This window comes from Apium graveolens, chromosome 11 (assembly GCF_009905375.1).
Source record: "Apium graveolens cultivar Ventura chromosome 11, ASM990537v1, whole genome shotgun sequence".
NCBI classification, from domain to species: Eukaryota; Viridiplantae; Streptophyta; class Magnoliopsida; order Apiales; family Apiaceae; genus Apium; species Apium graveolens.
In genome coordinates this window covers 20327326-20399414 of record NC_133657.1, presented here as the reverse complement: position 1 = coordinate 20399414, position 72089 = coordinate 20327326, and the positions used below count along the sequence as shown (strand labels likewise).

Here is a 72089-nt window from a genome sequence, read left to right as displayed (position 1 = left end):
ATTTAGAGGTGTTTGTGGGAGTCTACAAGGGACTTGATATCATGATGTTGACTTTGCACCAAAGCTGTTAGTTGGGAGACTTGAGTTGTCAAAGAATTATATGAAGATTGTAGAGATGAGATTTGAGCTTGCAGGTTTTGGATTTGGAGGTTTGTTGATGTAGACAAAGGTTGTTGTGAGCTTGATGCTGCCAAAGTACCAACTGAATTCTGCACTGCATTCTTGACCTCCTCTACGACCAAGGCCGAAGGTTCAAACCTATCCTTGTAAAGTTGATCCAGTTTAACCTTTGAGTCATTATTTTGAGTGATTTGCTTCTGGATCACTTCATGCAGAGCTTTGAAAGACTCTCTCAGCTTGGAGACATTTTCTTCTACAGGAGTGAGAGAGAGGGCTTGGAGTCTGTCAAAAAATCTGTTGAACTTGGTCTTGATATCTTAAAAGGTTGGCATCAGCTCATCAATCCTATTATTTACCAACTTCTTCACTTCAGCATAATGCTTGACCAGAGTGCTTTCTATAGCTCTTCCAATGTGATGAAAGGCCTTCAATTGTGCTTTGTAAACCTCTGTCACAACATCATATACTTCTTAAGGAGTGAGGACATTAATATTGCTTCCCAAGATGGTCACATATTCTTCCCTAAACTTTGCTTAGGCCTCCTCCATAGTGGTAGTAAAATACTTTGAGAGCCATGCATCCACATTACATATGCTTCATCTGTAATTTTATCTTGCCGCTCTTCAACATCCTCCTTATAGGAAAGTAATATATCTTGGTAGTCTTGGTTTGACATATTTGTAGTGAGGAGTTGTTGAGTGATATTGGCTAGGCCTGCAACTTGCTCAACCAAAAGATCATTTATAGTTGTTGGTTGGGCTTGGGCATCTTGCACCCATTGAGATATAAGGTGTGAAGGTTGTGGAGTAGTGTTTTAGGTAGAAGGTATGTCTATTTGGTTTGAGGTGGAGGGGTTGAAAGTGGTAGGTAACCATGTGACAGGAGTCACAGTTGGACTCACAATTGTAGTTGTGGTTGTGCTGGTTTGTTGTTCACCACTGGTGGGAACCTCCATTTGAATTGGAGGGGAGTTGACTAGTTTACTATCATGTACCATAGCCCCAAACCCTTGTTCTTCTTGTAAAGAACTGGCACTTAAATGTGATATACTTGCCTCCCCAATAGCTGGATCATTGGCAATTTTACTCCCAGTTTCAATTGATAAAGCAATTTCAGCTAGGGTTTTGACGGGTGTTGTCCCTACTTGAAGAACCTCCAATTGAATTGGATAGGATTTAAATAGCTTCCCCTCGGGAGTACTACCCTCAAACATGTCAATTTGTGAATATTGTTGGGCACATGAAGGTGCTAAACTAACATCCACAAGGTCTTCAGTTAAAACTGATAAAACCCATGTGGTTTTGATGGTGTGATCAAGGTATAACCCAGCTTGTAGCCTCTTACCATCTAAATGTGGTTCCTGGGTGGTGATCACAGTTTCTTGAAACGTGTCACTTGATTTGGGCAATGCTTGAGAAGAGGATTCAAGTGTTTCATTATATGAAGAAGAAATTTGAGATATGAAATTTGTGATGTTAGCATTGAGTATTGGCAGCTCCCCCTAAATGGATGAGGGAGCTTTAAATGATGTGCTCTCAATGTTAGTCCCAACCATATTTCTTCTTTCACCAACTTGAGAGTGCTCAAGTTGGGATGTATAATCTGTACAGATTGCACTATGGAGAGTGCTTTGTTCAATAGAGACACCTTATTAAGAAGGAAACCCTAAAGTCTGTTTGTGTACCTCTTTTACAACTGTATCCTTTTGGGAGGATACAGAGGTAGCCCCATGAGTGGTCATCTCAATTTTTCTTGTCTTCTTTGGCTTCTTGACCCGGTGAGACCCTTGTGTTTGATCCTCACCACTCTCTTTTATGACATTTAAAGGTGCCTGTTTTCTCTTCTTTTTACTCACTCCAGTCTTTTAATAGGATGGAGCGGTTGGTTTCCTAGCTTCTAGTGGTAATGAAGAAAGGGTCTCAGTTGTGGAAGGCCCTTGTTGGTTTTCCTGTGTTTGTACTTCCAAAAGTATAGGAGCCATAATTGCATTAAAAACTGCATTTGACCTCATGTCAGACATAGGGTAGGGGTAGGTCTTGAATCTTTCTAACATGAAGTTAGTGAGATATATCGCTATATTCGCCTTATTCTTTGTAGTAAGTGACCCGATTAAAATTTTGGACACTTGCTTACAATTGCGTATTTTGTTTCTATTAATACCTTCAAGCATATGTATGTCTGTAACTTTAAGACTTAAAGTAGATATAATAAATCTAACAAAGAAAATTTCCTTACCTCTAGTCTCCAAGGGCATTGTGAGCTTAGTACTGAGTTCTTCTAGGTTTAATAGCCCCACATTTATGTGCCTATTATGAGCCATGGAAAACATCAGTTTCTGGACCACACTGGATATATTGTCATACCCAGTCTTCCTGCAGATGAAAGCTCTCATAATTGCATCAAAGAGAAAAGACCATTCCCTTCTGAGATTCTTCTTGTTCAGGCTGGACAGATTGATCTTCTCACTGTAGTTTATGAGATCCATAAACTCAGCTAACTCCTATTGAGTTGGTACTTCCACCATGCTAGCTGTAGGAATGCCCAGTGCATTGTTAACATCCATAGCATCAAATTCCACTTGCCTGCCTTGAATTGAGAAGTTCACCACCAGGGACACAGCTTGGTCATCATGCACTACAGTATTGACCACATCTGAGTTCCAGAAATCATTGAGTACATCCAGATTCAGGATTGGATTGGCAGTAAGAGCACCTGCAAGATATGACTCAGAAAGAAACTTCACAAAATATTTGAAGCTATCAGGAGCCTGGTTGGCATATGTGAAAGCTAGGTAGTTGGTTCCCTCCTTTGGGATGAAATCTCTAACATTGTTTGCAGCCATTGTGAGTGTATGAATTTGAGTGGGTAAGAAATTTGAGAGAGAACGAACTCAAAAAGAGAGAGAGGGCAGTTAAGATTTGAAAAAACTAGGCCAATTAAGATCTCGAAAGCGTAAAAAGGGGTTATGTCGAGATGGCTGGGTATTTGTAGAAAAAGGTAAGTGACTTGTCGAGAAGTAGGAATAAACGGTTGGGATTTGCTTATCGAGAAGTCATGTGAATGAATAGATACATATCGAGATTTCACTTTCATGAATGGACTGAATTTTTCCAATTTTTATTTGAATAAAGTAAAATAAAATTAGAATGATTTTGTATCAAAAGTATTTTACCAAAATAATTCATTAATTAAATTATTTCAGTTCTAAGTTATCAAAAAGTCTAAAATGTATACTTGTAGAGAACTCTATGAATAAACATATGCCGATATCTCTACAAGACTTATCGAGAAGTCATAATGAGGCTTGTCGAGAAGTCCTTCGAGAAGTCAGGAAAAAGACTTATCGAGAACTCTATCGAGAAGTCTCAAGATGACTTGTCGAGAAGTCATTTAGACTTATAGAGAACTCAGTTCTCTATATACTTTTGTTTTTTCAGTTTTGTCTTCTATTAATTTCACATAATGAAAATATAAATTAACAGTTAGACAGTTTTTTTTAGAATTTGAAAAATTCCAAGTTGAATTTTAAATTTAGAAAAATAAATATACAGAGAATTCTGAAATATTTATAAATCATATTTGAGTTAATTTCCAATTAAATCAAATTAATTTTGATCTATCAGAAAATAATCTGCTACAACATATTAGATGAGTTCTTTCCTTTAGGATGAAGAATTTAACATTCCAATTTCACTAACAAGTCCAGTGAAAGTTGCCTCATCCAAAGGTTTAGTGAAAATGTCAGCTAATTATTTTTCTTTTGGAACAAAAATAAGCTCAACAGTACCATTTGCAGCATGTTCTCTAATAAAATGGTACCTTACATCAATGTGCTTAGTTCTAGAATGATTAACTGGATTAGCAACAATAGATGTGGCACTAGTATTGTCACACATGATTGGAATTTTGTGTAACACTAGGCCATAATCCATTAGTTGATTTCTAATCCAAATCACTTGAGCAAATCACTTGAGCAACACAACTTCCTGCAGATATATATTCACCCTCAGCTATGGAAGTTGACACATATTGATGTTTTTTACCTTACCAAGATACAAGTCTTTGACTAAGAAATTGACAGTTTCCACTAGTACTCTTCCTGTCAACCCTGCATCCGGCAAAATCTGCATCCGTGTATCCAACAGCTTCAAAACCAGTTCCCTTAGAATACCATAGTCCCAAGTTTGGTGTTCCCTTTAAATATCTGAAAATCCTCTTCACAGCCATCAAATGTGATTTCTTAGGATTTGCTTGAAATCTAGCACACATACATGTTGCAAACATGATGTCTGGTCTACTAATAGTTAAGTACAACAAAGATCCAATCATTCCTCTATAACCTGACATGTCTACACTTTTTCCTTTCTTATCTTCATCCAACTTTGTAGTTGTAGATATATATTTGATGCAGGTGAACAATCAACCATTCCAAAAAAATTCAATAAATCTTTAATATACTTGGTTTGGCTGATGAAGATTCCATCACTTCTTTGGCTGACTTGAACTCCAAGAAAGTAACTTAATTCTCCCATCATGCTCATCTCATATTCACTCTGCATGAGTCTTGAAAATCTTTGACATAATTTTTCTTTTGTAGAACCAAAAATGATATCATCCACATAGATTTGAACTAGGATCATATCACCACCATGCAGCTTGTAGAATAAAGTCTTGTCAATTGTTCCTCTAGTGAATCCATGTTTGAGCAGAAATTCTGATAATATATCATACCAAGCTCTAGGTGCTTACTTCAATCCATAGAGAGCCTTTAGCAATTTAGAAATAAAATCTGGAAATTATGGATCTTCAAAGCCAGGTGGCTGTTGCACATAAACCTCTTCTTCCAACTCACCATTTAGGAATGAACTATTTACGTCCATTTGATACACTTTGAAATTTGAGTGTGCAGCAAATGCAGGAAAGATCCTTATTGCTTCAAGTCTTGCAACCGGAGCAAAAGTTCCATTATAATCAATTCCTTCTTCTTGTGAGTAGCCTTTTGTAACCAACATTGCTTTGTTCTTCGTTACAATTCCATTTTCATCCATTTTGTTCCTGTATACCCACTATTTTCCAATTATGTTTCCATTCTTTGGGGCAGGAACCAACTTCCAAACTTTATTTCTCTCAAATGCATAAACTCTACCAATGTATACCTTGAGTAGTCATCCACTATCACAAGTGCATATTTCATTCTAGAAATAGATAAGACATTAACTGGTCCAAATAGTTCCATGTGAATAAGTTGTAATGGTGCACTTATGGAATTCACGGTTTTGCTTTTGTGACTGAACCTTTTCATTTGCCTTTTTGACAAGCCTCACAAACTTCATCTTGAGCAAATTCCAGATTTGGCATGTCTCTCACTAATTCCTTTTTCACCAATGTATTAATTACTTTGTAATTCAGGTGAGAGAGTTTCTTGTGCCACTGTTTGCTTTTCTCAATAGATGCCTTGGTATGGAAGCAACATATACCATCCTTATTTGCTGAGTATTGATTTGCAACAAACAAGCTTCCTTTCCTTGCTCCTTTAAAGCAACTTCACCAGTCATTTTGTTGATAATTGAGTAGTCTCATTTGTCAAATGAAATATTGAATCCTTTATTAGTGAATTGACTGACACTTAGGAGATTCACCTCAAGACCATCTATCAGTGCTACATCTTCAATGACAACATTCCCAGAAATTAACTTGCCATATCATATTGTGAATTCTTTGTTGTTGTCTCCACAAGTCATCAATGGGCCAGCCATCTCCTCAAATTGTGATAGCAAGGTTTTATCACATGTCATATGTATGGAACATCTACTGTCAATGATCCATATGACTCTCTTCACCTTGCCCTCCAATTTTGATGAGGATGATTCTCCTTGCTCAAGAGCCATGAGTGTATAATTCCCAAATTCTTCATTATCATCATCTTCATCAGTGTCATCCCAACTCTTTCCTTCAGCTATGTAAGCATTTCCCTATTTTTTCTTCAAGAGAGCTTCATACTTTGCTTCCAGTTCCAGATAGGATTTATCCTTCTTCACTTTCTTTGGCTTCCTATACTCAGTTGCAAAGTGGCCCGACTCATCACAGTTAAAGCACCTTATTTTATATCTATCAACAGATCCAGTTTTGTAGCCACCTTTGCTAGCTGAGTTGAAATGAGTTTTGGGTTTCCAGTTGTTGTTGTTTGAGGACTGTCCCTTATTCTTGAAAAAATTTGGCTTTTTAACCCTGATGTTAAAGAATTTTCTAGCTAGGTAAGCCATTGATTGATCCATCTCATTTAGCTCATCAATGATGTAGTATTCATCTTCCTCTAGATCCAAAATAACTTATTTTTGAGGTCCTTTGTTCTTTTGCTCAACAGCATGAATGACTGAAATTTGAGCATCTTGTTTATCTGTACTTGCTGAACTGTCATTGACCATTAAGGCACTGGATCCATCAATCACATGTCATTGGTTTGCCTTCAATGACTTCCTCTGTAATATCTCAATCTCATATGTTCTCAAAATCCCATACAAGTATTCCAGTATCTTTCTGCTCAAGTCTCTTCTTTCTCTAATAGCTGATATTTTCTGTTCAAGGTGGTCAGGAAGTGTGAGCAAGAACTTCAGGTTTATCTCCTCATCTTCATAATACTTATCATGAAGTTATAAGTTATTTATCAACTTATTAAATCTCTCAAAAACTTCAGTAATCCCTTCCTTAGGTCTAGCCATGAAACCCTCATACTGAGACACCAGTATTCTCCTTTGATTAGATCTTACTTCCTCTGTACCCTCATACAAAATTTCAATTTTCTCCTAAATCTATTTTGTTGTGTCATAGTTGACAATATTGTTGTACATACCATTGTAAAGTGACTCTATCAGTATTAGTTGCAGGCCACTGTCCAGACAAACTTTTTCCTTTTTAGGATCTGTGTATTTTGAGGGGTCTTTAGGGGCAAAGTGAACTGGTATGACCATGTCTCCTTCAGTAGACTCATCAACCCTTTTCATGGGAATGAAAGGTCCATTCTTGAGAATTTGAATGTACATTGGGTTGGCCATCCTTATGAAAAACTTCATCTTTTTCTTACATAGTGTATAGTTGATTTTATCAAAGGGTGGTATCTTGATACTGCTTATCTTTTGTGCACTCATTCTTCCAAGATCTTTATTTGTTTACTTTCAGATTTTGCTCTGATACCACTTGTTAGATATTGAATGCAACACGTAGGGGGGTGAATGTGTTTCTTGGATTTTTAGTCATTTTAAAATTGTTTGGATTTTAGGTGAACAAAGCAGTTAAGATATTGTAGTGATATTGTGTTTACAGAATTAATCAACAAGCACAATATTTTCAAAACTCACTTAATTTGTATTCTTAAGAAAAATAAGAACTCAACTTATATTTTGAGATAATACAAGAAAATCTAGATATGTTTATTACTAGTGAACTAAGGACCAATGCATGCTTGATAGACTAGCAGCACGGGTTTACAAGTCTTGCACTAAAATGTACTAAACTACTTTCTAAATCAACATTTTTCTATTTTCATTTCCATCTTAGTAAATCTGTGCAGAATCTTGCAGGTCTGTGACTACCCTTTGTCCAGTTAATCTGGGCCCTTGATCTTGTATTCTTCCAGCTACTTTGTAGACTTTTTAATCTAGTGAATAGATCGTTTGTTGAATGATAATCTTGAATTTTGAACTTGTCTGCATTCTGTATTTGAGAAGTATGTCGAGATCTCCAGTTTGTTCTACAGAGAAGTGATATCTCGATAAGTATAATGACTTATCGAGATCTCTGAGTTCTCTATATGTATACTTGACTTATCGAGGTCACTAGATCCTTGCATGAGGAATGACTTGCCGATATGTCTGAGATCTCTACATGTATAAATGAGTTGTCGATATCTCATAGATCTCTATATACACAATTTGACTTATCGATATATCTGTTATCTCTATATGAGAAATTGACTTGTCGATATCTCCAATTCTTCACATCTTCATTTGACTTGTTGATATCTCCAGTTCTCTACATCTTCATTTGACTTGTCAATATCTCTGAAACTTTTCTATAAGCTATTTTGAACTTCTCGATAAGTCATTCTGGACTTCTCGAATGACTTCTCGATAAAACTTGATTTGTGACTTGTCGATATCTTGGCTTAGAACATTTTTCATAGAACAGCTTTATTCAACTCCAAACTTCTACACTTTTCTCTGAGGCATGATCATGGCTTGATCTTAATCCAGAGTTTATTCCTTAGCTTGAATCTGTTCACAGAAAAATCCCCCAGACTAATCTTCTAACCAGTTTACAGACTCAAGAAATACAATACAGAATACAAATTTAGATTATCATACAACTTAATCTTAGGGTTGTCAATGTGACTTAGTCTTGTTGTTGTACAGGCATGTCTTGCACAACAGGGTTTACCCAAGTAAGAAGAGGTTTTGACGATAGATCAACGTCCAAGAATTTCGATTGTTCTGGAATGCTATCCCGAGGATCGGATAATGATGTAAGAGACTAGCGGGGTTAGTCTAGTCACACAAGAGGCTAGGGGCTAGTTCAGATGTGAGCTGTGTAAGAGGCTAGCGGGGCTAGTCCATCATTATATGCCAATGCGTGCCCGGGTACCCTATATTAGTGAACTATATTTCGGCTGATCAGCGGATGTAGTACAAATTTTAGCGTTCAATTCAATTTATCGTTGATCGCCATTCATGACATTCAAGTTATAAAAGTATCCATGTAAAGTGAAAAGAGGGTGTTTAAATTTATAATCTATGAGTCTGCTCTTGATTCAGTCAGTATAATTTAACATTTATTACTTCAAGTTAAATACAGATCATCATATTTGTTGAGCTTTTTATTGGCTCACTCTTGTGTTGTTATTTTAAATATTTCAGTTAAGACCAAAACAAGCAAAAATCCCGGGAAAACGCCGAGGATGAAACCTATCCATACCACGCAATTCTGCGGGGCAAGAGAGGAAAAATTCAGAGAAATAGACCCCAAAAGTGAAATCAAGTTGGTAGTTTCACGAGGGAGTATGTGATAGTTAGTAAGATTGTAAAATTAAATAAGTTTGTAAAAATTTATTAGACTCTTGTTTCTTAGGTAACTTCAAGATTTATATGTTTGGAAACGTTGTCTATATCATAATCATTGTAATACAATAAAAAAATTTAATGACAATTTGCACTGAATCATTGAAACTTTTAAAATCGTGAAATCTTTTAAATTTTATTATTTACCTTAATGGACCATTTTCGGTGAGCCTCAGATATATATAGGGCTGTCAAACGGATAATTCAGATACCGATCTGCCTATATCCGGATCCGAATCTTAAAATCCGTATCCGTATCCAAATCCGGAAATATTTTAAAAAAAATATCTGAATTCGGATGTGACGGATACTATTCGGATATGGATCCGATTTTCAATCAGATTTTTATTTTTATGTTAAAATTTGAAAAACATTAGTAAAAAATAAAAAAATCATTTTAAAAATTAAAAATAAGAGTTAAAATGATTTAATCATATTTCAGTTTTTCAAAAAATTAATTTGATTTCTCTTCTCAATATAATTGTTCTCTTTAAATTGTAGAACTCAAATGATTTTCTTACAAATGTTTGTAAAATTTGTATGAATATAATATTATTTATATATATACATAAATATATATATATATATATATATCCACATACACACATTATAAATATAATATAATAATTTTTAAATTATATAAATAAATAAATATATATATAATATTTATTCGGATTCGGTTATTATCGAATACGATTATACCTAAATCCGTATTTGTATCTGCAATTATCGGACTCGAATACGGATAATATCCGTTTTATTTCGAAAACAGATAATATCCGTTTTATTTCAAAAACGGATATATCCGCTTTATATCAGATATAAATATAAATTTTTCGGAAGAATATAAGGTTTTTTCAAATTTTTTTAACATGCCATATCTTACTTCTCATGTTTTAATTCTTTCCATTTAGTTTCGGTTTGACCGATGATTTATTGTCGCTGGTCATTTAATCTTGTTGATGGAATGAATTAAGGAAAAAAAAATAGGATTTGAAGATTGTGGAAATTTTGTTGATGACTCGTTAATTAGAAAAACATATTTCTTTATCTATCCGACTCGACTTTGGGGACCGCCTTATTTTATTCCGCACTTGAATTTATAAAAACATTAAAAAGTGCTGGCATATATACACACATGTATGTGTGTATGTTAAATATCTGGGTACTTATTCAACTCTTTGGTTTGAAAAAGGAGCGAGCGAGCGAGGGAGAGACGTGAGGGAGAGAAGTTTTGATTTTGATTTTGATTAAAATTGAATTGAATGGTGAAGGAGACAGATTTTTACGATGTTCTTGGGGTTAATCCTACCGCCACTGAATCTGAGATTAAGAAAGCTTATTACATCAAGGTGTTTCCTTTATTTTTGTTTAACTGTTGATTTTATATCCCACTGCTGTAATTGTTCCTAATCATTTACTAACATTTTTTAGTGTTTTTGTGTGTGTGTGTGTGTGTTTGTATCAACATCGTTTGAGTTAACAAGTTGGATGATTAATTACAGCAGATTTTTAGACTCTTTTTTTTGTTGTGATTTTTATTTCTTGACTTTAGTTAAGTTTGATTAAATTTTGATGTATGTGCTAATTATATTGGACTATTCAAGATATTTGGTTGTTAGGGATTTTCATAGCAAGATTTGATCAAAATTATTCCCAATTTATGACCTGAGGGAACATGGGAGTTACTTAACTGCAAGAAAATTCTATGTTTTTTCATAAGAGTCAAGTGTAATATGACAAAATTGATGGGTTGGTAAGGCAACTCATTCAAGTTGATCGATATACACTATGCAAGTTAAAAAGTTGTGCTAAGCAGTGTCTGTTGCAGACGCGTCACTTCTGAACTCATGCTGTGTGCCTCCGGTCATACCTTGCCTGCTCACATTGTGTATTGCTTTAAAAGAAAAACTTTTTTAGCTCTTTCTTTCACAAGTGCGTGGACATGTTTATAATTTGAACTTTTTTACTGTCTAACACACTGAGGCTTCCAGGCACGTCAGGTCCATCCAGATAAGAACCCAAATGATCCTCTTGCAGCACAAAATTTCCAGGCAAGCTTAGCAGTTATTATAATTGAATTATTTGAATCTCTCTCTCTCCCTCTCTCTCTCACACACACACAGGGTTTTGATTTCTTTGATTATATATTAATTTTGACGAGTTAATTTTTCTGTTTCTCATTTTAGGTTTTAGGAGAGGCTTACCAAGTGCTGAGTGATCCTGGACAACGACAGGCTTATGATGCATATGGGAAATCAGGAATTTCAACGTCAGTTTATGTCCATTTACGTTTCAAGTTTTTTTTTTAATAATTCTCTTGAGAAGAAGGGTTCCTGAATAAGTTTATACTGTCTTGCAGAACCTTAACATTTTATGAACATCAAAATTTATATATGGCGATATGTCATTCTCTTTGTTGCAGGGATGCAATCATTGATCCTGCTGCTATTTTTGCAATGCTTTTTGGGAGTGAGCTATTTGAGGATTACATTGGACAATTGGCTATGGCATCAATGGCTTCATTGGATATCTTCACAGAAAATGAGCAATTTGATGCTAAAAAAGTGCAAGAAAAAATGAGGGTACATGTCTCATCGAACCTTTCTGATTATGCAATTATATATATTCTATGATGCAATGTACAGCATTCAAGCTAAACTTTTGATGGGTTGTTACTTGTCATTGTTTGAACTTAAGACATTTATATAATTCTTAACTCTAACAATTTCTTTTTTGTAATATGCGGATAGCTATTCCTAAACAATAGTACTTGGTGCAACTTTAAAATAATTGTCTTGCGGAATCTTTTGACTCAGGTTGTACAAAAGGAAAGAGAAGAGAAGCTCGTCCAAATTCTTAAGGATCGTCTCAACCTTTACATCCAAGGAAATAAAGTAGATTTTGTTAAAAATGCTGAAGATGAAGTATCAAGACTTTCGAATGCTGGTGAGAATGAGATGTTATATAATTTGCTGTGAATATATAGATAACCCTCTTATAGTCTAATGTAACATTATGTGTAGGTTTTGGCAATAAATTTTTTTAGTGTAAAGAAACTCACCCTTATTAGAAGTATTCTGCGGTCATTGCCCAACCGCTGACTCATATAAACACTACTAAGTGTCATAATAGCTAATATAGAAATTCTAGAGAATGTTTGCTATCCTGATTTTTTTTATCTTTTCTGACTGATGAGGGAAAAAATAGGTGTTAGGGGAGGCACGGGATAATTAGGGTTTGGGGGTTTTCACAGAGAACTCTCGCAAGAGAACAACTCAATATTAAAATCCAATCATAATAATCTGATGAATTACAATAAAAAAGTCCTATATATAATAAACTACTTTCCTAAACAAAACTCAAATCCTAATTAACTAATATCCTAAATTAAAAGATAATAAATACTATGTAACTAATTGGGCCTCCAAAGCCTATTATACTGTTGACAAATACCCTCTTTGGGCTTATTGACCCATTGTCCTGCATCAATAGGGTCAAAAGAATATGCCATTTTGGAGTTTTATTAGAGGTTTTTACATGATGATATAGTAGGAAGTGATGCTGGATCTTCGAAAAGATAGTTACAGGACACAGGTGTTTACATGTTAAATCCTGATATAAATACCAACAATTCTAGTCGTGGTATGTTCTTTATCTGTTTTTTTATAGGCTGGGGCTAGGCACTCAACATCTTGAACTGAAGAACCGTTTCCACCTTGGCAAGGTTTTAGAAGAATATTTGAAGCTTCCTTCTGTTGGAGTTAGTTTCTGTTTCTTGGAGTACAACTATTTTTTTTTTGGTTTTGGGCATCTTTCGTATTATCTTATAGGGAAAAAAAACTGACTATAAACAATTTTTTTTGAGTTTCTTAAAAAATTGAAAGAGACATCTAGGTGGATTTCTAATCAGTAATTTTGATTTTTTGGACTTCTTTTTATGTTTTATTTCACTAAATATATAACTGCAATATTAAATTTTGTGTTGTAATTTATCTCATATATGCTTCTACAGCATATGGAATTGATATGTTGAACACAATTGGTTATATATACGTAAGGCAGTCGGCTAAAGAGCTTGGAAAGAAGGCGATATATTTGGGCGTACCATTTGTTGCCGAGTGGTTCAGAAATAAAGGACATTTCATCAAATCCCAAGTTACGGCAGCAACAGGTTAGTTAAATTGCTGAATTCAATTAGAATTTATGCAGGACACTTTCAGTTGCAATATAATTTTAAACCTTAGCATTTACCTTTCGCCAAGTATGCATGTATATATATATATATATATATGGGCTAGGTTCAGTAGGTAATCTTTTTTGTTGGGTAACTAAGTAACACTTAAAGTCGTTAAATATAAAATCACTACACACGTCTGTTTCACTTAACTGCCCATTAGTATCACTTGTTATTTTATTATTTTTATGTAATTGTACACTGCCTTTTTATATATCTTTTTTTTTATCCTGTACTCCAGAATTATAGTTAATTCTTTATCTTCTGTACTCTCACCTGTTCCAAGTGTTCTCTATTTTTTTAATTTGTGTTCTGTAATCTTTTTGAGTTCATAGTTATTTTATGTTGTGTACTGTATATATAGTTGTGTTATGTATTTCTATTAATGTTCTATGTGTTCCTATAATTATTTTTATTTTCTTTAATTATTTTTGTGTTCTTTAATTCTTGTTGTAGCTGTTCTGTAATTACTTTTGCGGAACACACAATGAACATTAAATGTTTTATTAGTATTCTATATATAGATATTTAGTAATATAGTGTTTTGTAATGATTTAAATGACTTCTTCAATTTTTCTAATATGTATATTTGTTGTAAGTGTTTTGTTAATATTCAATTATGTTCACCAACTTTTATCTAGTTTAATGATAATTTTTTTGTTCTTTATTTTTTTTTTATTTTTTAGTGTTCTTTAATTAATATTCTATGCATTCTCTGATATTTATTACGGAACACACAATGAGCATTAAAATTTTCATTAGTGTTATATGTATATAAATGTTGTATAAAGAAAATAATTAAATATTTTATTATTATTTTGTATAAAAATATTCTGTAAAAGAGTGTTCTGCACTTATTTTAATGAATTATTTAATTTTTAATAATGTGTAATTCTTATTAGTAAATTCTGAACTATGTTCAACTGATTTTTATCTAAGAATAATATTTTTTTTTGTTGTTATAAAAGAAAAAGTTTGATGTAGTTTTAGAAAGTTCATTTAAGAATTTAATTAGATATCATGTTTAGTAAATTTAAACTTGTAGCTAAAGATCATGTATTTGGCTTTAAAGAAAAACAACAGGTGCCCGCTTAGTTAGGGTTGGTGTATGATGTGGTTTTAATGTCTTGCATTAACGTTGTCTAACATACTTGTTAAAAATGATATGTATCCTTGATATACTATCAATCCAATGGCTACAGTTGAGTTACCTAGTTACCCACACAAAAGAGTTACCATTTGATCCTCTCTCTCTCTCTCTCTCTCTCTCTCTCTATATATATATATATATATATATATATATATAGCATTAGTAATCCTTTTGGCTTGCAGTCAGGATCAAATTGATACACAATAATGAAGTGATAGTCGCTCATGGATGTTTATATTAGTGAACAAGTTGCAAAGTATGCTTTAGGGTTTGTGGAAGTGCTCTTCTATAGATCATAATCCTTTACTTGGCCTTGTAGGTGCAATTGCGTTGATACAACTACAAGAGGACATGAAAAGGCAGCTCAGCGCAGAAGGAAACTACACTGAGGAAGAGCTTGAAGAATACATGCAGTCTCACAAGAAGTTGATGATTGATTCACTTTGGAAGCTTAATGTAGCTGATATTGAAGCCACTCTTTCTCGTGTTTGTCAGATGGTTGTCTCAAACTCATAACTTTTTTCTTTCGTTCTGATGCAATTTTGTGCTCCACTGGCACTTAATCTACTATTACGTGTCTGCTTGCTTTGTCTTTTTTTCAGGTTCTCCAAAATAATAACGTGAAGAAGGAGGAACTCCGTGCAAGAGCGAAGGGATTAAAAACTCTTGGTAAAATATTCCAGGTACCTTTTCCTATCCCATTATTGTTATTGTTTGATCATTTGATAGCTTTCTCAAACACAGTTCCTGATGCACTTGCATATTGGTGCAGAGGGCCAAATTGGCTAATGAAAGTGAAAGTGCAACAAACAGTAATACCCAGAAACTGAATGGAAGTGAATCAAGGCATGATCCTGGTTCCCCAAGCAAGTCACCGCAATCATCGGCCAGGAGGGAGACAACTGATACTGCGTATTCTTCACAGGTACCAATAGTTGCTTTCTTCCTAAGAGGATTATATTCTTGTTGCTTATGTTTCTTCCCAGAAACTCATTTTGTTTAGAAAGATGCATGTTTCGCATTAGGGTTTGATGTTTCTAAGTACATATTTATATTGTTGGACATCAGTGACAAACATTTGATTTGATAGTATTTTTAAATGATACACATTTGATTTGATAGTATTTTTAAATGAGACGTGTCTATGACTATTTATTTATGGGATCAAGAAACATTCATTATCATTCTGCTGCTTATGGTGTCATGGACAAGACCAAGTCATTAAGCCTGCCTCTGTTTCTATAACAAAATTTATCTTGGAATATCATGATACTGTTTCACAACTGTCTTGGTTTGGACATACAAAATTTTACGAATTCATCACCGATGGCTGCTGAGCCTGCACCAACAAGATGGGAGTTGGCAAACACTAGTAAAGTATAATAAGTATGAAGAACTATCTATATATGTTATACAAGATGCAAATGAGAATGAAGAGCACATCTGAATATTAATATTTAAAGATACGATGTCCTTAATAAAGGACATCCTATAGATCCTCATGGTTTTTTGAGGTTGTTTAACCTAGAAAGAAGCTAAAAAATGGTTATACCCACATCTATCGTGGTATCTGTTAATTACTTTAAACAAATGGTTATATCCAGATCTATCCCGGTATCTGTTAAATTTTTATAAAATTGTTGGGGATTAATTGAAGATGACTTTAGATCTTGTGTTGGCTTTATACATGTGCTTCTGAAGGGATGATAGTAAACTTTTTAAGAAAGAGAGTAAAGTGTAGAATGGTAAATTGTTTAAGTTTGTTATCTGACATATTTGTATTCTGAGGCAAGAGGCAACAAGAATTGGGCTTCCGTGATTGTCAACTAGTTAGTAGGGGCTTTTGGTGATTTTTAACTTTTAACAGATAAGCTATTGAAACCTCTCATTCTTTACGGGGGGCCGTTTGTTGGATATTTTACTTGGAACCAGGAAAATTCTTGTTGAACGTCCTTCTGTAGCACAATTTTTATATATATTATTTTTTTTCTGGCCCACTCCTTGTCGCCGTTCATTAACTTGTATGTTATTGGATGAAAGAGCCCCTATGTGGAGGCTCCCCAGTTTGCAGGCACACATAATAACTTTAACTTCCCAATGCCAACTGCACCTCCTGGTGCGCATAGACATTCATGAACTAGAAGCATTTGGTACAGCTTAAAGAATTCAAGTGTATTGGCTATTGTAATTTATTATTTTATGGCCGAAGCTGGAAGGAATTTAAATGTGTGTTCCCCTTGCGGGAAGGTTCATACGGTTTGACCGGGGGCAGGTCCGCCGAGATGGTGTAATATATACTTGTGATAGAACACTTGCACAATACAAGGAGAATATAAGTGAAGATAGTAGGGTTAGAGCTGGCCGAGTTGGCTGCTTGTACTTGAATATATTCCATTCGCTGGGTCTATTTATTACAGAATTTTTCTTGCATCTTATGTTTGATGTTCTTTACCTATTTTGATTCCAATATTTTTCAATATCAACGTTAAGTTGAAATGGAAGTTTGATCTTACGTGCTGTACTAATTAATGCTAAGCTGGGGATATGAATCTTAGGTATGGTCTGTTGGAGACGTTTAATAATTATTAGGTATAAGAGTAATTTAGGGGCCATTTGGATTATGGGTATTAAACCCGGTTAAACAAAATCGGACTATTCTGATTTCTCCTTAATGGGTTGCTCATATGATTTTTTTTTTACCAGATCCAAATTCCATGATCTAAATGTGCCCTAAATCGTAAACTATACTCCGTTTACGTTGGGGGACGGGGTTTGACACGTATTTAAAAGCTCTTGTAAAGCATGGTTTACTAAATAATTTTAAATATTTTTTTTCTTTTAAATAAAAGTATAATGTTTAAATTTTACACAAGCTCTTGTAAAGCATGGTTTACTAAATAATTTTAAATATTTTTTTTCTTTTACATAAAAATATATTATTTAAATTTTTACACAGAAAGAAAATTTTTTAAAAAATTTATAAAACTATATATTATAATAGGCTTAAAATACGAGTTAAAGAATCCAGTGGAAACATATGAAGTATGCTCCAAGAGCAAGTACAAGGCAATGTTATAAATTTATAAATTGTGTCATTTTTATAATTTGAAACCAAAATTTAAAAATTTCAACTTTTATGCATATCTGTATCTTTGGTTTTAAATTTGAAACCAATGATACATTTATGCATCTAACCACATCATCAAAGATGAATATTGTTGTGTTTTATATGAAATTTAGGTGAAGGTGACAACATTTAGGTAAATTAGGAAATATGTGATTTTAAAATGCATGTAGCATTGGAATTACTTTAGGGGAAAGTGACAAATTTAGTTAAATTAAGAAATATTTGATTTTAAAATGTATGTAGCATTGGAGTTTACTTGGGGGAAATTGACAAAATTTAGGTAAATTAGAAAATATTTGGTTTCAAAATGCATGTATTATTGAAGTTTACTTAGTGGAAAGTGACAAAATTTAGATAAACTAGGAAATATTTGGTTTCAAAATGCATGCAGTATTGGAGTTTACTTAGAATATCTCCAATAGGGGTTGCCAAGGTTATGTGACATATCATCCTTGATTGTCTATCTATTGGAGTTGAGAGGTTGCCAAAAGGTTGCCTACCAAGGTTGCCTACCAAGGTTGCCAAAACTGGGCAACCCCTTGACAACTTCCTAAATTAGCATATTATTCAACCCACTTTTATATTGAACTAAATATGAAATTAATATAGAGAGACCACATGGGCAACCTTTAAAGTTGTTTAATTATTGGAGCAAAATTTTAATAAATGTTGCCAAGAGTGCATGGATGTGAGAGAAAATTAAAAAATAATATATTTAATGATTTGTCATGGTTTGACAATTTTGTTAGCAATATCTATCGAAGATGTTCTTAGAGGAAAGTTACAAAATTAAGGTAAATTAGGAAATATTTGGTTTCAAAATGTATCTAGCATCAAAAGGCACTTTTTGCTGCCAAATTATAGCAACGAATTTTCTGCTGTGTCCCCGTAGGCACGCAATAAGAACATATGTGTCAAAATTTGATTAGTTTTTTAATCATAAAAATTACTTCAAATTTATAAAATTTAGTATTTAATGTGTGTCTATGAACACACACTAGACAAACTCTTATAACAATTCCTATAATTATTTTATATATTATATTGGACTTGCTCTATAATAATAATAAAACCTTTTCAGTTTGGGTTCTAAATGACAATATTGTATCCCATTTTCTTTTAGCACATGAGCTGTATATAGTGGTACTTTAATAAGATTGTCGCCATTATCCTATATCAACTAATTCTTATTTTTAAAACACTCCTTTTGTAAAAAAAAAAAAAAAAAGGAAGAAAAATCTCTCAAGGTACACAGGCCACAGCCACACATCCATTCCAAACTTTCTGCCTATCTTGAATGTTCAACTCCTTATTATCACAGTGTAACTAATGCTATGCATTGACTGTTTAGAATTTAGATTGTGTTTTTTTTTTTGGGATGACATCTTCCATCCATAATTACTCTTCGGATGCAAATGTTAGAATTTACCTTAAAAAAAAATTAAAGAGAGGGCCCAACCGGGTTCGAACCGGTGACCTATTGATCTGCAGTCAATTGCTCTACCACTGAGCTATGGACCCCTTAATGTTTTTGTAATTATATATATATATTTTACTTTAACAATGCGACCTCCATTTTTTAGGCAGTGGTGAAAACCAGTTGAAGCAAGCAACCCACAATCTTCCCCATTCCCTGAAGAAGGGACCTTCCGTCAAAGTCAGCTTTATAGCTCTGTATATTTATTTTCAGTGTTACTCATTTTTATATTTAAGTCCAAAACGTTTGCTTCACCTATCTTACTTACTGGGTAATAAATAAAACAGGAGGTTGTTCTCTATTTATTATGCTACTTGGTTTGAGTAACCTTGTATTTCATCTAGTTAAAGAAACACAGAAGAATGACTGACAAGTCATAACGCTTGCTACATAAGAAGAGATAGAGAGGTGGCGGTGTGTATATCTTTTGGGCAAGATAGGTGGAACAGTAGATGACAACTAATTTGTCTTGTTGAAAACAACAAAATATTGGAACCGTGTTCATCAGACAATCCTGTTAGCTGAACTGTTATATGGTTGAGTATAGATCAACTTAGAAATCAAATACTATTTCGGTTGTGATAAACCCAACGATAGGGATGTGGTTATCTGATAAACTGAAATAAGATACTGGGTGAGCATGCTGTCAGGTCAGCAGAGTGAAAGTTTATTATACACTTGGGAATTGGGATAGATATATACTTTTTCACACAACACAGAATTTGATGATATAACCACTTTTGGTGTAGATTACAAAACTGAGTATGATTCCAGTTGTCTGCGTGATGGAATGGATTCTTCATAGTAAAAACTAGGGTAGAGCATGGGCCGGTTCGGTCCGGTTTTAGGGTAAAACCGGAACCGGAACCATAGATCCCCGGTTTCTAAAATCGAAAACCGCAACCACCGGTTCGGCTTCGGTTTCGGTTTCGGTTTCAAAACCCCGGTTCGGTTTGTAACGGTTCGGTTTCGGTTTTAAAACCGGATGAAAATAAAAAACAAACCTCATCACGGGAAGGGAAGCGGAAAGAACCTTCCAATAACATGAATAAAGCTGGTAAATATGATGTAGTGCTCTTAGTCACTGGAATATGCAGTTTTGTCTATTAATAATTCTCATTATCATTCTCGCTTTACTGGGACATTGCATTGATTTGATAAATAGTTTAACTTAAACGTCAATATAAATCATGGTCATATGTGGTTTATTTTAATTTTATCTCTTATGCGTGTATAGTCTTTCTGCCTCTTCTCTTGTAAATTATAATTTTCGTATATAGTATTATAATATTATGTTACAGTATAATCACTTTTTAAATACCTTTAGGTACCGACACTGCATCACTCACTAGCTTGCAACTTACAATAATAATAATAATAATAATAATAATAATAATAATAATAATAAAAACAACAAGTATTAATTTTAAGAATACATATAAATTATATAAATTATATATTTATTTATTTATTTTAATAATCGGTTCGGTTCGGTTTTAGTCGGTTCGGTTTTAACCTATAACCGGAACCGGAACCGAAAGTCTCGTTTTTAAAAATTAAAAACCGCAACCGCCGGTTTGGTTTCGGTTGCGGTTTTTTCGGTTCGGTTTTGGCCGGTTTCGGTTCGGTTTCGGTTTCAATTCGGTTTTTTGCTCACCCCTAGTAAAAACTACACAAGGGAAGTTAAAATGGCCGTTGTGGTGGTTGTAATAGGTGTGGGTGTATGCACGGTGACTGATGTCAAGGTCAACGCCAAAGGCTTTATTTGTGCTTGTGTAGCAGTTTTGTCAACATCATTACAGCAAATTGTGAGTACATGCTGTACTTCTAAAATAATGTTTGTACTTGGGGTTACTCTCCATTGATGCATGTTTTATTTCCTAGAGTTGCATCCAGATACCCACCCACCACACACTTCCACTTCCATTCCCAGATTGATGCCCACTTTTTTGATACATTAAAATGCAAAAAACTTATTTATTTGTTCTTTGGTAACATTTCGTGTATTTCCGTAATTAATAAATTTAGTTGGTACTGTGCTTTTTTAGTCAATCCCATTTGTTTCGACTTCAAGTAATTTTGTAGCACCGGCTTTGTCAAAAGCATCAAATTGCTAGATTTTGGTTAATATTTAATCATTGATTGCTTTTACATTCTTCCTGAAAGTTTGACATTTTTTTCTTTTTTGATGCAGTATATAGGCTCGTTGCCGAAGAAATACTCAATCGGATCTTTCGAATTGTTGAGCAACACAGCTCCAATTCAAGCAGTCTCTCTTTTAATTTTAGGCCCCTTTATTGATTACTCTCTTAGTGGCAACAATATACTCCAATACAGCCTCTCGTATGGTTTTTTTGTAAGCACTTTTCTCCCAAAAGATAAAAGAAGAATATACCTATAGCTGCTGCCTTAATGATTTTGGTGAACGAAATTTGCAGGTATTTCTATTCCTTTCGTGCTCGTTGGCAGTGTTTTGCAACATAAGTCAGTATCTGTGCATCGGCCGCTTCTCAGCAGTTTCATTTCAGGTTCTTGGTCACATGAAAACAGTGTGTGTTCTTGTATTGGGATGGGTGTTATTCGATTCGGTGCTGACATTTAAGAACATAATGGGCATGGTTATTGCTGTTGTGGGAATGGTAATATACAGTTGGGCAGTTGAGCTGGAAAAGCAGTCCAAGATTGCAACCCACCATGTAAAAAGTAATTTGACAGATGAAGATGTTAGATTATTGAAAGAGGGAGTGGAACACACTGGTCTAGAGGTTACTGAAATTGAGCAGTCTAAGGTGTAAGTTTATATATCCATATCTGATGTAGCCAAAAGATATGTTCATCTTTCATGTGTCATATATGTAGTCTTGCAATAGTTGTCTGGATGCACCTTGTTTTGTTTTAAAATAGGGTTGCCATCTTCAATGCCATTTTTTTCTAGTAACTTATCATCTCCCTCCCTCCTCTCTCCTATCTCCCTCAAAATTTGGGAAAAATATATCAGAGAGATGAGGATGCATTTTATGCTTAGCTATTCATACAAATAGATGTATACTTGAAAGAAGTAATGTTACTTTCAAAATATGATATAAACCTAGCTAATGTCTATGAGTACCTCTATCTTGTGCACCTGAAAATAGGACATGAGCTTCCGGAAGGCCAAGATCAAAGCATATGTCAATTTCTCGAGACTTGTGTACCGGGTCTCTGCGTCGGCTAGCCTCTTGCTTACGTAGTACACAGGGAGATGGGTACCATCTTCCTCTCGGACCAACACGGCACTAATTGCAAAATTAGAGACGGCCAAGTATAAGACTAGGGTCTTTCCCGCCTCTGGGTTGGATAACATCGGGGGCTTGCTGAGATGTTCCTTTATGCTTTGAAAGGCTTCCTCACACTTTTGTGTCCACTCGAAATTTCTCCCCACACCTTTAATTGCCTTGAAGAACTCTTGACATTTGTCGGAGGACTTGGAGATGAATCGGTTAAGGGCAACCACTCGTCCGGTCAAGCTCTGGACATCTTTTACCCGTCGGGGGGATCTCATCTCGAGTAACACTCGTATCTTAGCGGGGTTGGCCTCAATGCCCCTGTGGTTGACAATGAACCCCAAAAATTTTCCTGACTCGACCCCGAATTCACATTTTTGGGGGTTGAGCTTCATCTTATACTTCCTTAGGATTTGGAACATATCTGATAGGTGACGGACATGATCATTTGCTTCTTTTGATTTCACAAGCATGTCATCTACGTAGGCCTCCATGGTCTTCCCCAACTGATATTTGAACATCTTGTTCACCAGCCTTTGATAGGTTGCCCCAGCATTAAGGAGCCCGAAGGGCATCCCGATATAATAATAGAGGCCCCGATCAGTAATGAAGGAGGTGTGCTCCTGATCTGGCCCATACATCGGGATTTGGTTATATCCCGAATAAGCATCCATAAAGCTAAGTAGTGCGTGCCCCCTGTAGAATCAACTAGTTGGTCGATTCGAGGTAGAGGAAAGCTATCCTTCGGGAAAGCTTTGTTCAAGTCGGTGAAGTCCACACATGTTCTCCATTTGCCATTTGGCTTCTTGACAAGCACGAGATTTGCCAGCCACATGGGGTAAAAGGCCTCCCTCACGAGCCCCGCCTCCATTAATCTATCCACTTCTTCTTTGAGGGCTTCTGCCCTCTATTCACTAATCGGCCGCCTCTTCTGTCTGACCCCTTTCTTTGTTGGGTCCAAGTTGAGCCGGTGGCACATGACATTTGGGTCAATCCCTATCATATCAGAGTGTGACCATGCAAAGACATCCAAACTTCTCCTTAAGAATTGGGCAAGATCCTCCCTCAAGTCAGGGCTTAAATTAGAGCCTATTTTGAGTACCTTGGAAGGATCATTCGGGTCTACCAAGATCGGAATTGTATCTTTTGCAGATCCGGCCCTCTCCACCATTTGGGGCATTTTCGGGTCTAAGTCTGCTCGGGCCTCACTAGATTCTCCCACTTCTGTGACCGCCAAACCTTCTGTGTTCTCGAGCTCGGGCTGATGAGCTCGGGCCGGAATTACCAAGTGTTCCGAGGTCGTGGTAACTGAGCGGGTGATTCCGTTAGGCAAACTCATGGTTGTTGTTGTTTCTTCACGTGCCCACTTTCCTTTCCTTAGTCTTGCAGCAATTTATTCTGGGCTCTCCTCTTCATCACTTGCCTCTTCCACGATCCCCTCTTGTACCAACATGATGGGATAAGAGGCTTCCATCAACAAGGCCCCGGGGCGTGGTTCCACCTGAATCCCCATGTGTTCGAAATAATCCTCGGGCAATTCCTCGATTGAAATCATGTTGCAAGTCTCGTGTCCTTCAGGATGTGCTCTCTTTCTGCCCTCAGCTTCTTCCATCTGAACATCACCTTCACCCGGCTCGACCGTCTCTTCTGATGCATCTTCCAATTCGGTTGTCCTGGGTGCTTGGTTGTAGCATACCCTCGATTCGTATTGACAGCTCTTCAGGAAGCCTACCCCCGTGGGGGTTGGAAACTTCACTGTCATGTGATGAATTGAGGTCACCATCCTCATTGCCCTCATAAGGGGTCGGCCTACTATAACATTGTAGACACAAGGCTGGTCTACAACCGTGAACATAGCGATCTGAGTGGCCATGTGGGGCTCTTCTCCTAAGGTCACCGGGAGCCGAATAGTCCCTTTTACTCCGATTGAGTTTCCCGTGAACCCGTACAAGTGCCCTCCTATCGAGGTTAGTTCTCTATTCAGTAGTCCTAGTTTCTTGTAGGCATCATAAGTCAAGACGTCGGCCGAGCTCCCGGTATCTACCAGTGCTCGGTGAACATTCACCGTCCCAATCTTCATTTTTATGACTAGGGCATCAGTGTGAGGATAATGCACCCATTTGGAATCGTCCTCCCTAAACACGATGTCATCAGCCTCCTTTTCGAAGAGCTCCGGGGGCCTTTGGCTTAGATGGTTGACGTTGGTGAGAGGCTTGTCTTTTGCTTCCCGGGCGTATCTGTCCATCGCCTTCCGACTGTCTCCACCGATATGAGACCCGCCTAGAATAGTATGAATGTTTCGGCCTGAGGTATCCTTTCTTTGTCCTCTGGGGGTGAGGAGGGACCGTGTGATAATCAGCCCTGTGCTTCTGAACCTCCTTGACAACCCACTCAGTAAGCTTCCCTTATTTTATTAATGTCTCAATTTCATCTTTCAATTGCCTGCAATCAGCCGTATCATGTCCCATGGCCTCGTGGTATGCAAAATACTTTGAGGTGTCCCTTTTTTTGTAGTCTGTAAGAGGGGTCGCTTTTCTAAACACCCCATTCCCCACATAGATAGCATATATGTGGTCGATAGAGGCTACCAGAGGGGTATGTGCCTGCCACTTGCTTGTATAGGGTCTCCCCGAATCTTTGGTGGTCTCTTTGCCCCGGGAGGACTTTTTCAGGCTCGAACTACGTCGATATGTTTTCCTCCTCTCGTCAGGGCTCGAGGATCAGTCTCTCTTGTCTCGGCAGTTCTCGCTGATTTTCAGGTCCCTCATCGGCTTCTCCACCCTCTTAAAGGGTTCAGCTTGCTCATAGAATTCGGCCAGAGTTCTCGGCTCGCTCTCCTGGAGGCTTTTCCAAATTTTTGACCCTTCTTTCAACCCTGCAATCAAGAAGTTCTTGATAGTCTCCTCGCTGGCGCCTCTTACCTTTGGAACTTCGGCATTGAACCGACGAAAGTACTCCACCAGGGGCTCCCCCTCCCTCTGCTTGATGTTGGCTAGCGTTGCCACATGAGGTGAATAGTGGAGGGTGGACTGAAATTTCCTGAAGAACAGGTCCTCCAATTGCCACCATGTCCTTATGCTAGCAGGTCCCAACTTGGAGAAACATTGTTGGGCACTACCTCTAAGTGACGCCACGAAGAGTCTGCAGCGGGTTGGCTCCGACACCTGATAGACTTCCATCTCAGTATTAAATTGTATAAGGTATTCTACTGGGTCAGATTCGCCGTTGAATAGGAGATCGGGGTTGTGCCTGAACATTCGAGGCAGGGGAGACTATCGAATAGCAGCCGTGAATGGAGAGGGAGCGGCTGAGGTTGAGTGCCCCCTCTTTTCTCGCTCCATCTCGTCTAGGATCCTCCTCAGGTCTCTTACTCTAACAACTTCTCCTTCTCTTTCTCCTTCTCTGTTACTCGAATGGTGTGAGCCTTGAGGCCGCTCGTGGCGCTTCTCTCCTCCAGCTCGCACTTGCGACCCCTCTTCATGGTCGTCTCTACGTCTACATTATTCCTCCCTCCTGGGCGAGGTACGCTGACGTCTTTCTGGAGGGGTCACCGCACGCTTCCTTTTCGAGCCTCTCTGTTCTACGGGCTCCTTCTCGTCTCTTGCTTTCTTGCAATTCTCCAACTTGAGCCTGAGGTCATGCTCACTTAGCTTTTTTCCCACACGGTCTAGCACACTAGTCGACCTTGCCTCAGATGAAGCTGGCTCCTGCCCCGATCTCTTAGAGATCTGGTTGCCCCGCTCATCATGACCTTGGGGTATATCTTCCTCTTCATGTGATGCCTCTTTTTTCTGCTTGGTCTCAGTTTCCGCGTCATCAAAATCGTGGATCAGCCTCTTTTGAGGGCCTTTGCCCTTCCAGCTACGCTGATAGACCTTGAGCCGACGTGCCTTACGCTTGGTGTTCCGACCCGAGCTCTTCTCTACCCTTAACATCCGGGCGTTAATCTCATTCATCTTATCGGCCAACCCTTTGAGGTACGTCATGACTGCCTGCCCGTCCACGGTTGCGATTGGTGGAGGTGGCGCCTGATTTTCCGGGGGCGTGTGCTCGACCTCGTTCTGGTCCTTCTTCTTGCCCCTGCTTCCTGGTGTCACCACTTGTTTGCCTTCTTTGGTCATCTCTTCTCCCTAAGATGGATTTAAGTCCCCTCCTTCTAGCGCCAATTGTTATAGGGAGAATTTCGTATAACAGTGTTGTGGAGGTTGATGGGTGGAATAAGGATCAAGGACGGTGTTTGAAGGCGGAGGAAAGTTGTTTATGGTGGTGGTTGAGTTGTATGTTGACTCCTTATGAAATAATAGGGTTTTATTATTCTCTATCAAGTGTCGAATCATGTCTCATACAAGTGCCTACGTACCCTATAACGATTCGTATAATTTTTATTATTTAAATGTGCAATTATTTAATAAGTAAATATTTAAAATGTGTGTATGGGTGTTGTCAGTTGGATATTATTTTGTTGTTAATTATGTGTGATCGTTGGTGTTCGAGTATCAATTGTGTAACTCGTTGTGAAGCTGTGTTGTTTCACTTTTATATTTAAAGGTGATTTTATTCAGGATTTATTTCCATAAATACTTGGGTTATCTCTAAAATCATTTTTATGGCTTCATAATTTTATTAATTATTTTTAGGTGTTTTTAAAATCGAGAAATCAATATTTCATCAATTATTTAGCCATATATGATTTTCTGATTGCAATTATTTGTTAAATCCGTATTCAATTCCAAAATTCTTCAAAAATTATGAAACTTGTATTTATTTAAGTTTGGAATATTCCGAGAATTTTAAAACTATTTTGGTAATTTTTGGGATAAATTTTACCTGCGTGTTGTTTCGTTTATTCGTTAAAAGCATGAATAAATTCCATTTCAGTAATTATTTTAAAACTTGCAAAAATTTTATTTGACTAGTTTTATTTAATTCGGGAATTTTGAGATCTAGTTGGGATTTATTTCAATTTACATTACTCGTGTAGTGTATCGTTAAATAAAATACGGGTCGGATAATATTGTCGTCGCGTGGTTATTCAGTCTAACATTAATAGAAAAAAGTGGCTGTTTTAATCGGGTATGACCCGTCTCCTTCCTCTCCAATCTCTCTTTCGACTCTCTCTCTCTCGCGCGTAATCTCTCTCTGTACTTTTCTCTCTCAATCTCTCTCTCACTCTCGTCTCTCTTTCTCCTCTCCCCTCTTTCTCTATTATTCTCTTGGCTTAGGTGAGTTTCCGGGGGGCCGTCGTTTCTTTCTTTTTCGGCCACTGTTTCTATTTTCCTATTCAATGCTCCGGTCACCTCTGTTTTGATTACGATTATTCAGTTACTTGTGGATTATATATATATATATATACGTATATGTGTATATGTGATTCAGGGTAGTTGTTTGTGATGGTGTTGCTGCCGCCTCTCGGATTTTTCCGATAGGAGTGGTGGCGCGTGTATACTCGCATACGTTACTGTGTTGCCTTCATTTTCTTGGTTGCCCTGTTTCCCGGCCGCGCGTATGCGCGTGGGCCGGGGTTGTGATGAAACAGCTGCCTGTAATTGTCTTTTAATAAAATAATATATATATATTTGACTGAAATTATTTGATGATTTAATCGAATAATATTTAAAGTGTTCAGGAATTAAATCGGTGAATATTCGTGTTGGAAACCCAATTTATTCGGGTACCCGCGAATTTTACCACCGTCGGCGATGAAATTCGGCGAGCCGACGGTGGACTATGATGATATAATCTGAGTCCTACGATTTGAAAATACAAAATATGATTTAAATTAAAAATACGGTTAAAACATAAAAATATGGATGATAACGATTAATAAGTATATTTGATTGGTGTATGTGAATTGCAAATTGATGTTGTTGACTAAAATCGGTGGTTGAGATTTGGATTGCGATTGATTGTGGATGTGATTGATTGGACGTCGGGATATTCGACGGATTAGCCGATAATAAAAGGAGATGATGCCCGATTTCCGAAAAAGTAAATTACGGAAACGCGAGGCTGTACCCAATGACTAGTGGAATGTCGATCGATTATATATGAGTACTCTATACGGAACCTGATTATGTGTTGTGATGAAATACTTTTCTAAAACCGATAACCCTAATTTTCTGGAACGAACACCCAACCGATTTTCGAGAACGTGAACCCTAATTGATACGTGTATTATTATATGAAGTATGTTACGAGTCGGGTTTTGTTAATGTTCGGGTAGATTGTTAGCAAGGATATGTCAAACATAATCGAAGGTCTAAATTAGGGTATTTCGACTTTGTAGGTTCTAGTCGGAAGGCCCAAGAGTTGGCGTTGGTATAAAGATAGCCTAGTGGACAGTCGACGAGCTCAGTAAGGTTCCAATCGAAGGACCTGAGTGTTGAAGTCGAAGCCAGGGTAATCTAGTGGTTAGACATTAAAGCCTGAGCATCCGTGTCGGCTCAAGGTCAATCGTTAATATTTGTAAAGCTCTGCAAGGCAAGTACCCCTGAACAAATCTTTTACGGTTCAATATATATATGAATAATTGTTGATTTTAAATTTACATACTGGAACATAACAATTTAAGTTACGTATCCCCCGAATTTCAAATTGTTTTGTTAACTTGTGTTTTAGGGGAAAAGTAACTTCTGAAAATACCTATCTCTAAACTTTGAATAAAATGATAATGTTTTGGAAAGTGTGCTGTGATACAATGGTTTTGAAAAGAGATAGGTAAGTGATTTGGAAAACTGGATAAAAAATGATCAGATAATTGGATGAGTGTGTGCAGGAGGCCCGTAACGGCCTGGAAGATAGCGTAAGAGGCGAAGTGGTTGCGCACCCTATTATAACCACCAGCCCAGCGTGACAGGGACCTAGCTAGTCTCTGAGTTCCGGAACAAGTTTTCATAGGATATCCAAGATAGAGTTATCCTATGGAGATAGCCTGATCAGCTGTGTCACCAGGGATCATCCAATACTTTTATATCTGAGCAAGTGATTTTGAGGTTCCCGGAGAGGAACAAATTTTATAGGTCCTGTGATGGGACAAGTTTTATGGGTCGTGCGATGGGACAGAAGATTTAAAAATGAAAGTAGCATGTTAAAATTGAACTCTGGTATTTATGCACAACACACAACTGTTGATTTGGTTTTACAGAGCATGCTAGTTTTGATATCCAGTTCATACACATTTTACTTATTTTCTAGCAAGTTATAAATTCTGTTCCTATAATTGTTTATCATAAACTGTTTTTGATTATTATTCATATAGTGGTACTGCTGAGCAATTGATTGCTCACCCTTGCAAAATGTTTTATATATGTATTGCAGATACCTAGGAGATTCTTCAGTGGTAGTCGGGGCAGAGTTCCAGTTCCTTCCATGTCAGGCTCCTCTGAGGTAGTTGTGTCAGACCAGAAATGGTCTGTTGAGTTGCTGTATTAAGGTAGTATTGTCAAGGTGGTTGTAATAAATTAGTTTTGTGGTAAGTTATAACCTAAGTCATACTTAAACCTGGAAAAGATCTTGGTAAGAGGGGTCGTGATTATGTTTTATCAGTGAAATGAATCATATTATGTTGGTTGTTGTGTTGTGGATGACGTCAACTCCTGACCCCGGGGTTGAGGCCGTTACAGTTGGTATCAGAGCTACAGGTTTGAGTCCCTAATTTAGGTAAGGAATAGAGTTAAAAGAGTGCAAGAAGGTTAATATATAGATGTGAGTCAGCAACTCAATCAGATGAGCGAGTCTATGAGTTTAGTCAAGGGTTTTGGAGGTGTAACCCTGATGTCTATTGAGGATTGGATGGAAGTTCCCTAGCTTGTAATAAGTTTCCCTTGTATATAGGTATCACAGGCGATACCTGGTAGAGGTTTCTAGTTTCCCTTCTTGAGGAAGCGAGTTTGACCGTGAAAGTTTAAGTGGAATGGTAATAGTCACCGGCTGCAATGACAGCCGAGTCCCATAGTGAATGTGGATCAGTACTGTGGTTTATACCTTGAATCTTATTTTTCTTCCCGCAAAGGTTCTATCGGTTGATTGGGATAAACAATACATATGATTTGACTATTTGTCTGTGTGGCAAAGGGTCTGGTAGGATGCCACCGAAATATGTATTATAAACTGTATGGTACCAAGACTGGCCATCTTACGTACTTGTATGGTTGCTCCCAGTCATATCCGCATCTTCTTGACTTTTCTTTTAGAATGGATTATCTTGATTTTGAAATTTTATTTGGCATTCTACGACAATGAATTTCTTCGGTAACCTTTGTAGTTAGACCGTCCTAGTTATGGAAAGTAAAACGAAGAGTTGATCGTCAGGAGAAGTAAAATTTCTGTATAGGGTTGCTATTTTGGAATAATGACAGCAGAAAGGATTGGAAATCCATTGGAGAATGTTTTTGTTATAGAAAAGTTAATTCAGTGATACTCGAGTCTATGGAAAATGATTAGGGAACCGCCTTTAGAAGAATGGTTTGGTTGATGGTGATGGATTGATATGGTTGTTGGTTGATTATTGGTGTCGGCTTGAGTCCGACTAGTAGTCACTAATACAGAGGAAATACTGCCCAAATTTTTGGAAAATACCCTACTTTAAAAGATACAACGTATACTATGGTGTGTTATTGGCGTTTCTGTTGATATTCCAATTGGTCAAATAAAAGCAAGAATTGGTTAATTTTACCAGCTAATGATTAGTTAGATAGAAGTTGGTTCCAATTAGGTTAAGTTAAATTCCGATGTGATTTTCAGATCTGAAACCAAAGAATGTTCAATGTTTCAAATATGGTCATAAGGGTCATTGTGCGTTGGAATGTAACCCAGAAAATCCAGGAGTCATTCGTTATCATTGTAGGAAGGTTGGGCATATTGCAAGGAGTTGTGGAACGGTTACTCAAGATACTACATCCTAAGGGCCGACATCCAGCACAGCTAGAGGTAGAACTTCCAGAGTGACCAAAAGATTGAACGGTTAAAATTCAGACGTAGTGCAGCTGATCTGACACCCTTAAAGCTAGAGGAGTTTGATATGATTTTAGTAACGAATTGGTTGTCCTGTCATAAGGAAAAGATTAATTCAGGAGAATCGAATAGTAAAGTGTATGGAAGTCAGTAGTAGGGTGAGTTGCTAAAGGAAGGAGCAAGATAAGAAGCTCTTCCAATCGTGTGAAGAAGGGAGTTAATAAGCTAAAGAGATAAAGTAGATCCACCTTGTGTAAAGATATGAAGAAGAAACTACTTAAGCTGAAGGAAGTTGAGTAATATATAAATGCCCTGGAGTTTCTTGGAAGGCCATTGGGACGAAATAATTAGTTCGATAATTGTAAAAGATATTAGTAAGGAAAGTGAGCATACCAGATATAGTCCCTTGGTTTACACTAGAGATGTTGCTGAAAAGAAGGATGAAATTATGAGTGTATGTAATGATTATCAGGGGTTTAACAAAACAACAAATAGGAATAAGTAACCTTATTAAGGATTGATTATTTAGGTAACCTAATTCAAGGAGTGTGTTGTTTCTCGGGGATTGACTTAAGACCCAGCCTGAGGATGTATCGAAGACTGCGGTTAAAACAAAATATGGGCATCACAAGTTTTGGTAATGTTATTTGGATTAACAAGTGTATCAGTTAGTGAGCATGGTGTATAAGGAGTGTGTGAATAAGCATGATTGTATTTATTGATAACATCCTCAACTAGTCAAGAACCAAGGACGTTTATGTGGAACGACCAAGGATTTCTCTACGAAGATTAGAAGGAAAACTACTATATGTTAAGTTTTCAAGTATGAATTTTGGCCGGGATTAGCAAACGATTCTGATTATTCCATTAACGAACATTTAAGAAAAGCCGGTGTAGTAACAGATGCCCTGTATAAAAGGAAAGGGTTGAATGTGATTAAAATCGCTAAGGAGTTAATAAAGGAATAGGGAAAAAGTGGAATGTGAAGTTCAAATATCTGAAGGTGAGAAGAAGTGAAGATATGAGATTACTTTCCAGTCTTAACTGATGGAGAGAAGCAAGAGGTGTTCGAATGTTTGGAAACTAAATTGAAAATGAGCACCGCCTATCATCCGTAGACGAAGGGTCAAAATGAAAAGACGATTCAGACAATATAATATATGTTGATAGTATATAGTTTGGATCTAAAAGGAAACTGTGATAATCACCTACCATTGATTGAGTTTTTCTATGTTAATAATTATCATGTTAGTAGGGAATGCTACCTTACGAAGCCTTGTGTGAGCATAAGTGTGAGTTCCCCTCTATTGAGAGAAAGTGGGAGTAGAAATGTTGTTAGGTCCTGAGTCAACTCAGCGCCCCAAGGACGTAGTGGTGTTGATACGGAAAAAAGTTGAAGCAGTCCGGGATAGATAAAGAAAGAAGATGGATTGCATCGAAAGAGTATGGATATAAAAATAGGATTGTTGGTATTGATAAAATCTTTACCTTGGAAGAGATTGGTTAAGTTTGATTAGAAGGGGCGAGTCGAGTCCTAAATATAGTAAACTGTTTAAGGTATCAGGGAAAATAGATAAAGTTGCTCATGAGTTAGTGTTGCTGCAACAGTTGCAGCAAATTTATGGTTTATTCTACGTGACAATGTTAAAGCGATATGTCCCTGAATCAAACCAAGTCGTTGATTAGGAGCCAATGGGCTCCCATCCAAATTGTTCTGTGAGGAATGATCAATTCAAATCCTAGATCGTTAAGAGCGAGTCCTTAGGATTGAGTTCATGTCTATAGTGGGCATGCTTTGAATAAATCCTCGAGTAGAAGAGTCTACTTGGGAGTTAGAGTCAGATATGCTTGACAAATATCCTCACTTATTTAGTTAAATCAGATTCTGAGGACATAATCTTTTTAAGGGGGAAGGATATAACGACTCGTATATTTTTTATTATTTAAATATGCAATTATTGAATAAGTAAATATTTAAAATGTGTGTATGGGTGCTGTCAGTTGGATATTATTTTGTTATTAATTATGTGTGATCGTTGGTGTTCGAATATCAATTGTGTAATTCGTTGTGAAGCTGTGTTGTTTCACTTTTATATTTAAAGGTGATTTTATTCAGGATTTATTTCCATAAATACTTGGGTTATCTCTAAAATCATTTTTATGGTAATTTTATTAATTATTTTTAGGAGTTTTTAAAATTGAGAAATCAATATTTTATCAATTATTTATCCATAAATGATTTTCTGATTGCAATTATTTGTTAAATCTGTATTTAATTCTAAAATTCTTCAAAATTATGAAACTCGTATTTATTTAAGTTTGGAATATTCCAAGAATTTTAAAACTATTTTGGTAATTTTGGGATAAATTTTACCTGCATGTTGTTTCGTTTATTCGTTAAAATGCGGGAATAAATTCCATTTTAGTAATTATTTTAAAACTTACGAGAATTTTATTTGACTAGTTTTATTTAATTCGAGAATTTTGAGATCTAGTTGGGATTTATTTCAATTTACATTACTCGTGTAGTGTATCGTTAAATAAAATACGGGTCGGATAATATTGTCGTCGCGTGGTTATTCAGTCTAATATTAATAGAAAAAAAGGGGGGCTGTTTTAATCGGGTATGACCCGTCTCCTTCCTCTCCAATCTCTTTTTTGACTCTCTTTCTCTCGCGTAATCTCTCTCTGTACTTTTCTCTCTCAATCTCTCTCTCACTCTTTTCTCTCTTTCTCCTCTCCCCTCTTTCTCTATTATTCTCTTGGCTCAGGTGAGTTTCTGGGGGGCCGTCGTTTCTTTCTTTTCCGATCACTGTTTCTATTTTCCTATTCAATGCTCTGGTCACCTCTGTTTTGATTACGATTATTCAGTTACTTGTCGATTATATATATATATATATATATATATATATATATATATGTGTATGTGTATATGTGATTCAGGGTAGTTGTTTATGATGGTGTTGTTGTCCGAGAGGAGTGGTGGCGCGTGTATACTCGCATACGTTACTGTGTTACCTTCGTTTTCTTGGTTGCCCTATTTCCCGGCCGCGCGTATGCGCGTGGGTCGGGGTTGTGATGAAACCGCTGCCTGTAATTGTCTTTTAATAAAATAATATATATATATATATATTCGACTGAAATTATTTGATGATTTAATCGAATAATATTTTAAGTGTTCAGGAATTAAATCGGTGAATATTCGCGTTGGAAACCCAATTTATTCGGGTACCGCGAATTTTATCGCCGTCGGCGAGGAAATTCGGCGAGCCGACGGTGGACTATGATGATATAATCTGAGTCCTACGATTTAAAAATACAAAACACGATTTAAATTATAAAATATGGTTAAAACATAAAAATACGGATGATAACGATTAATAAGTATATTTGATTGGTGTATGTGAATTGCAAATTGACGTTGTTGACTAAAATCGGTGGTTGGGATTTGGATTGCGATTGATTGTGGATGTGATTGATTGGAAGTCGGGATGTTCGACGGGTTAGCCGATAATCAAAGGAAGTGCTGCTCGATTTCCGAAAAAGTAAATAACGGAAACGCGAGGTTGTACCCAATGACTAGCGGAACGTCGATCGATTATATATGAGTACTCTATACGGAACTTGATTATGTGTTGTGATGAAATACTTTGCTAAAACCGATAACCCTAATTTCGTAAAAGGACAGATATACATATTTTCTGAAATGAACACCCAACCGATTTTCAAGAACGTGAACCCTAATTGATACGTGTATTATTATATGAAGTATGTTACGAGTCGGGTTTTGTTAACGTTCGGGTAGATTGTTAGCAAGGATATGTCAAGCATAATCGAAGGTCTAAATTAGGGTATTTCGACTTTGTAGGTTCTAGTCGGAAGGCCGAAGAGTTGGTGTTGGTCTAAAGATAGCCTAGTGGATAGTCGACGAGCTCAGTAAGGTTCCAATCGAAGGACCTAAGTGTTGAAGTCGAAGCCAGGGTAATCTAGTGGTTAGACATTAAAGCCTGAGCATCCGTGTCGGCTCAAGGTCAATCGTTAATATTTGTAAAGCTCTGCAAGGCAAGTACCCCTGAACAAATATTTTACGGTTCAGTATATATGAATAATTGTTGATTTAAATTTACGTACTGGAACAGAATGATTTAAGTTACGTATCCCCTGGGTTTCAAATTATTTTGTTAACTTGTGTTTTAGGGTAAAAGTAACTTCTGAAAATACCTATCTCTAAACTTTGAATAAAATGATAATGTTTTGGAAAGTGTGTTGTGATACAATGGTTTTGAAAAGAGATAGGTAAGTGATTTGGAAAACTGGATAAAAAAATGATCAGATAATTGGATGAGTGTGCCCAGGAGGCCCGTAATGGCCTGGAAGATAGCGTAAGAGGTGAAGTAGTTGCGCACCCTATTATAACCACCAGCCCAGCATGACAGGGATATAGCTAGTCTCTGAAATCTGGAACAAGTTTTCATAAGATAGCCAAGATAAAGTTATCCTATGGAGATAGCCTGATCAGCTGTCTCACCAGGGATTATTTAATACTTTTATATCTGAGCAAGTGATTTGGAGGTTCCCGGAGAGGAACAAGTTTTATAGGTCCTGTGATGGGACAAGTTTTATGGGTCCTGCAATGGGATGAAAGATTTGAAAATGAAAGTAGCATGCTAAAATTGAACTCTGGTATTTATGCACAGCACACAACTGTTGATTTGGTTTTACAGAGCATGCTAGTTTTGATATCCAGTTCATATATATTTTACTTGTTTTCAAGCAAGTTATGAATTCTGTTCCTATAATTGTTTATCATAAACTGTTTTTGATTATTATTCATATAGTGGTACTGCTGAGCAATTGATTGCTCACCCTTGCAAAATGTTTTATATATGTATTGCAGATACCTAGGAGATTCTTCAGTGGTAGTCCGAGCAGAGTTCCAGTTCCTTCCATGTCAGGCTCCTGTGAGGTAGTTGTGTCAGACCAGAAATGGTCTGTTGAGTTGCTGTATTAAGGTAGTATTGTCAAGGTGGTTGTAATGAATTAGTTTTGTGGTAAGTTATAACCTAAGTCATACTTAAACCTGGAAAAGATCTTGGTAAGAGGGGTCGTGATTATGTTTTATCAGTGAAATGAATTATATTATGTTGGTTGTTGTGTTGTGCATGACGTCAACTCCTGACCCCGGGGTTAAGGCCGTCAAATACGTAGTTCTTGGGGAGCAAGTCACATAGGCTAGGGTTAGGACTACTCAGCCCGTGTAGCCCAAGCCCATGACAGAGTCAGGCCTTCAGCCAATCAGTCACGTAAATCTTGACCGGCTCCACACGCTTCCTATAATCTCACGACATTTCCGTATTTCTTCCCATAATTATAGAAATAACCCGTGCCGGTCTCGAAATTTATGAGCAACTCAGTCATCTATGAGTCACTTTCCATCTTGCACATAAAGTCCTTTAATGCGGGCTGGCCTGGTAACCTCGACCCGCACCGCCTTCCTTTTTAATTAATAAATACAATATTACCTTTGTTCTCATAAGATGTGGGCTCATGGGCCCATCCCGCGTGTAGGCACCTGAGCCCAGCCCGCGTGTAGGCACCTGGGCCCAGCCCAATTTGTAGGCACTTGAGCCCAGCTCGCATATGGGCATCCAAATGACTAGTGTGAGCCCATATTACACTTGTGAGCCCAGTTCACACATCATGAGCCCAACTCGCATGCGCTGGCCCAAGTCACATCAATCCATGATTCTAGCTCATATGTGAGAGCCCAGATTGCAGGTGTGAGCCCAACTCGCACCTCACGAGCCCAGCCCGCACAACACGAGCCCAACCCGCACAGTACGAGCCCAGCTCGCGTGCGCTAGCTCAAATCACATGAATCCTCAGCTCTTCAATATACTTATAGGGACCTGTTTAGGGCCCATGACCGAAAGCGGGCATAATATTAATATATATTGCTTCAACTCCAAGCAGCAGTATGATGTTCTGAATGTGATGCAATCATCAGAATCAGTGCATAACAAAGCGTCATTCAGGTTCATGGTGCTAGCTATCAGCTTCTACATACAACAGTTACAAGTAGCGGCACTGATGAAAATTTAACTTAGAAATAAGATGAGGAAGCTCCATATAATGAGCATTAGGATTCCCAGTGCTGAGAAGTTGAATAAGATATCAAAATAAATGAATGTCACGTGCTATTCTGAGTGCTCCTTCATATGAATAATCCTTACTCTTCTCCTGTCAAACTAACAATTTCTCCAGCAATGGATAATTCAAATCCGAGTAAATTGTATATTGCGTCCTTTTGATTTCAGTCATTGGCATTTTGTTATTACTTATTTTAACAATTGCATTTTGCATCCTATACAAATTTAGGGCGTTCACTTTTTTTTTTTCTTTTTTTTATCGTAGATAACCCGTAGTCGCTATCCTTCGGGTGCGTACTGGGTAAACCCTAAAGGCTCACGCAATAGCCTGCAAATCACATGAATCAAGGTAAACCGCATTTAAGCGACAGACTGTGTCTCACGAGACATAATCATATATTCTTCTCATGTGGGATTCGAACATATGACCAATAGGATAATTATCCCCTTTTTAACCAACTGAGTCAACCCTTGCGGTTAGGGCGCTGTACTTTGCACCCCTTCCGTTAGTTTTTGCGGTTACCGTTAAATATGTCATGGGTAAAGAAGTAATCTAACCGTATCTAATTGTACTTTGATCATTAAAGTTCAACAAGTTTTTCATTTATATCCGGAACAATAATTTTTTACAATTATGATCTTCAACTATAAAAATTGAACATTTTAACCAATTTATTAAAAAATTTAACATTCGATTTTTTATAATTTTTAAAAAATTATATTCAAATTTTTATAATATTCGTATCATAAAAATTATTTTCGAATTTTGAAGTTTTTAATAAGATTTTCCAAAAAATATGGGTTGGAGGGTCAAAAAATTAAATTTAAAGGTTTATTTTTTAAAAATTAAATAAAAAACTTTTCACTTTTCTTAATTTTGAAAACAATTTATTACAAAATTTCGTCCGGTTTGTACCTTTACCCAACCTGGACTGGGGCAAAAAAATTACAAAATTTTCTACAAGTTAACAATGATTCACTACTCCCCCGTTCAGAAAATCTGCATAATGGATTACGGGACATATGATATGATATAAAATCCCTCTTGGACCCGGGCCTGGTCTCCTAGTCCAGAATCGGCCCAGCCTAGGTCAAAGTAACCTTGCGACCCATATCTCGGAAGACCCAAATATAATACGTGAAGCACAAGCCACACCCGAGGATCTCACGTGACAACGACAGTTGTGGATGGATAAGGATCAACATGTTCATGTATCATCCTGATTGTAATGCATCCACCGGCCTAAAAATGAGTGGCCATTATTGGAAGGTATCAACCCCTAAACCCTACCTTTGGGCTATAAATAAATCCAAGAAAAAGAAGTTTAGGGGTTACACTCTCTCTTTCACACTGATACACACAGCCTCCTTATATTTCTATCTTCATCATCCAAAATTGAGTTCTTACTCTCACATCAGAGGTGCCGTAGGGCTCAAACCTCCCCATCCGTTATTGTTTTGTAAACACCCCATGATAGCTAAATCACAAAAAGGTCCAAGTACGACGTCGAAAGGACCAAAACGTGGATTAGAGTTATCACCCAATAAAAATTCCCGTTTCCCGCCTCATCCCTGAAAATTTCCCCGAATTTCGACCCGTTCAGGTTGGAGATCGGATAGGGGTCGGGAAGGGCACATTAAATTATATATATTCCCTCCTTCCCATTGAATTATACACATATGTGGCCACGGAGGTTAAGAAAAATAAAATTTAGTGAGAAAAATTAAGAAAATTGGGTAAAGTGGTAGGACCGATCAATTTTTAATGTATATAATGAGAATAGTGGAATAAAGTAATTGATGTGAGTGATTGTAGTTGGTTTGTATATTAATCCCTCTGTCCCTCGAGGTTAAGAAAAATGATAAAGTAGTGAAAGAAAGTTAAAAAATTGAGTAAAGTAGTGAGACCGATTAATATTATATGTATAAAGTGGGTATAGTGGAGAGAAGTAATGCATGTAGTTACTTTTTATATTATAAAAACTTTACGATTTTTTGAAATTTTTGAAATATAAACAATTGGAATGTACATCTTAAAAAAAAGTGTAAACAAACGGGAAGGACGGACTATAAAGTTTACTATTAACACATAGAATCGAGAGAGGAGGGAGCCCCAAAAATAAAAGTGGCCAAAAATGAATGAGACATAGGAGAGAGATGTCCCAAAAAAAGTATATAAAAATAAATAAGATAGAGGGAACGATATTATAAATAATAGAGATAATAATAATAATAATAGTATAGATTAGGCGGGTAAGAGTCTTAATTTTTAATTTATTAATAGCTAAAGGAAAACTTAACTTGCACCAGTAGCGCATGTTTTTTTATATAATGAAGCTGATTTTACAACTGAAAAAATACGGGAAGCATGTGTTAAAAAAACAATCCTTTATCTATATAATAGCCCAACAGGTACATGTCAAGCCTGCCTCCTGAGCAAATAAATTACCTACCTCCGAACCTGAGCCTAACTCCGAACCTAACTCCTCCTTATATATAAAAAATTTTGTCATTCACAAGAATTGAACACAGGACCTCTTGAATTGAAAAACACCACATAAACCTTTTGAGCTACACAAGCATTCACTTTGTTATTAAAAAACATTAACCACATACATTAAGACTGTTGTATTTATATTCTCTTTAATATCTTTTTTAATCGAGATCAAGTCATTATTTCAGGTAAGTCTCATATATTGTTTAAATGTAGATTACTACCTATAAATTAATAATTCACGTAAATGAATTTTAAAATGAAAAAGAATCTGAATAATCGGGCTCGAACCATGATTCAGATATAACTCATTTCGAATAAAAATGAACGAATTCAAATCTAACTTAATAGTTTAAACGAGTACCAATACAATATTATAGAAACTTTAAGTCATGAATGTGACAAATTAATTAACCACAAAAATTAAAATTTCGCTACACAAGCATTCACTTTGTTATTCAAAAACATTAACCACATACATTAAGACTGTTGTATTTGTATTCTCTTTAATATCTTATTTATTCGAGATCAAGTTATTATTTCAGGTAAGTCTCATATATTGTTTAAATGTAGATTGCTACCTATAAATTAATAATTCACGTAAATGAATTTTAAAATGAAAAAAGAATCTGAATAATCGGGCTCGAACCATGATTCAGATATAACTCATTTCGAATAAAAATGAACGAATTCAAATCTAACTTAATAGTTTAAACGAGTACCAATACAATATTATAGAAACTTTAAGTCATGAATGTGACGAATTAATTAAGCACAAAAATTAAAATTTCAGTAAGCATCTTTGAAAGGAAAAATTGATGGACTTTCAACATGGACTATATCATATTAAATTTTTATTATTATTATAAAAGGTGATTTATAAAGATATTACAATTTTTTGGAGAACACTAAATAAGATAACTGAAAGAATGTTCTTATTTAGATTATTTTTTATTTTAAATTTATGAATTCAGAATTCGACGTGTAACTAAATCTTTTAAAAAAAATTATAGATATAAGAATAGTGACAAAGACATCAAATTTGGTGTCAGAAAATATATCTAAATTATGTAATATTGATAATATATGAATTTGAAATATTATAACATGTGATTTAAAGGTGAATTTAGGGGAATTCTATATTCTTAATCAAAAGTCAACCAAATAATAATAAAAAGTGTTTACTAGACCTACTAAAAGAATTGAGTTATAAATTTTACTTGGTTAAAATAAAATAAAATAAATAAATAAGTTACTTATATTAAAGTTTTAAAACTATCATTTATAATATGCCGTCAATCAATATATAACATACAAATTAAAAAATGAATCAAACTACAATTAAATTGATTAATCATTTACAAATTAAACTAAAAATAAAGAATTAATCCCGAACCGGATAATCTCAGGCGATATGGTTAAAACTAATATTTGGTTAAAGGGAACTAGAATAAGAATAGTTTTTTCATAATTCAGAATATCGAATATCTGATTTGATCTTTAACAATTGAACATGATATGTTACATTACTCACCCCTAAGGAATACGAGTATCAAAAATTATTTAAAAATGTGAGTTTGCTTAAAGCTAAAATAGTAACTACACAACTAATTGAGCTAAATATTTCATATTTTAATGAACTTTATAGGGCCTAACTCATATCTACTCTCTTTTTGCCAGTGTTCTAAAAATCGGTACTCGGTTCGACTCGGCGAAGGTATGGAGTAACGATTACTCGGAGTACTCGGGGAGTACTCGGAAAGAGTACTCGGTTAAAAACTCGGATGATAAAATATTAATTTTTAATTTTAATATTTATTTAACTTAAAGTATTATATTAATAGATGATATATAAGATAATTAATTATGTTTTCGAGTATCTCGAAATAGTACTCGATATAAAACTCGAAATTTTAAATGACTGGTAACTTTTATTTAGTATGAATTGTTTTAATGAGTTTTTGCTATTTGAAATTGTAGAAAATCATTTATTTGAGATTTGGTTTATAACAATTACATGAAAATCATTAAAAGTCTTAATCATCAAGCTCAGAAAACTAATGATAAAAAATTAAATTTTTATAACGAGTCAATTTTATAACATACTGTATCAAAGTAATAATCTTCTAATATTTTAACAATAAAAATGTAAGACATTGAAGTACTATATAGTTGATATGAAAATTAAAAGGGTAAACCACATTAAAGATATCAAAAAAAATTTGGGTACAATTATAAGGTTAGTAGTTCAATTATACTTTTATAATAAAATTAGGTATGAGTTTTTGTATATACAACATATGTTCCAACTTCTATTTATACAAAGTGTGTGCAACATATGCTAAAAAAGACTATGTTTATGATATGCCCCATCATGTATTGCTTAACTATGACGCCAAATATACGCTAAAAAAAAGAAATAAATATAAAATAACACATGTCATACATCTTCATCTAATCACGATTTAGGATATCGTAATTCACATATCAAGAACATGTTTTCATCAAAATCATGTTATATTATATGAAATAATTTAATAATTTTCAACAATAAATTATAGATACTTTTAATGTGGTATAATATATTTAAAATCTAAAAGTTTCAGTATCTCTTTCGAATGTAATTTTGAACATATAGATAATATGATAATGACCTTATATTCTAACGAATTTGAAAATAGAAAAACCAATTCAAATGTATTTTTTATCCATAATTTTTTTAAAATCATAGTACTTATTATTATTATTATTATTATTATTATTATTATTATTATTATTATTAATGCTATTAGGTTGCAAATATTACATTTTCATATTTACATATTTTGTCAAAGAATAAAATATTATATTTATGCTCGAAATAATATAATAACATATAAATATTATTTAAAAATACTGCATAAACGAACAACGCTTTTATGCTAGTAGTAATATAAAATAGCAAGGGGGAGGCACATGATGGGAAAATGAAAAAAGAAAAGGACGGAAAGGAAAGGAAAGGGGATAGGGAAAATTGTTGTTGTAATATTTTATTATTATTATTAGTCAAAAAGAGAAAAAGAAAGGGGTGGGAATAGTACAATCACGCGCGGGCAGCGTTTGAGTCGCCGAGTATACACACTTACTTTAGTAGAACTTCTATTCACTCGATTTCATTTTAATTATTTTTAACTTTTTTCTCACCTAAATTAAGGTTTTAAAAAAATCATAACTACATATATGTGTTATTTTTAATATTTATATCAAATTAAAGTTACAATTTAAATTTAAATTTAAATTTAATATAAAGTTTATATTTGTTTATAAAGAATAAGCATTATCTTTTATCGTCTTAAAAAATCAATTATCAGTAAAATGTGATATAAGGAGTATTAGACCTAGAAATTAACAAAAGAACCGATCAAACCGTAAAATCGACCCAACCCGCCCCTTATTTCGGCCGATGGAGCGCAACTATCCAAAACTCGAAATTTAATTGGTTTAATTTTTTGTCAACCCAAATATAATGGGTTGGTTCAAGGTTCAAAATTTTTTAACCCGTCGGAATTTATAATAATATTATTATTATTTAATATTTTAATTTATGTATTTATTATTATAAATAATATATTTGAAATAAAATTATTATTTTACGGATAACGCACGATAAGTTATTGAATTTAAACTAGGCAAGTACACGGTACGTGTAGTGTTCAATATTATATATCTTCTGTTAAATTATGTGGTACACTTCAATTTTTGAATAAATTTATTTCTAATTTTGATTCCTAAAAATATTTAAATAATTTTATTCGAGATTTAACCCAAACTAACCCGATCTAACCCGACCCAGTGTACAAAAGATAGAGTTAGGTTAAAAATAATTTTTTCAAATAACAAATTTATTTTTTAAAAATTAAATTAATTGAATTGGTTTGATTTATTAATGCTAATCCGATTAACCCTATTCACATTCACCCCTAACTAGACCAGCACATTTATAGCTATAGCAGTAGTAGAAGAAGCAAAGCAAGCAAGCTAGGTGCAGCCGTGCATACATACACATACGGGGAATGAGCATTTTATAATTAACACCTTGTAGTTATTATGACTCCTACCATTTATTATTTATGATGACTATTCCAACTTACAGGTGAACTTGCATTCTTTAAATATAAATACTCCCTCCTCCGTTCCTGAGTTCATTTTCAATAGTTGTGATCCAAAAATTTAAATTTGGATCACTAATTGATCCAAATTTATGATCAACTCCAATAATGTGATCCAAATATTTGATCCAAATTACTTTTTACATATAATAATATATAAATGTCATATTAAGCAATTTTATCTTAAATTTATCGTTATTAACAATTTATATAAAATTTCATAAATTAATTAAATCGGAAAATGTTAATACACATAAAAATATTAAAATTGTGCACTTAATTCACGAAAAACACATTCATTGCAATAATTAACATACAAAATATTATTGATACACACTAATTTTCCGAATTAGTATATTCTTCCCTCAAATGCTCAATTAATGCATCTTTAAGTGCAATATGTACCTCTTAATTTTTTATTTCCAAAAACGGTCCAAGAATTCTTGAAATCGAGTATTTTTATCGATCGAAATAGTCTCAACTTCTGGATCTGACACTTCTGACTCTTCAATGTACTTCTATTTAAATTTTAATAAAATTTTATTTTCTCATTATTTTAAGTTTTAGTTTAAAAATAAATTTTATTAACTATTAATTATATTCTGTTATTAATTATATAATTAAAAAATCAAAAATTAATTTATAATCTCATAAACTATAAATAATAAAATCATTTTTTTATATTAAACCAAATGATCCAAATTTGGATCAATGAACAGTAGTGATCCAAATTTGGATCAGTACTGTTCACTGATCCAAATTTGGATCACCATTTGGATCATTGTTGGAGGAGAATTTGGGGTAATCTGCAAATTGGATCTTTGGATCACACTTGGACTTGACCTAAATACTTTTCCTCTTTGTGTTGGACACGTTTGCCAATACACACTTTTGATTGTTAATATCTTTCATTTCGTATTAGTATTACATATAGAAACTTCATTGTAATTACGAATCCAATAAGATCACTGTTAGGCCCTTAATCAACTGTAGAGGGGGGTGAATACAGGGCAAAGTTTCAACAGAATCAACAGTTTTATATTATCAGATAGGAACTTATTACAAACGTACTCCCTCGAAAGGATGAACAAATATCCTTGAGAGCTACTAGGTTATGCGAAAGATATAACAATGTCGCAATGCATATAGCATGAACCTAATCTGTGCTTTATATAGAGCACAACTACACAATGTATAAGGAATCATATTCTATTAACAACAAGAAAACCTAATACAATGCTTCTGAGATAAAGTCTTTCACCGCCTTGAGTTCATGTTTCCTTTTCCTTATCGAAGATCAACTGATTTGACAAATACTGATTACATCATCCCTTGACATCATCATCCGTTGATATCATTATCCGTCAATATCATCATCCGTTGATATCATCATCATCATCCGTTGATATATAAGTTCTGATGTGAACTTCTGATACTTTCTGTTTGATATCATCAATTGCTCCTAACAATCTCCCCCAACTTGTTCATTATGAATATATGGACAAGTTCCAATTGATGATGTCAGAATTATCTAAATGCAGGAATCAAGTATGCATATTCAATCTTGCTTCAGTGAATATCATACTTTACTCTTCTTTCTGAACTGTTTCTTTAACTTGAGCAACATCAGAGGTTAATTCCAGTTCTTCAGCTCAGAAAGCTCCATAAATATTCCTTCTTTGGTGAGCTTGGTTGATTTATTCTTCTTCACATTTTTCTTCAGTATCATAAGCTTGAGCTACTATATAGATTGGATCTATCAGTGTTTGAGATTTAGATTCCTTAGATACCGAGTTCTTCTTTGCAACAGCTTTGGCTTTAGGCTTTGAAATCTTAGACTCCTCTCATATCTTCTCTTTTCTTTTAAGCTTCTTGTCAACAGTTTCAATAACTTGTGATCTGAGAGATCTTTCATCTTCTGCCTGACTGATTTCCCTTATAATTACACCTCTGGTTGGTCTGTTAGAAGGATCATCTTCATAAAGTACTTGAGAAATAACAGCAATATCAACATTTGTTGTCTTCATGGAATTCTTGAAGTCTGTTGTGCAAGACATGCCTGTACTATAACAAGACTAAGTCAAATTGACAGCCCTAAGTAAGTTATATGGTAATCTATGTTTGCATTATGTATTGTATCACTTAAGTCTGTAAAAATGTAAATAGACTAGACTGGAGTATTTTTCTGTAAACAGTCTCAAGCCTAAGAATAAGCTCTGGAAGAAGATCATGAAGATCATGCCTTAGAGAAAGTATGAAGAAGCTTGGAGTTGAATAAATCTGTTTCGTGAAAAATATTTCAAGTCAAGAAGTCTACAAGTTACAGATTTTATGTTATAGAGAAGTCATTCGAGAACTCCAGAATGACTTATCGAGAAGTCAAAAAAAGCTATTAGAGAACTAAGAGATATCGACAAGTAAAATTGAAGACATAAAGAATGGAGATATCGACAAGTCATTTCTTTACTAGAGAACTCAGAGTTATCGATAAGTCAATTTATCACTAGAGAACTCAGAGTTATCGATAAGCCAAAGTGAAGACATGAAGATGAGAGATCTCGACAAGCCAAATTCTCTTATAGAGAATTCAGGGACTTTGATAAGTCAAAACAACAATATAGTGATGAGAGATCTCGATAAGCCATTATACTTATCGAGATGTCAAGTTCTCTATATATCAAACTGGAGATCTCGAGGTAAAACTCAAAGTACAAAGTGCAGAACAGTTAAATATCCAAGATTATCAATCAACAAACAATCCAATCAGTTGGATTGACAAGTCTAAAAAAAGCAGCTTGAAGAGTACAAGATCAAAGACCCAGATTAACTGGCAAAGTAAAGTCACAGGCGTGTAGAATAGCAAAGATACACTCAGCCAGAAATAGAAAGATTTGGTTATCCAAAAATAGGGTTTAGTACATGCTATTGCATACTGTGCAATAACCGATGTTTAATGTTCTATAAAGTAAACACTGGATGCTTTATTTCAAGTAACAATTTAGATAAGAAAATCTTGTATTCTCTCAATGAAGAAGCTAATCTCTTTATTAACAAAGAGCCTAGAAATTTTTTAGCAATACATTCTTAAATTTAATATAAAATTAAGTGAGTTTTGAAAGATCTGTGTTCACTATTGTTATATGTTTAATTTCAGTATTAACACATTTCACTACAAGATTTTATTTACTTTTTTCACCACCATAAACAAATCAAGAAAAGCATAAAAACACAAAAACTCATTCACCCCCCCTATGTGTGTATTTAATTACCTAACAAGAGTGGTATCAGAGCAAAATCTGAAAGTAAACAGATTCAAGATCTTGGAAGAATGAATACACAGAAAATCAGTAGCATCAAAATCCCTACTTTTGATAAAACTAACTACACTCTATGGAAGAAGAAAATGTTGTTGTTTGTCAGGATGGCCAATCCTCTATACATTCATATTCTCAAGAATGGGCCCTTCACTCCTATGGTGAGAGTTGAGGAATCTACAGATGGAGACATGGTCATTCTAGCTCATTATGCTCATAAAGATCCTTCAGAATACACTGAGCCTGAGAAAGAAAAAGTCTCCCTAAATAGTGGCTTGCAGCTGATCTTAATAGAGTCACTTGATAATTTAATGTACGATAACATTGTTAGTTGTGACACTACTAAGGAGATCTGAGAAAAGATAGAGATATTGTGTGAAGGAACAGAGAAAGTTAGGTCAAATCAAAGAAGGATACTGATTTCACAATATAAAGGTTTCATGGCTAAGCCAAAGGAAATCATTGCTGATGTGTTTGAAAGGTTTAATAAGCTGATTGATAACTTGCAGCTACATGATAAATATTATGAAGCTGAAGAAGTGAACTTGAAGTTTTTGCTCACACTCCCTGACCATTTGGAACAGAAAATTTCAGCAATCAGAGAAGGGAGAGACTTGAGCAGATTGACTCTGGAAGTTCTATATGGAATCTTAAAAACATATGAGCTGGAAATGATTCAAAGGAAATCATTAAGAGCCGGTCAATGGCATGTTGTAGATGGTTGAAGTGCTCTTATTGTTAATAAAATCCAGACCTCTAATGATGTGCCAAGATTCCATACTCCAAGTGTCTCAACTAGTGAGCAAAGAAACAATGATTCACAGGAACAAGTCATACTGGAATTGGAAGAAGATGAGTTCTACACCCTGGATGAACTTAATGAGCTAGATCAATCAATGGCCTTTCTAGCAAGAAAGTTCTCTAACATTAGAGTAAAGAAGCCAAGATTCTTCAAGGGAAAAGAACAATCATTCAACAAAGACAGCAGCTGGAAAGGAAAAGGGAAGTACACACCTGATAGCAAAAATGGCTACAAAACTGGATCTATTGACAGATCAAAGATAAGGTGCTATAATTGTGATGAGCTAGGACATTTTGATACATAATGCAGGAAACCCAAGAAAGAAAAGAAAGACAAAGCTTATCTTGAAGTGGAAGCAAAGTATGAAGCTCTTTTGAAAAAACAGCAAAGCAAAGTCTATATTGCAGAGGGAAAAAGTTGGATGATTTTGATAATGATGAAGATGAGGAAGTTGGAAATTATGCATGTATGGCCTTGGAGCAAGGAGAGTCATCTTCATCAAAAACACAGGTGCCAACTCTTACCACCATTGATTTAAATATGAATCAATATAAGAAAATTGTAGAAAATATAAGCACAAAAATGTTTCACATTCATACACGTATGGTTGCTGCTAATGAAGAGGTTAGCAGACTGACAAAGATAAATGAGAAGCTTGAAAATGAGAAACAAGAAACTGAGTTGCTAATGGTAGAGCTTGAAGTTGTGAAACAAGAGAATGCATATTTGAAGAACAAGCTCAAGTGTGCTAATGAGATTGAAGCAGTGTTAGGGGATAAGCTAGAGAAGAATGAAGTTAAGTTGTAGTACTTCAAGAATGCATCTGAGTTGGTTGGACTATGTTATGAGAAAAATAAACCATGTGCTAACATAGCTATTGGATTTGATTATGAGGCCTTGAACATCAAAAAGAAAGTTATATATGACAAAGACAAGAGCATTGCTAGTGAAGATGTCCCAGTAATACTGAGAAAATTTAAGTCACCTATGTTCAAGGCTGGAGAAATTAACTTTAGTGAAAATGAGTTGATAATTAAACGGGAGCTAGCAGAGGAAGATGCTATAAAGACAAGTGAAGAAAGCTCTCCTGTTACTGAAGTTAAAATGAAGTTCCTGAATAGCCAAGATTCCAAGACACCTATCAAGGAAACAAAAACTGAGGATGCAAGAAAGAAGAAAAAGAATAGAAATGGGAAGATTGGAATAAACAAAAACAACAATTTTGCTTATGTTGCAGATGCTCCAAGGAAGAAATGTGAAAAGTGTGGCTCTGTGAATCACCTAACTTATCTTTATAAAAAGATGGTTAGCAAGCCAGCTGAGGGAGCCCGCAAGTATAATGAAGCCAAGGAAAATGATCCATATTCATTTTGTGATAACTTTGAATGCATTCCCTGTAATCTAAAAGTAATGAAAAGTTGCGACAAGCTGAGAGTAGATCTCAAAAAAGTCAGTTTTGGATCTATAGCTGCAAGGGAGAATGCACAAACATCTATAAATACTATTCTTTCTGAGACTTCTTACTCTACTTCTGCTAAATCAGTTAATAAGAAGAAAGTACCCAACACAGTTTGGGTTGCTAAACACACTTAAACTCATTGTGTGCAGGGCAAAATGAAGAAGGTCATATGGATCATAGAAAGTGGATGATCCAGACATATGACAGGTGATAAAGCCCTGTTATCACAAATTGAGGAGAAGACTGGCCCTTTGGTGACCTTTGGAGACAATAGCAAAGGATTCACAATGGGATATGGAAAGATTGTTTTGGGAAATATTGTTATTGATGATGTAGCATTGGTAGCTGGTCTTAAAGTAAATCTTCTCAGTGTCAGCTAGTTTGCAGACAAAGGTTATAAAGTTCTATTTGACAAAGAAGAATGTATCTTCGTCAGCAAGAAAACCAATGAAGTTGCTCTAAAAGGAGCAAGGAAAGGAAGCTTGTTTGTTGCAGACTTGGATTCAACAAATGAGGATGGAATTTGTTGCTTCTACACCAAGGCATCCATAGAGCAAAGCAAGTTATGGCATAAGAAACTCTCACATCTAAACTACAAGGCAATCAACACTTTGGTCAAGAAAGAGTTGGTGAGAGACATGCCAAAATTAGAGTTTGCTCAAATTGAAGTCTGTGAAGCCTGTCAGAAAGGAAAAATGAAAAGATCAAGTTATAAGTCAAAAACTGTGAATTTCATAAGTGCACCATTGCAACTTATTCACATGGACTTGTTTGGCCAGTAAATGTCTTATTAATTTCAAGGAACAAATATGCACTTATGATGATGGATGATTTCTCAAGATATACTTGGGTAGAATTTATGCACTCTAAAGATGAAACTTCACACATCATAATTGAGCACATAAAGAAGATAGAAAAATAGGCTGAAGATCAAAACTGTATAAAGAGATTGAGAAGTGATAATGGAAAAAAATTCGGAAATGCAACATTGAGTGAATTCTGCAAAAACAAAGACATTGTTCAAGAATTCTCTGCAGCTAGAACACCTCAACAAAATGGGGTAGTTGAGAGAAAGAATGGAACATTAGTAGAAGCTGCAAGGACAATGCTACAAAATGCCAATCTGCCGCCTAGTTTTTGGGAAGAAGATGTTAATACTGCATGCTACACTCAAAACAGATATCTCATTAACAAGATTCATGGCAAATCACCTTTCTCAATCATGTCTAAAAGAAAGCCTACTGTAAAGCATCTTCATGTGTTTGGAAGCAAGTGTTACATTTCAAAAAACAACTCTGAATATGTGGGAAAATTTGACTCAAAGGTTTTTGAAGAAATTTTTCTTGGATATTCATTGGAGGGAACTACCTATAAGGTTTAAGTAACTGATCAAAAGAAAATCATGGAAAGCACAGATGTGACTTTTGATGATGACAAATGTCCAGGCTTGGAATGCCTTGATTATAATGAAGGTGAAGCCCTTACATTTGAAAATCTCAACATTAACAGTGATTCTGATGAAGAAGCTGAAGTCAATGCACAACAGATGATGAATGGAGAGTCTACTGAATAGGAAAATCATGGAAATAGAAGCTCATCTCAAACACCTGAATTTGATAGCACACACTCAGGGGGAGATAGAGAAGAAAGATCTACTAGTCATACAAATAATGAAGAAAATGATGAAGGCACCAATCAACAAACTCACACCAGAAAATGGGATAGGAGTCACAATCCAAATGCAATAATTAGTGATCCAAATGTTGGTGTAAGGACTAGGAGTGCAACTGCTAATGAGTGCCTACATGTATGCTTTCTGTCTCAAGTAGAGCCTAAGAAAACAGATTAAGCTCTAATGGATCCTGATTGGATATCTGTCATGCAAGAAGAACTTAATCAGTTTGAAAGAAACAAAATTTGGGAGTTAGTTCCTGCACCAAAGAATAGAAGTGTAATTGGAACAAAATGGGTGTTTAGGAATAAGATGGATGAAAATGGTATAGTTACCAGAAAGAAGGCAAGGTTGGTTGCAAAAGGTTACTCATGGGAAGAAGGAATTGATTATGATGAAACTTTTGCTCCAGTTGCAAGACTTGAAGCAATAAGAATTTTTTTAGCATTTGCTGCACATTCAAATTTCAAAGTGTATCAAATGGATGTCAAGAGTGCCTTCCTAAATGGTGAGTTAGAAGAAGAAGTTTATGTGCAACAACCACCTGGTTTTGAAGATCCAAAATTTCTAGATTTTTTGTACAAGTTACTCAAGGCTCTATATGGACTAAAGCAGGTACCTAGAGATTGGTCTGATACATTGTCAGAATTCCTACTTAAACATGGTTTTATTAGAGGTACCATAGACAAGAGTCTCTTCTACAAGAAGTATGGTGATGATATGATCCTAGTTCAGATCTATAAGGATGATATTATCTTTGGTTTTACAAATGAAAAGATTTGCCAAAGATTCACTAAGCTTATGCAGAATGAATATAAAATGAGCATGATGGGGGAATTAAGTTACTTTCTTGGACTTCAAGTCAGTCAAAGAAATGATGGGATCTTCATCAGTCAAACTAAGTATGTTAAAGATTTATTGAAGAAGTTTGGCATGGTTGATTGTTCACCTGCTTCTACACCTATGTCTATAACAACAAAGTTGGATGAAGATAGAAAGAGCAAAAGTGTGGATATTTCAAGCTGTAGAGGAATGATTGGATCATTGCTTTACTTAACTGCAAGTAAGACCAGACATCATGTTTGCAACATGTATATGTGCAAGATTTCAAGCCAATCCAAAAGAATCACATTTGATGGATGTTAAGAGAATTTTCAGGTATTTGAAGGGGAATCCAAACTTGGGATTATGGTATCCTAAGGGAACTGGTTTTGAAGCTGTTGGATACACATATGCAGATTTTTCTGGATGCAAGGTTGACAGAAAAAGTACTAATGGAAGTTGTCAGTTTTTTGGACAAAGACTTGTATCCTGGCATAGCAAGAAACAATAATCTGTGTCAACTTCCACAGCTGAAGCAAAATACATAGCCGCTGGAAGTTGTTGTTCTCAAGTGCTTTGGATTAGAAATCAGCTAATGGACTATGGCCTAGTGTTACGCAAAATTCTAATTATGTAGGGCAATACTAGTTCTATATCTATTGTGGCTAATCCAGTTTATCATTCTAGGAAAAAGCACATTGATGTAATGTACAATTTTATTAGAAAATATGCTGCAAATGGTACCATTGAGCTGATTTTTGTTCCAACAGAAAAATAATTAGCTAACATTTGTACTAAACCTTTGGATGAAGCAACTTTCACTAGACTTGTAGGTGAAATTGGAATGTTAAATTCTTCATCCTAAGGCAAGAACTCAGCTAATGTGTTGCAGCAGATTTATTTCTAGTAAATCAAAATTAATTTGATTTTATTAGAAATTAACTGAAATATGAATTATAAATATTTCAGAAATCTCTGCATTTTTATTTTTCAAAAATAAAAACTCAGCTTGGAATTTTTTCATTTTAATAAAACTATCAAAATGTTAATTTACATCTTTAATATGTAAAATAAACACAAGACATAATCAAAATAATCAAGAGCATATAGAGAACAGAGTTCTCGATAAGTCTAATTGACTTATCGACAAGTCATTTTAAGACTTCTCGAGTAAGTTCTCGATAAGTCAATTTTCTGACTTCTCGAGGGACTTCTCGATAAGCTTTATTATGACTTATCGATAAGTCATTGTAGAGTTCTCTATAAGTGTTAATTCACAGAGTTCTCTACAAGTACATTTAGACTTTTAAATAACTCAGAACTGAAATAATTTAAAATTCAATAAATTATTTTGGTAAATTGCTCTTGATAAATCCATTCTAAATTTATTTGGATTTATTCAAATAAAAAATTGAATTAATTCAGTCCATTTTAGGACAAAATGAGTATTTATTTGACATATCGATAAGTTAATTTTAGTTCCCCAAAAGAGTTAATTAAAATGACTTCTCGATATGTAATTCCTTTTCAAAATGACTTCTCGATAAGTATACTCCAAACGTCTATTTTGAGTCTTCGATAAGTCATTTGCTTTTACTATAAATAATCATACATCTCGATACATATACTTACGCCTTCGAAAACTCTAAGTGACCTAGCTTTTTCAATTCAAAACCGATTTCTCTCTCATTTTAAACTCTTTCTCATAAATTTCTCTTACCCATTCACTCTTACTCAACAACAATGGCACTCAATATTGTTAGAGCTACAATCCCAGAAAAAGGAACCAATTATCTTGTCTTTGCTGATGCTAACCAAGCCCCTGATAGTTTCAAGGGGTTTGTGAAATTCTTGTCTGAATCATATCTTGCAGGTGCTTTAACTGCTAACCCACCTGTACTTGGATGTTCTGCATAAGTTTTGGACAACAGCTGTGATGAGAACTGTTATGAATGACAACTCTGTATCTTTGGTGATAACTTGCACAATTGGAGGCCAATAGATAGAGTTCAATGAGCAAGATGTGAATGCAGCTTTGGGTCTTCCAGCTGCAAATCTAGTGGAGATGCCAACAAAAGACGATCTAGATGAGTTCATTGATTTCATCAATTATGGTGGAAGAATCAACCTAGCAAGCTTGAACAGAACAAACTTAAGGAAGGAATGGTCCTTTGTGTTTGATATTATAGTTAGGCCATTCACATGTAGGAAGACAGGGTTTGACAACATCTCAAGTGTGGTACAGAAGTTGGTGTTTTCAATAGCCCACAACAGACATTTGAATGTTGGTCTATTGATCCTGGAAGAACTTGCCACCGGCTAACAATGCCCCAGTCTGCTAGAGGTAAGGAAATTTTCTTTCCTAGATTTATTATGTCTACTTTAAATCATAAAGTAACAGACATATATTTGTTGAATGGTATAGATAGCACTAAAATAGGCAGTTGTAAGCAAGTGTCCAAAATAATATTGGGTTCACTTACTACAAGGAACAAGGTAAATTGTAAGTATGAAAATCACTCCATTCATGATGGAGAGGTTTAAGACTTACCCTTACCCAATTCCTGACATGAGATCAAATGTACAATCTAGTACATCAATGGTCCCTGAACCTGTAAAAGTTCAAATATAGGAAAATCAACAGGGGCCTTTCCAAGCTGAGACCACTTCTTCAAAATAAATAGCAGCTAGGAAACCAACCACTTCATCCTTTCAAAAGGATGAAGTGAGTAAAAAGAAGAGAAAGGAGATAATCCTTACTATAATGAATGAGAGTGGTGAGGAACAAACACCAACTGAGTCACCTTTGGTCAGAAAAACAAAGAAGGCTAAGAAAACTGAGTTGACCACTCAAGCCACATCTGTATCCTCCCAAAAGGATGCAGTTGTACAAATGGGGCCAAAACAGATAGAGACATCCTCTCAACAGGGTGTTTCTATTGAAAAGAGCATTCCCCCAAATGCACCATATAAAGAGTCTACACAACCATCACTTGATCAAATACAAGTGTATGGAAGGAGAAACAAGGATGGCACACACAAGGAGAGCACATATCTTGAAGCTTCCTCATCCATTCAGGGGGAGCTGCCAACACTCAGTCCTAAACTTCAAACTCATATATCTAAATATTGCTTCTTCCTATACTGAAATACTTGAATCAAATCCTCAAGTGTTGCCCCTTTCAAGTGACTTGGTTCAAGAAACCTTGCTCACCACCCAGACACCAAATTCAGATGGTGAGAGGCTACTAGCTGGGGTAGACCTTGATGACACAATCATAAATATCATGGATTCATCAGTTTTTGCTGAAGACCCCATGGTGGTTGAAATGCACCTTCATGTACAAATCAGTCTTCACAGACTGTAAGGTTTGAGGGTAGTAATCCTGAGGGGGAGCTATCTAAATTCTCTCCAATTCAATTGGAGGTTCATGTTCCCGGAAAAACTCCCCTCAAAACCCTAGCATAATTTGTATTAGCAATTGATGCTAGGAGTACAATTGCCAATAATCCTGTCATAGAGGAGGCAAGTATAGCACATTTAAATGACAGTGTGGTGCAAGACACATGAGGGTTTGAGGTTGTTGCAAATGACAGTTGCACAGTCAAATCCCCTCCAATTCTAATGGAGGTTCCCACAACTGCCGAGGAACAACACCATGTCATAACCACAGTGCCGACTGTGAGTCAAACTGTGACTCCTGTCATAGGTGGTTCTGAAACCTTGTCACCTTCTCACCCAACAAACCAACTATCAACCTATCAGCCTCAACAACCACACCTAATATTCCAATGGCTCCAAGAAACTGAAGATCAACCTTCAACAATTAAAGATCTTTTAGTTGACCAGATTGGAGGCCTTGCACAAATCTCATAACAGCTGCTCACATCCAATATGACAAATCAGGACTACCAAGCTATCATGCTCACCTATTAGACCATTGTTGAAGAAAATCAAGCTAAAATTGTTGATGATTGCTGAGAAGGGATGGATTATATTCTGTGAGTCACCTAAGGAGGTTCCGATGAGTATCGTTCGTGAGTTCTATTCGAATGCCAAGGCCGACAAGAATGGGTTTTCTGTTATTCGTGGGCTTACTATTGATTATCAGCCTGAGGCGGTTCACCGGGTAATTGGACAGCGACAAAGGAAACCACAGGAGGAGAATTGGAATGAAAAGGCCCCTGAGAATTTTGATATGGACTTGATTATTGCTACTCTCTGTCGGCCGGGCACAATGTGGAAGTTCAAAAGGGGAACCAACGAGTATCGTAATTTCCCTGCCGTCGCAATGAACAGGTATGCTCGTGCTTGGAATGTATTTATGTGTGCTAATATTCTTCCTTCTGTACATGCACATGAGGTTACAGTGGAGAGGCGAGGTTGTTATGGGGAATTCTGAATGAGAAATATTATGTGGACCTTGGTGAGTACATCTACCAAGGGATTTTGAAGTTTTTGAGGGGGAAATCACAGTACTCTATCCCGTATGCCTCTATTGTCACGAAGCTTTGCAAGGCATGTGAAGTCCAGTGGTTGTCTTATAAGCAGCTGCAGATGTCGGCCGCTCCTATTGATTCATCGAAGTTGAATATGATGTAAGAGTGGACGGGTGGAGAGACCAAGTCGCATGGTTTGGGATATCACCTTCCAGGAGGAGTTCCAGCAGCTGGTGCTACCATGGCTAGTCCCAGTCAAGCTCGGGGAGAGGTAGGCCCTTCGAGAGCCCAGGGAGGAGATGGTTCGGGATTGGATGATGTCCAGTATAGGAGGCTTTCCAGGAGGATTGATGCGATGTATGAGTCATAGAGTTGGTTTGTGCAGGAGCTCACCCAAGCACTTGGGACTGCATTTAGAGGCCTGGGAGCTGACATCCAGTGGCCCGTTTATGGTGATAATTCTGCTTATCCACCTCCTGACACTCCACCCTCTGAGGGTGATGATGATGATGATTCTTCTGAGTAGGTATACCCTGTGTTCCTTTCTATTACCTTCACTGGGGACAGTGACGATTTTAAGATTTTTTGGTAGTTAAGAAACATATTTGTGTGTGTATCATGTAGTTGCATTTTCATATTAGTTTAGTTCATATAGTTGCATATTTTTGTCATATAGTTTTTATTTATTTATTTTATAGCTTTATTTATCATGTCATATAGCTCATGCATATACCATGATCCCTTTGTGTTGCTTTACTGATTAATCTGTGATATTGATGCGAGTGTAGTGATAGCGTTAGAGTGATGTTGAATCTTGTTAGGTTGACATGTATGCTAGAAACACTTGTAATTTCACTAAGTCTTAGAGTATACTTAAGGACTAGATTGTTGTCATGGTTTGATGGTTTTTGAGGTTAATCTATTGCTTATGCTTAGAATGCATGATAGGCTCTTAATGATAAAATACATGAAAAGATAAAAATTGGAATTCATTGCTAGTTGTGGCTAGGCGTCAAATGGCTAGTAGTCGGCTCGTATTATATACGAGTAGTCTAGGGTTGAGAAAGATGGAGCGAAACGCACTTGCTCAGAAATTGAAAAAAAATAGAAAAAAAGAGAGAAAAAGAAGAAAAAAAATATGGTTTAATGCATAATTGATCACGAGTGAGCTCTTTGGTATTCAAGTTATTAAGTTCTTAGGGGACTTTGTACCTGGTGACCTAAGGCTTTTATAGTCTGGGATCCGCTAACCTAACGCTCGCTAAATGGATACCATTGCATAAGTCTTTTGTGGACCTCACTCATTGCATGATCAAATAAGCATTTGTTTATGTGTTGAACAAAAGCATGATTCCGTAATAAACTCCAATAATCTTGAAGTGGTATAAGTCATTTTGTGTCTAGAATATATTCTTCGTATAAGCTTGTGATTACCTTGAGGATAATTAAGTTATGGTGATTAATCTAGTTTTAAATCATATCTATTAAGCATTCGCACACACCACGTTTCTAGTTGTATGTTAGCTTGCAAGATTTAATTGATCTTTAGTCGCCTAATTGCATTTGTTGATATGTCATGTGTTGGTTGGTTTAGTCATCGCGATGGAGATCGCTGCATTTATATATTTGCATTCATGCATGTTTTATTCTGAGTTTGAGTCTGTGACGCTTGAGGACAAGCATCGATTCAAGTTTGGGGGTGTGATAAGTGGCATTTTATACCACTTAAAGCGTCTCATAACGGCTTGAATTGGTGTCTTGAACTTGAGTATTTTGTGTATTTGACGCATTTTCGAGTGTTTTTGCATTTCAGGGTATAACTTGCTTAGATAGGGTGTTTTCATCAAGATAAGCTTAAGGAAGTGCTTGGAGTCAGTCCCGGGTTGATGTGCGAAAAATTCAGCAAAAATAGAAGCAAAATAATATTTTTTTCAGAATTGTTACAGGCACCCTCCTGATGAGAGCAGGCGACCGCCTGGTAGCAAGCGCCCGCCTGGAAGGAGGAGGCGGCCGCCTGGCTGCGTAATTTCAGAATCTAATTTTTAGAATTCGAGTTCTATTGGGCTTCTGTTAGCGCTGGTTCTTTTGGGTTATTATATAAACCTTTTGGGAAGACGTTTTATGAAGAGAAGATAATCGAGAGCGAAGGCAAGAAGATTGAGAAAACCATTTTAGCACGCAACAATGAAGAAAAGGAAGCATACGTTTATCTTGTGATTCTTTTAATTCGTTGTAATATTGGATGCTAGTTTTCTTTATACTTTGAACCTTAATACTCTTGTGACGTACTTCATTATTTATTAAGTATTTTTATTAGTTATATTGTTGTGTTATTATCATGTTTTCTATTGAACCCATGGTGACGATGAGTTCTATTATGAGCTAATTGTGATCATGAGATCATAGCAGATTTACTATGAATTTCTTTAGTTAACTGTTTAATACCTTGGTATATGGTGATTGTATGATATCTAGCATATGTTGTGCTTATTCATCTTATGTGCATCGCGAATATGTAAGATAGCCTATTAATCTCTTGTGAAGCGACAGTTAATCTTGAGATTTAGAACTTGCCATGCTAGCATAGGTTCATGTATTGTATGCATGATTAGTGGGTAACTCTAACCGTTTTACTTGCCCTGTATAATCATAATGAATAACTTGCGCTTAAATCGTTATATTGTCAAATTCTGTAGATATATAGGGTCTCAACATAATTGATGCCTATTCAACTTCTATCTTAATTGTGGATGCTTGGTAGAATGGTATTCGTGCAACGAAAGTTGGCGTTTATCAGTTTCGTGTTGTTCGATTAATATCATCACCATCATATGCTAAGGGTAATAACAATGACTATTGAATGAAGTAGTAATGAAGTTATGATCTCATGTGTGTTTAATATTGTTAATTTAAGTATTTAATTCTCGTAGTTATTATTAGTTAAACCTTAATTGTTATTGTCTTGACATTGAAGAAAAATCATACATTGGTGAGTAAGTGTTAATTATATATAATTAATCAGAGTCTCTGTGGGAACGAACTAGAAATCATTATATATTACTTGCGAACGCGTATACTTGCGTGATTTAATTAGCGCATGCTTTGTGCCTAACAGTTGGCACCTCTGTCACAGTTCCTGATGCTGAGAATCAAGAAACTACCCGTTTTGTTTCTTTCTAACCCAATCATTTCTTCTTCCAAACATCAAACACACTCAGCTTCTAAATTAGCCTCCTCTGCTGTCTCTCAAAAGACATCAGTTGTAACAAAGAAAAGGCTAGTTAAGAAGAAATCTGTCACTTCTGGACAGAAAGCTCAACAAGCCTCACTGAGTGAGAGTGAGAAGAAAGAAGAATGCTTTCTAGTCAGGAAAAGAAGACTGATCATGCAAGATGATTCTGACTCCGATGATCAGATTCGAATAAGGTCGTTGTCGAAAACCAAGAAATCCAGTGTTACACATCCCGATGACTCTGTTGACAATACTGGAACTAAAGAGCCAACTACTGATGCTAGTGCTCTACTCGACAAGCTTCCAGTGATCACATCACCTACTGTGCTCAAGCCAACTGAAAAGAGCAAGTTGAAAAGAAAAAGTGAAAAAGTAGTTGGTTACATCAGAAAGAAGAAAAAGACTCAGTCTTCTGCCAAGGATGTCAGTACATAAGAACCTAAATCTCAAAGGGATTTAGCAACTGCAACATATTCAGTCACACAAGAACCATCTTCTCAAAGGGAAGATACAAACAAATAGGCAGAACAAATCATTATTGATATTGCTCAGAGTGATCTTCTTGCTGACTATGTTCAACTACTACAGGAAAAGAAAGCTCATCAGGAGGTACTGTCAAAGGTGGATGAAATCATTAATGATCCTATTTTTCAGAAGAGCACACAAGAACCTTCACCAAGCTTTGCTGAAGCAGCTCACATTTCTCAGACTCCACAAGAACCATCAGTTCAAAGTACTGATGCTGGTCTCCCACCTACTCTTGATAGGTCAAATCCTGATGTTACATCAACTCCTATTGGGTTTCATCTTTCAACTGAGCTAGTTGCTATTGATGATCCTCTACTGATTGATAGTTTACAAAAGTATCCTGATGTGCTGTTTGTTCCTCCACTATCATCACTTCCTCTTGAGGACTCACCTTCAGGTATTGCTAACTTTCTCATATGTTCTCATATTTGTATGATTATAAATAGTCTCTTCTTTGAGGTTACCTCTATTTATATGACAAGCATACTACTCTTCTCAACCATCTCTTATTTCTTTGCTAAATGTGTGATTGAGCCTTTCTGTGAGACTGTGTGAAAATATCATGTGAGAATATTAAATTTTTGAGTGGCAGTCTCCTGTACTGGAAAAAGGAGAGGTAGCTTTGAGACAAGAATTTTATAAGTTCTTTTTACTTATCAAGTTTCTTCTGTGAGAACAATATTACTCTTAAAAGTAATATATTGTATGAGAAGTGATGAGATCAATTGAAAAGAAAAGAGAGATTTAGGTGTTACCATGTTTCTATTTCAGGATCTCATCAGCCACATGAACTTAGTGCTAAGGATTTCTGTAAAGGCAAGGCAATTCTGCCTCATTCTGCAAATTCTTCTGAGGGTCTGTCTGATTCTGATGATGACAGTGATAAGGATGATTCTGACACAGCTCAGCTGAAGACTGCAATTGATGCATCTAAGAAGTCCAATGTTGGTTCTTCTTCACACTTTAATGAAAATCCTTCTTATTACAATGTTGATACTGAGCATTTTTGACAGACAGAATGGGACTATAAATGGACACTTGCAAATACTTCTATCTCATCTGCTTTTGGCCTGCAATATATTCATCGCGCCTATGATGAAATTCAAGCTCCTGATCCGAAGTTACATCTTAAGGCCTCTACTATTTTTCTTAAAGGAATTCACTCTGACTTTGATGATATGAAGAAGTCCCATGCTGCTGTCAAAGAAAAAAATTCATGGATTTATGTTTCACACACCTACCTCAGCTGAAATCACGAGTGTGAAAACTACTATTAAAGGTGTTGTTCAATCTCAACACAACATGGATTCTAGACTTTCCTCCTTGAAAGATAAGGTCTCTTCTATAGCTGACAAACTGGATGCTCTGTTTTCTCTTCTTTCAAATACTGATCCCAAAAAGGGGGAGAAGATAGTTGCTACAAAATGTACACCATATCCTATTCAGATAAAGGATAAAGATATTGATAATGATGGTGATAAGAATCCAGTTACAAATGTCCAAATTGCTTCTACTACTCAACATTCCAAGAATACTGGTTCTTCAGGACAAGGGAAGTCTACCGGTGCTCATAAAGCTAAGCACAAGACTACTACTGATGCTCTTGAGGATGATGAGGTTACAATCTCTAATTTAGCATATGCTAAAGGTTTGTTCTTTCCTTACAGACATAAGGAAATGGGTGAAGAGATTATCTTGTACTACAAAGACAAGAGCTTTGAGCAAGGAGAGCTCTTGGGTCTATAACTGAAGAATTTCCCGATCTAACAGCTGAAGAAGCAGTTATGCAGCAAAAAGAGTTAATGCCTCAAATTGAAGCTGAAGCTAACACTTCTTAAGGAAAAAGAGGTGGAAGATCTATAAGAGTTAGAGGAAGAGGAGGAAGAGGAAGGACTTCTAAACCAAGTCAAGTGACTACATTTAATTCTGCATTTCTGAATGTTCTATCCAGAGAAGGTTATGTTCCTGTACAAGGACATGAAGGAGCTGAAGAAGTTCAGAAGCCGGAAGAATTGATTGTTTAAAGGAAGAAAAGATAAGCCACTGACATTGATCAAGCTGATACATCAAGTCAGAATGTAACTTCTGAAGCAGACACAAATCCTGAGGTAAAAGCAGGTCTTGATGCTGTGAACCTGATAACTGATTTTGACTCTGATGAAAAAGTGATCAAAGCATTAAATGAGTCAGCTCTTGCTACAGTAGTCACTCCTCATATTTCAGAGGTTGATGAAAAAGAAAGAGTTGACAGAAGGAAAGCTGATCAAGCATGCAAAGATTATGTGCAGGGAGTTTTAAAATCAAAGAAAGAGCTATGGCATAAAGCAAGAGGAAAGATTCATGATTTGTCTACAAGTTATGCTCCTCTCAGCAAGAAGGATAAAAGATGAAAAGACATTCATACATTTGATTATCCTAAAGGGTTCAAGCATGTTGAATTTGTGTCAGTAGGGTTAACAGCTTCTATTTTAGAACATGAAGATGTTGATAAGTCCATCAAGAAACCTTCTTGGGTGGAATACAATAAAAAATTGAAGCTTGTCAAATCTCGAACCAGAGGAGGCATTGGTCATTCTGAAATGGAGACTCTAAGATATGATCTGCTGGATACAAATACTCTGACTGAAAATCTTGGTGAAAGAGTTTCTCCTTCACATCTTGAGAAAGTTCAAGCTGTGAAGATTGTTTATAGGAAGATAAATGATAATGATTTTATAGAAGAGATTCTGTACTTCTTGAGGGATAGTAAATTAAAGAGATTTACATTGCAACAACTCTTAATGAAGACTATGACAGAATTGAAATATATTCACTATCTTCTTAGAATTGAGAACAGTATCACTGGAAACTGGTCTTCTATGATACTTGAAGTCATCAGAAGAAGAGTCATGACAAAAGATGATAAATATAATGGTAATTATGTTCCTATGTACATAATTTATACTGGTCAAGAAATGAAGATGGAAAGGGGAGCTGCAGTTCTAAAAGTTTTTCTCAACAGTCCTCAGTTATCTTTCAGTCCTGATCATGAAAATGTCAGTTTAAGCTTTATGTTGATTGGTGATCTGGAGATAAACAAAAGCTCAATTTCTAAATTAAGATCAGCCATTTATCAGCTTAGAGAAGACACTGAAGAGAAGAGAGAGTTGAAGAAAAAGCTTGTTAAAGTTCTACAAGACAAGGAGGAAGAAAGGTTTAAAAACTTTCTGGAAACAACTGTCAGTTATTTGAAGATACTGAAGTAAGCTTTACTCCTTGCACATTTTGCAGCTGGTTTTGGAATCATTGAGAATGGAATTTGTGCTTCATTATATTAAGTATAAATTGGGGGAGATTGTTACGTACTGATTATCAATGATCAGAAGAAGCTCAGGATCTGGCTGTTCAGGTGTCATCAGTATTTGATGTGTCGTCCGGATTTAACACATCATCAGCATGTGGATGTCATCAGTATCTGAAGAAAAGTCAGCTTAGAAGATTTGTTCTGTTCCTTATATTGTGGAATAAATATCTCTTGCATCTGAGTGATAGGATTTTATCTATTCAGTTAAAGATATGTATCAGTTTCAGTTAATTTTTGATAATGCATATCCTAGACTGTTTAGTTGTAGCTGTGTATTATATAAACACAGTTTAGGTCATCACATAGTGAATTAACTTGAGCATCATATGACCTAGAAGCTCTCAAGAACATCAGTATTTCTTGAGAGAGTTTTGTAAAAGTTTTTGAATTCATTTCATTGATCCGGGCATCATATAACCATGATTGACTGTTATATTTCATCGATTATTTTGAATTTATTCAAAATAAATGGTTGCGCAGTATTATTAATTAATCAGTGAGTTAGTGGAATAACTTTTAATTGCTTAAATGGGTTAGATACTGATGTAAGTATCTAGTAATACTTGAGTACTTACATTGGGAATAGGAATCTGAAGAGAGAGATTACTTTTTGTTTGCCTAGATACACGTAATCGTGTATTCATATTATGGTTAATTATTACATGGTTAATCAAAGTATCCCTTTAGTTTCTAACTTCTCTGCTATAAATTCATACCCTCCACTCTCAAAGCTTCTCACTGACTTTTCACTTCAATCACTCAAGATTCAAATCTTCTTGATCACAACTCCTCATCTTCTCAGATGTTCATGGCTCAACGTCTATTTTGCACTCGTACTATTGCTGGAACTTATTATCTAGCTTTCAAGCTCGATAAGGGTCGTGTCTATCATGACCCCTGGGGACGTAGAGTTAATATTGACAATCAATTCTTTAGTCCTTATGACATTCCATTATCAGTTTATGAAGAGTTGTCAAGTGATCAACGGTTGGATCTCGAGTTATTTCAGTTATAAATTACTCTTGAGGACGAACGTTTAGCCAAAGAGGCTGAGCAACAGAGACTTGAAGCTCTTAAGTTGCAAGAGAACATCATTTCTCTTGCAAAGACTATCTCGGGGATTTATCATCGCTGAAACATGAAGAAGCAAGAAGCTCTGAAGAAGTTGAAGATGGGATAGTTTCTAGGAATAGTTTCTAGCTTGTGTTAGGACTATTTCATGATTCTGCTTTGTATTCATCTTCTTCATAATCAATGAAAATCTTTAAGCTTCTTTGCTATCATATTTGTCTAATTGTTTACTTTCTTGTTCGTGTGCTTGAATGTTTTTAACTGTTCATATCCAAATCAGTACTGCATGCTTAATTTCAGATGTTTTAATGGTGCACGTGAAGAAACTAATCTCTGTTTAAGTTCATGTGATCACTTCAGTACAGATTAAGCACACCACAGGAAGTAACTACTATTGAAGAAGAAATTTTTGAAAGATTTAATTCTTAGTCAATGAGGATTATTATCTTTGAGTGTACTTGACTATCTAAAATGTCTATTCCATACATACTTTTGAGACTTTCTTTTTCTATTCAAGAAAGTACTTCACACTTGTTTAAAAATAACACATCTTACATCTTAAATTTCTTCTCACAAGTGAAACACTTGAATCTTTTTCTCAAATGTTGCAAAATCAAGTGACATAACTCTTGAATTGTGATCACCACTCAGAAATAACATTTAGTTGGTTAGAGACTACATGCTGAGGTAGATCTTAATGATACTAACAGAGACATAGAGGTTTCATCAGTTTTTACTGAAGACTCTGTGATAGCTTTCAATAAACACATTCAAGTGGTAGTTCTTTGCAAGAAGAACAAAGGTTTGAGATCATGGTACATGACAGTAACCTGATCAAATGCTCTCCAATTCAAATGGAGGTTCTCATTATTGATGAACAACTGTCATAACCACAGTATTAACTGTGAGCTTAATTGTGGATTCACAAGGTATAAATACTTTATCACTTTATCAACATTTATTCTAAATATCGATTCAGTATTTTCAGCATTTATTGTTTCATAATATAAATCATGTTGGTATAATTACTTCTAGACCTTATTTAAGGAATACCTCTAGTTGTATGACCATATATCACCCTTCTTTAGCCACCTCTTATTTCTGTAGGACAATCTTTCTGAGCTTTTTCTGTGAGATGTGTGAAAAGATTGAGAGAAAAACAGAATTTAAGAGATGGAAGGATCCTTCCTGGAAAAAGAAGAGGTAGATGAGAGATATGATTTAGTAATTCTTGTGAGGAAGCTCTGATTATTAAAAGTCATGAGATATGTGGTGTGAGAAGTAGTGAGACTACTTTAAAAGAATAGAGAGATTAAGTTTTCTTTGCTATATGTTTGCAGGTGCTCAGAGTACTAACAAAACAGATGTTGAACAACAGTCTATTAAACCTCAAGAAAACTCTGATGTACGAAGGGCTATTAATCTCCCTGCAAGTCTAAGTACTGATACTTTCTTGCAGTCCATATATTTTACTATTCCACCACATGAGACAATCCTTATTTTTGTTGAAAAATAGTCCATTTAGTCTACTTTACCATCACTTGAGAAAATCCATGTTGTTGCTGAAGATGTAGTAGAACAACAGTCCATTCATACAGTTTCATTCATTTCACAACATTCTACAGGAACTGAAGTTGAAGTTAATCTCGAAGCTCCAATTCCTTTATCTACAATACTTGAAGATGTGGAGTTAACTGCTGAAGGTGTGGAAGCTTCTAAAGCTACTGGATCATCTACTGCACAAATTTCTGAATCTATTCTACATGCTGAAGCTGGTGATGAAGTTCAACAATTAGTGCAAAATCCAGTTGCTATTGAAGAATCTAATGATGGCGAAGAATCTAAAATCTCTAATACTATTATAGATCATAAGGATGATCTTTTCTTCCCTGAAGATATGCCTATGCATGTGAGACAATAGAAAATGAAAGAGTTAGATGCTAAGAAGAAGCAAGATTATTTTGATAATCTCTGGAATGCTCGTTGGAAAGATGATACATATCCTATTTCCAGCACACAAGCTGTTGCACATATGGAAACAGCAGAACAAAAGTTCAAGAATCCTGATGTGCTGAATCATCTGAAAGCATCAACTTTAGTTGTCAGTGTTAGTCCCTAATAATACAATAAGAATTACAGAAGGGGGTTGAATGTAATTCTGGAAACTTTTTATGAATTAAAACTGTTCTACTTGATAAAATAAGAAAGCAATAAAAACAAAAGCTTTTAAAACTTTCTGGTGGATTTGAAAGTATCTACCATATATATATATATATATATATATATATATCAAATAGAACTCTGTGAAGCTAAAATAGCTCACAGCTGCTTTACAAGTTGAACAATCAAAGTACAGAGAGATTCTTAACAAATACAGCTTTATCTATATCTCTTTGAAAATATGTTTGCTTAGTTAATTATTCTACCAACTACACTTGGTTTATATATCACCAAGTTTAATGTGAATAAGACAAGATAATAAAACAAAAACATATCTAGTCTAACTTCATGCTGCTTCACTACTCTATTCCAGCATATTTGAATATCTTCACAATTACATGGAAATGGTAATGCTTCTTGTTCTTGAATTCCTGCTAAACAGGCTACCACATTCCTTTTGCAAACACCTGACGCATGTGACTGCGTTGTCACTGTCAACTGATGTTTGAATATGATCATCCATCGGGTAGCTTTGTAAATCATCCATCGGATAGCTTTATTGATCATCTATCGGGTAGCTATGTTGATCATCCGTCGGGTAGCTATTTGTCACTTGACTCCATTTCATTTATACATAATTACAAGACATTACTTATGTATAATTAATCCATCTATTCTGCATATCCACTAGTAGTCAACATGACTTATAAACTCCTACACAATCTACACAATATGTTTGCAGAAATGTGCTACAATCTTATTTGACACATAAGCTACTCACTCGATGGATGTCAAATAGTCATCCGTCGGGACTATAGAGTTCATCCGTAGAGATTATACTTGAATATCTGTCGAGTGTTACAAATTTCATCAACTTGAATCTACTACGGTGTTTTGTTAATCTAATCATCAAGTTCATAACATATTCCCAACAATCTCCCCCAATTTATGCCTACTAGAATTGTAGCCATAAATTAAGAGAAACTTGATGATAACAAAACACCCTAAAAATACAGATTGAAAAGTAGTAGATAAAACTCATAAGTGCTACAATATTTACTGAAAATTGAACAAGACAAAGTGTACAAAGATTTGCTCACAATTATTATTAAGGTGCTCCTCTAGTCTGAGCAGATAAATCTATTTCCTTGATTGTCTGGATTTCTTCCCAAGCTTCCTGATGTTCTCTTCTATCTGATTTTGGAGTTGTCTGTGGAATTCAAGTTCATCAGCTTCTGAGAGATCTAGTATTCCTAACATTTCCAATAGAGTTTCATTGCTAGAAATACTCAGCCGGTCCTCTAATATGAAGAATCTTCTAACTCCTTTATCATCCAGGAATTCCATCAGCCAATAGGGCCTTAGATGCACTCTACTCCCTGTGTAAGGAATAGTTAAAGTTTTTGGGAGTGCATCTTTAGCTCTAATACTCCTTAATTCTTCAATCTTCTTTAGAACTAGTCTTCCAGCAGTTACATTGAATCCAAAGTTTTTCTTGAAGGATGAATAGACTTTTATCAGTACATATTGCCTTTCTTGAAAAATCCTGTGAAGTGGCCATGTGATCTTTTTTTCTCCCTTATATTTGAATACCAGCCTTTCAGGTAGATTTCTGTAAGCATCAATACTTCTTTCTTCTTCCAGTTCATCCACATAGAGGTTTAGGTCAGAGAATTCCTTGATATCACAGATATACAAGAGATCTCCCTTGTTGACTTTTGGTTGAACTTCGGCTAGTGTCTTGGATCTGAGAGTTGAAGGCTTCACTTTCTTGATTGCTCTAAGCTTTGTTTTCTTTGGCTTATTGAATATAGGAATATTTAACTCCGGAATTGGTAGACTATCCTAGTCTATTGGCTCATCCTTTGGAATGATAGGTTAACCATGAAAGTTCTTGAATGGATCTACCTTGAATTCCTCATATACCACAGAGGGCATGGATGTTTGAGATGTAGTAGTAGATTGTCTGGGAATGTAGTCATCTAATTTCTCATCACTGAAGTCCAATTTTCTTTTAGCTTGAAGCTTGTATTTGAATTTTCTTTTCTGTTGAGGTGCATCTTACATTTTCTGATCTTTAGATTAAGCACTTTCAGATGGTTGTTCAGAAATTTCTTTTGTGGTCTTCACAGCTTGCAGCTTGGCCAAGATAGTAGCTTGCTCCTTCTTTTGTTTGAGCTTTTTAGCATCTAGAGAAGCTTGCTTCTTTTCTTGCTTTAATCTTCCTTTATCTTCCCTTTTTGCTTCTACAAACTGAGGGTGTCTAGCCACCACACAGATTTCTTTACCATTTCTGAAAACTTTGGCAATTCTTTTTTTCAATGCTGAATCAACTAGATCTTTGTAAAATGCTATTGACCTGGCCAACAGCTTCTTCTCATCTGGCCTAGGTGTCTCATACACTGTATCCAAAGGATTCTTGTCTGAAAACTTTGAGTAGTTCACTTTTGGCTTCATTATCAGATTTGCCTTTGGAAATTTGATGCCGAATGTTTGGCCTTTTTCTAGATAATTCATGCTTATTTCATTCACAGAAATTTTCTTGACTTGGGAGTGATGAATGACTGTTTTATCTGGCTTCTGTGTCGGACCAATTTTTTTTTTGAATATTTTCATCAATTTTCTTCCAGTTTATTGGACTCAATTGCTTCTTCTCAGCTGCTTTCAAATTGGCTTCTGCTTCATTGATTAGATCAATGCTATCATTAGCAGGTGGCTTTGTGAAAGCAATTGTTGTCATAATTGCTTTACTTACTTGAATATTGAGCACTTTCTGCCCCCCCCTCACTTCTTGTACTCTCTTGACTGATTGGAACATTTGAGCTTTCTTTCTCCCCCTTTTTGTTATCAGCAAGTTGAGTAGAGGAAGAAGTCCGTGCAGCCACTAGCTTTCGAAGCAAGTCTGTTTGTTGTACTTGGTGTAGGTGAATTGCTGTAAGAGAAGCTTCCATAGCAATCATCCTTTTATGCAGGGAATCCACCTTGGTGGCAAGATCAGAGTTCTTCCTTAGTTGTCTTTTAATGTCCATCATTGTTTTTTCTGGAACTCTAGCTTCCAATCTCTCAGAAATGTCCTTCTTGAGTTGATCAACCTCATTTTTTATGGTAGTGACACCTTGACTGTGTTGATAGCCTTGAATTTGCTGTAGTTGGAGAGAAGCAACATGTGCTTGTAGAAGCTTCTTGGTGCTAGCATTTGTTGATGATTGAAGAGCAGACTGTGGCTGACTGATGAGTTGGATGAGGGTGGTCTTGAAATAATGTTCATCACATTTCTTGGAGAATGCCCATAATGGCATGCCTGATCTGGAACTAGGGCCTAATTCTCCCTATCTGTCTAATGGTTCTCCTTCACTATCTTCACCCTCATCTCCAAAGAATTCTTCTGAACCACCAGTCTCGTAGTCAATGTCACCAGCTGTAGAGGGCATGGCTGTAATTTCATCTTTTTCTCTTTGCATAGACTGTGTGGTGTGCACCAAATTCAGCATCCTTTCTGCATTGACATTGCCCTGTCCAGCTAGAAGTTGATATGCTGGAACAGGGTGAGTAAATGTCTCAGCATCCAAGGAGGTGGAATCTATAACAGCTTGACTTTGCTGAGATAGTCCATCCCTGTCTGCATCCTGGACATTCACTAACTCACTTGCAATGACCTCCACCCTTATTTCTCCTGTACCTGCATTTCTCTCTTTATCTCTCTTTTCTTGCATCAAGGGCTCCCCTTGGCTTCCCACCCTAACACCCTCACCTTCACCATCTAAGGTGGGACTCCTCTCACTCACTTTTACCATTCCTGAAGAAATGGACTGTATTAATTCACTCTTTTCCTCTCCTTTTTCCTAGGAGCAACCCAGACTCTCACTCAGTTCACTTCCTTCCCTCAAACCTAAAAGGGATTATACAATTACTAAGTTATCTGCACTTGTGACTATTGTTAAGCTTTGAAGTTGTGCAGAGACTCCCGAAGGATGAGAAATATCCATCAGGGTAGTAATTTGACTATCCGACGGATGACTACTGTTAGGCACATCCGTCGGGATACAATCACCACTCGACGGATGAACAATATCCATCGAGAGAGTAGAAATGAATGAGTTTGGAGTGGAGACTATTGTAGACTCTGTGCAGATTGATGAAAATTTTGGCACAGATGTCTCAATAGTCTCAGAAAGAAATGGCAAGTAAGCCAACAAGTCATCTAGAAGATGATGGTCACTTGCATGGATTTTTGGCTTCTCCAACAGACTTAAAGATGGAGAATTTGGTTGAGATGTATGAATCATATCTACATCCAATGAGTGTGTGGGAGAATTTGGTGTTTGAGGTCTTTCATTTTGTACAGATTTTGGCTGTGACTCCACATTTGTTGGAGGCACATCAATATGAATTTGAGATGGTGTAGTGACTGGGTCTTAGCTCCAGTTTGCACTGTGTGTGTGCCCTGTGCATCCCCAAGGGTTTTAGATTTCTTCTTTCTAGTGTAAGTTTGTGGTAAAATTGTGTCCCTACCCCTTTTGTTCTGTGCTCCTGGCTGGGAGCTTGTTTCAATAGTTACATCCTTTTGGGAGGATGAAACTAAAATTGAGCTTATATCCTTATTAACAACCACAGTTTATTGGGAAACTGTGGTGTGGCTAGGTTTGGGTACACTCTTCTCACCATCCTTATTCTTAGGGCTTCTTTGATTTTCACTCTGTCCCTCACCTTTCTTATCCACCTTCACACTCCCCTATTTTTGTTTAGTAGGTTTTACAACTGGCATCTTTTGAGAGACACCAGATGGGGCTTTCTTTGTTTTTTTTTGAAATTTTTATTTTGGTAGCTTGTGTAGGCATCTGTTTGGTCATTGATACAGATGTCATTGCTACACTAGAAGGCAAAGAAATGTGTGAGGTTGGAAGAGTGGAGATAGTAGAAATTTCCTCACTTACCTGAGGTCCCTCCATTACTGGAAAAATAGAAGAGGGGCACCTCTTTGTGGCGGTCTGCTATATTAAGATCTGCAATAATTCTTCT

The 72089-nt window shown here is 35.7% G+C and overlaps 2 protein-coding genes and 1 non-coding gene across 3 annotated transcripts; 2 read left to right on the top strand and 1 right to left on the bottom strand.

Moving 5' to 3' along the window:
- Positions 1 to 10327: 10327 nt before the first annotated feature.
- LOC141697498 (chaperone protein dnaJ 10-like) lies at positions 10328 to 17047 on the top strand. The gene is made up of 10 exons (XM_074501904.1): positions 10328 to 10582; positions 11225 to 11284; positions 11420 to 11502; positions 11656 to 11815; positions 12050 to 12179; positions 13246 to 13404; positions 14937 to 15115; positions 15220 to 15300; positions 15390 to 15542; positions 16658 to 17047. The coding sequence occupies exons 1-10, from the start codon at positions 10496 to 10498 to the stop codon at positions 16751 to 16753; spliced, it is 1188 nt and encodes a 395-aa protein (XP_074358005.1). The 5' UTR covers positions 10328 to 10495; the 3' UTR covers positions 16754 to 17047.
- Positions 17048 to 19193: 2146 nt separating this feature from the next.
- TRNAC-GCA (transfer RNA cysteine (anticodon GCA)) lies at positions 19194 to 19265 on the bottom strand. Its single transcript has one exon. It is a non-coding gene; the product is annotated as a tRNA-Cys (tRNA).
- A 1771-nt stretch (positions 19266 to 21036) lies between these two features.
- Positions 21037 to 29950, top strand: LOC141697799 (UDP-rhamnose/UDP-galactose transporter 3-like). The gene is made up of 3 exons (XM_074502344.1): positions 21037 to 21577; positions 21660 to 22012; positions 29802 to 29950. The coding sequence occupies exons 1-3, from the start codon at positions 21410 to 21412 to the stop codon at positions 29872 to 29874; spliced, it is 594 nt and encodes a 197-aa protein (XP_074358445.1). The 5' UTR covers positions 21037 to 21409; the 3' UTR covers positions 29875 to 29950.
- The last annotated feature ends 42139 nt before the right edge of the window (positions 29951 to 72089 follow it).

Bases quoted from the DNA above. Each gene is read 5' to 3' on its own strand.
- LOC141697498 (XM_074501904.1), top strand. From the start codon at position 10,496: ATGGTGAAGGAGACAGATTTTTACGATGTTCTTGGGGTTAATCCTACC. The intron at 15,116-15,219 runs GTTGTCTCAAAC...TCTTTTTTTCAG, and splicing joins TTTCTCGTGTTTGTCAGATG to GTTCTCCAAAATAATAACGT. The intron at 15,301-15,389 runs GTACCTTTTCCT...ATATTGGTGCAG, and splicing joins CTCTTGGTAAAATATTCCAG to AGGGCCAAATTGGCTAATGA.
- LOC141697799 (XM_074502344.1), top strand. From the start codon at position 21,410: ATGCAGTATATAGGCTCGTTGCCGAAGAAATACTCAATCGGATCTTTC. The intron at 21,578-21,659 runs GTAAGCACTTTT...CGAAATTTGCAG, and splicing joins GCCTCTCGTATGGTTTTTTT to GTATTTCTATTCCTTTCGTG. The intron at 22,013-29,801 runs GTAAGTTTATAT...TATGTATTGCAG, and splicing joins GAAATTGAGCAGTCTAAGGT to ATACCTAGGAGATTCTTCAG.